At 38.0% G+C, this 72,089-nt stretch overlaps 1 protein-coding gene across 1 annotated transcript; it reads left to right on the forward strand.

The window, feature by feature from the left end:
- Positions 1 to 11,292: 11,292 nt before the first annotated feature.
- Positions 11,293 to 36,726, forward strand: SLC5A7 (solute carrier family 5 member 7). Its single transcript, XM_008699132.2, has 8 exons — positions 11,293 to 11,470; positions 16,815 to 16,928; positions 17,673 to 17,828; positions 23,152 to 23,300; positions 27,018 to 27,161; positions 30,764 to 30,917; positions 34,853 to 35,070; positions 36,100 to 36,726. Exons 1-8 carry the CDS (start codon positions 11,293 to 11,295, stop codon positions 36,724 to 36,726), a joined length of 1,740 nt encoding a protein of 579 aa, XP_008697354.2.
- The last annotated feature ends 35,363 nt before the right edge of the window (positions 36,727 to 72,089 follow it).

A 72,089-nucleotide genomic window follows, 5' to 3' on the forward strand; every position in this document is an offset into this window, starting at 1 on the left:
AACATAAGAAATAGGATGATCAGTAGGGGAATAAAGGGATAAAGAAAGGGGGGTAATCAGAAGGGGGAATGAAACATGAGAGACTATGGACTATGAGAAACAAACTGAAGGCCTCAGAGGGGAGGGGGGTGGGGGAATGGGATAGACCGGTGATGGGTAGTAAGGAGGGCACGTATTGCATGGTACACTGGGTGTTATACACAACTAATGAATCATTGAGCCTTACATCGGAAACCAGGGATGTACTGTATGGTGACTAACATAATATAATAAAAAATCATTTAAAAAAAAGAATCTTAAGAATCTGTGGGACAAATTCAAAAATCTTATACACATGGAGACACAGATGTCTAGGAAAGAGAGAAGGGGGCAGAAACAAAATTTTTTAATGATGTGAAATTTCCTGATACCATACACAAAAATTAATTTGAGGTAGACTACAAAACTAAAGGTAAAAGCTAAAATTATAAAGCTTTTTAAAGAAAATATTGGAGACTATTCTTTGACTTGAGCTAGAAAGTCTTAGAGAATGAAAGAAACTAAAGAAACTAGAAACTAAGGAAACTACTCAATTACTTAAATAAAACTAAAGAAAATAAATAGATTCAATCAGACTTAAAAACTTCTGATCCTCAATAAGTAGATATATAAAGAATATCTACAACTAAATAATAACTTTTTAAAAAACAAGTAACTCATTACAATGGGAAAAAATTAAATACACACTTCACAAAAGAAGACGTACTATTTTTTTTTTAAGATTTTAGTTTTTTACAGTAATCTCTGCACCTAACATAGGGTTCAAACTCACAACTCCAAGATTAAGAGTCACATGCTCTACTCACTGAGCCAGTGAGGTGCCCCAAAAGAAGACCTGGTATTAATCATTAAGCACATCAGGAAAATGCAAATTAAACCCACAATGACATATCTCTACATAACAGCCAGAATGGTCAAAATTAAAGGGAAAAAACATATATGCAAATTATTTTAAAACAGGAACTGATAACACCAAATGCTGGCAAAGATATGAAGCAAAATCTTATATGTTGTTAGTGAGAGTATAAAATGGTACCACTACTTTGGGAAAAGATCTGGCATTTAAAAAAAATCTGAACATACATTTTCTGTGATGCAGAAATATCATTTTTATGCATTTACACAAGAGGAATAAAAACCTGTGTCCTCAAAAATAGTTTCTCATAGCATACATCGTAGTCAAAAATTGGACACAACCAGTTGCCTATCGAAAAGAGCATACAGATCACACAATGGAAATGACAGCAAAAAAGGAACACATTACCTATCCAGTCAGCAACATGGATGAATCTCAAAAAACTATGCTGGGTGCAAGTTCATACTGTGTGATCCCATTTACATGAAGTTCTAGAATAGACAAAATTAATCTATAGTAGAAGAAAAATCAGAATATCACTTGCCTTTTAGGGACAATGGCAAGAATTGACTCAGAAGGGTTGTAACAGACTTTCTGGGGGCACAAGTAATGTTTTATATCTCGGATCAGGGTTTGGGTTACACTGGTTCTTGCATTTACCAAAACTCAGCTAATATACTCTCAAGATTCATGCATTTCATTGCATGTAAATTTTACCTCAATAGGAAAGAAAAAAAAACTGTAAATGATTATTGAACTCCAGTTAATGATATGCTTGCTCAGGGGGGTATTCTACTTATGTCATTTATTTTGAAATGCATCAAATAAACAAGATGAATTGATGAGTAGATAGAAGATAGATATGAGAAAAAGAAATGTTTTGATAGAATCTAAATGGTGGCTACACAAGTGCTAACTTTGATACATGTTTTAACTTTAATGTTTATTTGAATACGTCCATAATAAAATGTTAGGGGAAAAAAGGAGAAATATCTTCTGCTGCTACAAGAATGATAGCAATGTTTGCACAGAATGACTTTGACACCACCAATAGATGGTGACCCTAAAATACATTATTCATTAGTTATACTTAAAAAAAAATTGTGATGAGGGTATACAATTATATAACTCCCATATAACTTCTTGTTTTAAAAGTATGAAGATTTAGTCATCATATGCCATTTATTATAAGGACAGAAGAAAAAACTTGGCATTTGCAGGGCAATTGCATTTGAATCTAATTGATTTGTTTCCAAGTGATTAATTTTAGTGTTATTGTCAGCACATGGAGGTCTATTCTAATGTGCTCAGGTCTTTATTTTGAATCTCATTTTTTTCCTTCTGTAAAATAGTAAGGCAGTTTAGCTCAACTAACTTTTTGACTAGTGGTATTCTAGGCACAATGCTAAGTGCTGACTATATAAAACGTATGGAATGTGATCTTTCCCTTCCCAGAGTTCACAGGGTAAAAGAGAAATCGACATAGGATCTGTAGACAATTCATAGGTAGTAGTAAGTGCCACAGGACAACAGCCTGGAAGAGGGACACATCACTTGGCTGGGCATAGATAAGGATCATGGAAGTTTCTCTTGGATTCCTGTCTGAGCTAGATCTAAATGAAAAGGTGTTAGTTAGCCTTATACAAGGTGACCAAAGTGAAGAGGGTGTCACTGAAAAGTTTCTGGGGACTGTTGGTGAGGACTGAGTGTCAGGCAGAGGAAGAAGTTGGAAGATGTCTCTTCCACATGTATCTCTATGAAAGTGAATTATTACCAGTCCTCCCAGACCTACCTACAAAAATATAAATTGAATTTAGTTAAAAATTTATCAAGAAGTAGAATCTAGACCTTAGTCTATGATGTGGTTCATGAAATATAAGAACTTCTGAAGCAGCCCTGAGGTTATTAGCAAAACATTTCTTTGCCATTAAGTAAGGAAATGGGCAGAAACATTATCTACCATAAGTTGTGTAATTAACTGCCACCAGAGGCTGGAACTTCAGCAGTCTTCAACAGTGAATCAAGCAACAATAACAGAAGTTACTGCTGAGGTAGCAATTGCCTACTGTATACTGAGCACCAGTGGGAAAACATGTGTTGCACATAATGTTTTAAAAAATACTGCCTCAGTTAATCCTCACATTCCTATGAGATCAACACTAACCTAGCATGGTTTTTATTTCTACTTTAGAGAAAAGAGAATTAAAACTTAAAGAAGGCAAAATAATTTTCTGAAGTTCCCATAACTAGCAAATATCAGCTAAAGTTGTGTGTTTTGACTTCAAAACATTTTCCACCCTGAAAAGCAGCAGGATCCCCAAACTTAGCTGATTATCACGCTCCCCAGGGAAGGTTTCAAATAAGGGAAAGGAAAGGAAAGGAAAGGAAAGGAAAGGAAAGGAAAGGAAAGGAAAGGAAAGGAAAGGAAAGGAAAGGAAAGGAAAGGAAAGGAAAGGAAAGGAAAGGAAAGGAAAGGAAAGGAAAGGAAAGGAAAGGAAAGGAAAGGAAAGGAAAGGAAAGGAAAGGAAAGGAAAGGAAAGGAAAGGAAAGGAAAGGAAAGGAAAGGAAAGGAAAGGAAAGGAAAGGAAAGGAAAGGAAAGGAAAGGAAAGGAAAGGAAAGGAAAGGAAAGGAAAGGAAAGGAAAGGAAAGGAAAGGAAAGGAAAGGAAAGGAAAGGAAAGGAAAGGAAAGGAAAGGAAAGGAAAGGAAAGGAAAGGAAAGGAAAGGAAAGGAAAGGAAAGGAAAGGAAAGGAAAGGAAAGGAAAGGAAAGGAAAGGAAAGGAAAGGAAAGGAAAGGAAAGGAAAGGAAAGGAAAGGAAAGGAAAGGAAAGGAAAGGAAAGGAAAGGAAAGGAAAGGAAAGGAAAGGAAAGGAAAGGAAAGGAAAGGAAAGGAAAGGAAAGGAAAGGAAAGGAAAGGAAAGGAAAGAAAGGAAAGGAAAGGAAAGGAATGGAAAGGAAGGAAAGGAAAGGAAAGGAATGGAAAGGAAGGAAAGGAAGGAAAGAAAGGAAAGGAAAGGAAAGGAAAGGAAAGGAAAGGAAAGGAAAGAAAAGGAAAGGAAAGAAGAGAAAAGAGAAAAGATTCTGCTTTTCTATTTACCTATATACACAATGAACAAGTGGAATCTGAAATTAGAAGCACAGTGGAATCTGAAATTAGCACCCCCCCAAAATAATACAGATATGAATATAACAAAATCTATGTGAGAAAAACTACATAACTGATGAAAGAAGAACTAAATAAATAGAGAGATAGTCCATGTTCATGGATAAGATAGGAAGACTCAATATTGTCAAAGATGTCAGTTCTTCCCAAACTGATCTATAAGTCAATAAAATTCCAATCAAAATCCCAGAAAGTTATTTTGGGGATTTTGAGAAACTGATTCTCAGGTTTATATGGACAGGTAAAAGACCCAGAATAGTCAACACAATATTGAAAGTTGGAGGAGTCATGTTACTCAACTTTAAGACTTAGTATAAAGCTACAGCAATGAGACAAAGCGATTTTGGTGAAAGAACAGAAAAATACATTAATGGAAAAGATTAGAGAGCCCAGAAATAGACCCAACATAAATGTAGTCAACCGATCTTTGACAAAGGAGTAAAGGCATTGTAATTGAGCAAAGAAAGTCTTTTCAACAAATGGTCCTTGGACAACTGGACATCCTCATGCAAAAACAAAAATGAATATAGACACAGACCTTACACGCTTTACAAAAATTAACACAAATTGGATCTCAGGCCTCAGTGTAAAACACAGAACTCTAAAAGTCCTAGAAGGTAACAGGGGAAAATATAGATGATCTTGGTTATGAAGACGACTTTTTATATACAACATTGAAGACACAATCCATGAAAAAGGTAATTGATAAGCTGGACTTCATTAAATTAAAAATTGTTGCTCCATGGAACTTTACATCAAAAACCAGGGATGTACTGTATGGTGACTAACTAATATAATAAAAATATATATTATTATAAAATAAATACATAAAAATAAAAATTGTTGCTCTGCAAAAGATACTGTCAAGAGAATAAAAAAAAATAAGCCACAGACTGGAAGAAAATGTTTGCAAAACACATATGTTAGAAAGGACTTTTATCCAAAAGATACAGAGAACTCTTAAAATTCAAAAACAAGAAAATAACCTGATTTAAATATGGGTTAAAAGCCTTAAAAGACGCCTCACAAAAGAAGATAGATGACAAATAAGTGTATACACTGTATACCATATGACATCCGTGAAGTGCAAATTAAAATAAAAATATAATACTATTACACATGTATTGGAAGGGCTAAACTTCAGAACACTGACAACAACAAATGCTGCTAAGGGTATGGAGCAATAGGAACTCTCATTCATTCCTGGCAGAAGTAAAAATTGGTGCAGACACTTGGAAGATAGTTTGACAGTTTCTTACAAAACTTAACATCCTCTTAAAATGTGATCCTGTAATCACACTCCTTGGTATTTACCCAAAGGAGTTGAAAACTTATGTCCACATAAAAAAAACTGCACACATATATTTATAGAAGCTTTACTCATAATTATTCCTAGACTTGAAAGTAAAGAAGATGTTGTTTAGTAGATGAATGGACAAATAAGCTGATACATCCAGACAATGGGATATTATTTAGCATTAAAAAGTAATGAACTATCAAGCCATGAAAAGACATAGAGGAAACATAAATGCACATTACTAAGTGAACAAAGCTAATCTGATAAAGCTACATACCATTTGATTCCAATTATATGACATTCTGAAAAAGGCAAAACTATGAAGACAGTAAAGAGGTTACTGGTTGCCATAGGTTAGTGAGGAAGAAGGAATGAATCGTTGGAGTACAGAGAATTTTTAGGGCAGTAAATCTAGTCTGTATGACACTATAATGGTGGGTACATGTCATTATACATTTGTCCAAACCCATAGAAAGAACACCGAGAGTGAAATCTAACATTAACTACAGACTCTGGGTGATAATGATGTGTCAGCGTAGGTCCACCCATTGTAACAAATGTACCACTGAGTGGGGGTGAGGGTGTGGGTGGTATCAATAATTGTAGAGGCTATGAGTATGTTGGGGAGGGAGTGTTTGGGAAATGCCTTCTATTCAAATTTTCTGTGAACTTAGGTTACTCTTTAAAAAAGTAGTTCATTTAAAAAGAGATTTCTGAACTCTTGTCCAAGATTTACTGAATCAGAACTTTTGCTGTGGGGTCCTAGTATCTACAACTTTTAAAGTACTCTGTGACTCTGATAATCCCGTGGTTTGCAAATGACAGACCAAATTGCAATTGAAGCTGAATGTAATCAATCAGAAATTATGAAAGATTCAAATAAAAATTGTTTGAAGAGAAGGGCCATATGCACCCCAATGTTCATAGCAGCATTGTCCACAATAGCTAAATCGTGGAAGGAGCCAAGATGCCCTTCAACAGATGACTGGATTAAGAAGATGTGGTCCATGTATACAATGGAATATTACTCAGCCATCCAAAAGAACAATTACCCAACATTTGCAGCAACATGGATGGGACTGAAGGAGATAATGCTAAGCGAAATAAGTCAAGCAGAGAAAGACAATTATCATACGGTTTCATTCATTTATGGAACATAAGAAGTAGGAAGATCGGTAGGAGAAGAAAGGGAAGAGGGGGCAGTAAACAGAAGGTGGAATGAACCATGAGAGACTATGGACTCTGGGAAACAAACTGAAGGCTTCAGAGGGGAGGGGGGTGGGGGAATGGGATAGGCTGGTGATGGGTATTAAGGAGGGCACATATTGCATGGAGCACTGGGTGTTATACGCAAGTAATGAATCATGGAACTTTACATCGAAAACTAGGGATGTACCGTATGGTGACTAACATAATATAATAAAAAGTATTATTAAAAAAATAAATAAATAGGCAAAGCAAATAAACAGAAAAGAAATTTAGAAAAAAGAAAAGAAAAAATTGTATGAGGGAAGTGGGACATTATGAAGGATAATAATATAAGGTGAATGGATTCCCCAAAAATCTCATTATGCATTGTCATTCATATCTGAGTCATGTTCAATGTGTGTATGAAAAATGATGTCCTTCTCAAATGATCAAAGTTATAAAAACAAAAGAAAAAGAGAGAGAGAGATGATGATGTTTGACACTGTTGTTCCATGGACCATACTTTGAGTAGTAAGGTGGTAGACTGTAAGCTCAAAGAGGATGGGGCTTTCTTTGTTTCTATGTACCTGGCATCTCTCATAATTCCTGGCACACAATAGGTCCTCACACTGTGTCTGTTGAATGAATAAATCTCCCCCTCCTCCAAGAATACCTGGGCCTGATTAAGGCCTTTTTGTGTGTTTTCCCTTAAATCTGTGTGTATAGCTATGACATAGCTTTGCCAGCATTTATAATAGTATGCTCCAGGAGAGCTTTTGCTGGTTTGTTCCTGTTTTCCTTTCATTAATGATAAATTGCCTGAGGGCAGGGACTATATAATTTCCACACATTTCTCAGTACTTGGAACAGTGCTTAGAACACTGAAGGTACTTAGGAAATGTCTGTTAAATAAATAAATTATTTGGAAAGGCACAATCTCCTTTTTTATCTTCCAAAGCTGCAATTGAGCTTCCACTGCAATGTATTTCCCATATTCTCAGGAGAGTGGATGGAGAGTTGCATATTGAAGACAAAACAGGAACGGGTGTCTGGGAAGGTACATCCCGGAGCAGAAATTCACAAGCGGCGTCATCATTAGATCAGACGCAGGAGCCCAAAGGGCTTTGAAAATGAGGAAATGTCTCCACAGCACTAGACTCAATACATCAGCAGTTATTTTCAACTGGTGCCTTCTGTCATGAAGATAGCTGCTCTGCCAGGTCAGAATTGTTTTGGCTACCTTCAAGGTCATTGTGCCTTCCCAGATCTGGCCCTGAATCTAGAGGCTGGCAAATCTGGCTTCTTAAAGTGGATTAAGTGGGCCCCACAGAGAGCTTTGTGTCCTGGCTGCATTCCCAATTCTTACAGCCTAAAGCCCTGGTGATGTTTCTCTGAGGACAGCCACCTCTTTTGTCCCTCTTCGGTTTTGAGGCTAGCCCCCTGGACCTGAGCCTTGCACACTACTTCATGCACTCTCATTGCCCATATCTTCTCTGCTACAACCACAAGCTCTTTGTCATCATCACCTTAAGTGTATTCTGGTAGGGAAGACACAGGAAAACCTGTGGCCAAAGTCCAGAATCAGAAATTGACTTATATATAACTGTCAAAAACAAAATCAAGAATGAATGAATGAATGTTTCTGTTGAAAAGCACTTGAGTAATGATATGAAATTCCACCTGTTTTCTATCAGTTCCTTAAAATTGATTAAATTCATAACCCTTCCATGTAAAAATAGGAGTTACATTGAAAGACTTCTTAAATCTTTTCCAGAAAATCAGTAAGCTAATCATTTGAACCAGATGAATGAACTGTCCATGCAAACCCTTCTCCCTTGTCCTAATTTCTGTTTGAATTCCATCGGCCTCTTATCTCAAACAGGGTGATTGGATGCAGTTACTGTTTATACAGAGAACAAAGCAAAGAAGTAGTGATATAAATTTGAAAGTCCATTTCTAAACCCAGCATAAAAAAATGGGGGATGGTCTAAAAATTCACCTAGAGAGAGGTGACCAGTAATTAAGGAATACTCTTACTTATTCTATCAGTTACTAGATTTTCATATTTCACTGTTCAATAGACTGGCATGGTGGAATATGGAAAAAGGGAGAAAAGGAACAAAATGACCAGAGGGGCTTGTGGCTTTGTGACTTGTGGCTCTTCTCTCTCTTTTTCCATACACTCACAGATGTATATAAACACACACACACACACACACACACACACACACACACACACATATATATATATATGGCTATAGATGTGCAAGTATAACCATGGATATATAAATAATCTAGGCCTTAAATATAGCTATGTGGGGATAGATAGATGATAGATAGATAGATGATAGATAGATAGATGATAGATAGATAGATAGTTTTAAACTTATACAGTAGATTTTTTGTAACGCTGAAATAGGATATTTTGGTGGGCAAGCAATCTAGTTAGCTCTACAAGGAAAATTACCTTGTCTGGCTTGTGTGATAACTCCATTGTTGTTTTGGACAACTCTTAAGATCTTGTCTTTCATTTTAACCCCATTTTTAAACGGAAGGGACATGAATTTAAAATGACTATGGAAACCTTCCTGAAATATCTTCAGAGAACCCCTCACCAGGGCAGCAGGAACCAGCCTCCACCCGCGGCCCATGGGAGGCAGTGGGAGAGAGTCCCTCTCTCAGTGAGAGATGTAAGAAATCATTTACCGCAAAGTCTGGGAAGACAACTCTCACCCCTTCCTCTCTGTTGGACTTCCAGCTGCTCCATCTGAAAACACGATGCTCCGAAACCCTCCCAGCCTCCCCATTCCCTGCTTCCAACCAGAAGTCATGGGAAAACAGAATGGGAAATGACCCTCGGGAACACGCCCTCCTTCCCGGAGGAGGGGAAAGGGAGTGGCAGCGACTTGGCCGGCACCGCCAAGGCGCGGGATACCGAGGCGGCTCTAACTGGGAGCCCAGGCTCTGCCCCAGTCCCTCAGCCCCAGTCACTCTGCACCCCTACACCCACCCTGAGCGCGAGGCACTGTCCCCAGCACCCGCCCCAGCACCACTTTGCTCTGACGTCCGCCTTCCCAGCTCTGACGATCGCCCCCGCCGGCCGCTCTTATAAAGGGGACTTTTGCCAATACTGGGATCGATCGCCACCTCGCCGGCGTCGAGCGCCCGCCGCCTCAGCTCACACACCTGTCAACTCCTCGCGCCCCCAGGTTCTGGAGACCCGGGGCTGGAACCCCGCCGCCTGGCCCTACCCCTCGCCCCTCGGCACCCCTGACCCTCCCGCCCTCCGCACCCTTGGAGCCCCCAACCCCCGCGGTGCCTGGGCGGCGGTCACGGGAGGAGTCCCAGACGCCGGAGCGCTTCCCGGCGCGGCGACCACTCAAGGTAGGAACAGAGCGGGCATCCGGGGCACCTCGGAGCCCGCTACCCGGGGGACACGGTGGCCGCCCCGCAAGCGTTTTTAGGTCGAAGGGACGCGGCTTTTTCGCCTCTTGGTGGGGATGCGCGGGCCGGTCCACTGTCTGGCACCCATGGCTCTCGAGGTGCATCGGCGGGAAAGTCCCAGCGCTGGAGAGGGGCCTAAGGGTAGCGGGAGGGATAGCTGGGATCTGGGGAGCCCCCAGGCTGGGCCCGGAAAAGAACGAACTTCCTGGCTCCCGTGTTCACAAAAGCCGAGCGCATCCAGCCCGCCCCGCGCTTCTTTCGCTTCCTGTAAATCCAAGGGAGGCTAGTTCTTTCACCCAAGGTCTTATCACCCACCTGCGGACACAATTATTTGTTTTTCCGCAAGAAATGTGCTTGTGTGAACGTGAGGGCATGAAATAGCCATGGTCACGAGGGCTGAAAAATAAGAGAACAAGAATTCCAGGAAGTACAGGGGTTAGAACTTGACATCTGTCTCTTAAGAGTCTTGTTTTTAATACCTTTGATGCCTTCTTATATTTTTAGGCAATTCTGTATTTATAAATCGCTTTCTTGTATATACCATTAAGAGGGTGGGAGAGAGATGAAAAGAGCAAAGAACAAGGGATGAGGAAGAAGAGCGGACCAAGAGGGTGCACTCTTTAAACAATGTAACATCTTTAGTTGCTACAGTAACTTGGACCACAGGCACTTGTTGGAAATTAGAGTTGATGTGGTTTTGAAACGGATTTTCCTCAAGTCCCCCCACCCCAGATATTTGCATGTCACATTACTTTTGGAACCATTCCCTGAAATTGTTTGAAAGGAGATATAGAGGAATGAATGAATGCATGAATGAATGAATGTAAGACTATGTTAGAATTCTCAAGGTAGTCTTACAATACCCTTTATGTTACTGAATAATTCTAGATGGAATAGTAAGTTAGTTCCAAAAGCCAAATACGTAATGTTTGTAAATGATTTCTTGACCAAGTTACAAGACAAGGTTAATTTTAAATTGAAAGAATTTATTTAACACAAAAAGTGACTGTGGCTACATTTGTTAAGCAGCATTTTCAATTTTTTTTCTTTTTCTTGAAAGCTCAAAACAATAGTAAACTGTTAAATAGTAATTAGAATAAAATAGTGGGCATGTGTTGGCAATTGCCAGTGTCATATGTAATTTCGATGTGCTTTTTCTGTAAGTGGCACAGGATCTCTCATGAGCCAGCTGGTTTATTCCCAGCTGCCTATGCATGCTTGGCTGGTTTATAATGCATTACTGTATTTTCTTCAGAAATCTTAATGAAGTAGCTAGCTGTGGAAGAATCTGGACCCCTAAATAAAAATGACTTTCCATGTGGAAGGACTGATAGCTATCATCGTGTTCTACCTTCTAATATTGCTGGTTGGAATATGGGCTGCCTGGAGAACCAAAAACAGTGGCAGCTCAGAAGAGCACACCGAGGCCATCATAGTTGGTGGCCGAGACATTGGTCTGCTGGTGGGTGGATTTACCATGACAGGTAGGTTCTGATGCCTCCATTCTGTGCTGCGCACCCCTCCTTGGCTTCTCATAGTGACAAAACAAATATTAGCCTTTGTCCTTTGGGGATTCCTTATGTTTACTGCTTATATATTCTAAAAATAATTTTACATTTATTTAAAACAAAAATAAAATGGTTTCACCTCAGTAGTACTTGAACAAAATGATTTTATAATAAATCGCTGGACAGACTATCAGTGAAATGACTGTGGGGTATCTGGACAGTTTGGTGGGTGGGAACAGAGTAAAAACAAAGAGGTGGAGAAAAGTGTCTTAGTCTTACAAATTATGTGATAAAGTCAGTGTCTCATCATATTCACTAATACAGGAACAAAGTTGTGACTTTGGGTTGTCTTAAATGATGAATGTCAATGAATATTAACTTGTGATGGTTTTCAATTGAATAAATCAGGGGCAACACAATTCCAAATTGATAGATGCTCTGTTTTGAAACCCAATTCTCATGCTTCATTCTAACATAATATAATAAAAAAAACATTAAAAAAAATGAAGACAGTGAAACCTAATTCTCCCATTTAATGAACTAATTCCTTCAGAGGAGACAATCACATATTAGGAATCCACAGCACTGGGGGAAAAATGATTTCCAGGAACCTTGACATAAAAGGGGAAAAGCTAGGGTGTGCCCTAACAGGAATGCCTCAGCCAGCGATGCAGCCCTCTCCCATTCAAACCACCTCCAGGCTCTGAGGGTCTGTTGCCCTGAGGTGGTTCTGTTTAAGTGGTGACGTGTTTCTCTTTTATATTCTTCTTCGTTGTAGAAAATATTTATGAAATCAACAATTTAAAATTGTGTCTTTAATATTATTTGATACATATTCACTAACAACACACATTTCACTTCTGATTCTTACTAGGTTTTTAAACATTAGTAATATGATCCACACTAACTTGAACTCTGAGAGCTCAATGGAAAATATCCCATCAGAAATCATAGCCAAATGATGCCCAATTTCAGTCCTGATGTGCTACTTAAAAATGATTCATCTTTAAATGAAATGGTTTACCAAAGCAGTCTGTGAAGACTACATCCCTGCTGGCCATCTGAAACCTATAATATTCTAGAATAGTTTATGGACTATAGGTTTTATTTTTCAGATATGCACATTGTATGTTCTTTAACTCTTTGTCAACTGCCTATGGTTTCATATCATCTTCATGAAGCTCTTTTTATTTGACCATTGTGAAAGGGCTCTGGGATGAAGTAAGGACATAGAGTATGTGGTTAACAAGGACCAGAGTCAGCACCAAAGCCAGGTCTTCTGGCAGCCACGCCCTGAGGCCCCTGCACATTCCACAGCATGCAGGCCTCCAGCTGAATTCACTTCCTTTCTTTTTAATTAATTTTTATTATGTTATGTTAGTCACCATACGGTACATCCTTAGTTTTTGATGATGTAGTGTTTCATGATTCATTATTTGCATATAACACCCAGCGCTCCATGCAATATGTGCCCTCCCTAATACCCATTACCGGCCTATCCCAATCCCCCACCCCCTCCCCTCTGAAGCCCTCAGTTTGTTCATTTCCTCTTCTGTTTACTCCCCTTTCACTTCCTTTCTTTATAAAGGCACATCGTTTGTAAAGAGGTCCTTTTTTTACCCTCTGTTTCTCAGTTTTTCTACATACACTCATATATAGAGTAACTTGTATCATGCAAATTATTTTCTGTGATATCTAATACACAGAATCATCCATAAGCCTACCATCTGCATATACGTTTACTGAAATGTTGGTATACATTTTCAGATGTTGTTTCTCTTATTATCCACCTCTTGATGGACTCCATACACAACTTTACATCTTCATTTTCATTGTTTATTATACTACAAACATTTCTTCTTTACCCTAAAGATCCAGATGCGATATTGGCATCTGAAGTGAATTAAAACATTGTGATTATATTTCATTCAGGTTTTTCCAGTACAAAGAAAATGAGAAGAAAAGCAAAATAAAACAATGAAAGTTGATCTCACTAAAAAACTGTTGAAAAGAATAAATGAGCTGCTCTATATCAAAGTCTTTGTTCATTGTAAATTTTGTTCATTATTATAATGTTCTATTACTGTAGTTTAACATTTTATCTATTGTGTTCATAAAGATATCCCAGATTTTGTTCATTTGTCATCTAGAATGATTTTTTCAATACAATAGTTTATTAAGTATACAGAAAAATTTAAATCATGGTATTTCATATGAAGGGTCATGGTCTAGCTCATATTTTAAAGATTTTTTTTCAGTCTTTCAGAACTGAAAAGAACCTTGGTCAATATCATAATTCACTTAAAATCTGAAACATAATATCTAAACCTTGTCAGACTCATTGATTGTATATATTTGATAAAGAATAAAGCTTAAAAACGAAAAATCTGTATAATTTGAAAGAATTCTTCTTCTCACTGGTGAATCTGACATGAAATATACAGACATGCAGAGCAAATTCTAGCATAAAAGGGGTGAGACTGGTAAAAATGGGAGGACTTCAACATGATAAGTAACCAAGTCTTCACTTCTGTAATAAGTTGATAATCATTCAATCACCAAGTTTGTTTTGGACAAAGGAGAGGACACCTACACAATGAAAAATGATCACTAAAAAGCTTTGTGCTCATAGGACTATTTATGCAATAAAACATTGCTGGTGTGTTGTTAGCACTTCCAGTAGCCTAGCAGGAGAATCTGGTCTGATTCTGCAGCTGTGAGAATCATTTCTTCAAGTCCCAGTTAGGAACCCAGTGGAGGGGGGAAACCCTGTTTATTTTTATTTTTATTTTCTTAATTAACATATAATGTATTTCAGAGGTACAGGTCTGTGATTCATCAATCTTACATAACACCCAGTGCTCATTACATCACATGCCCTCCTTAATTGTCCATCACCCAGTTACTCCATCCCCCACCCACCTCCCCTCCAGTGACCCTCAGTTTATTTCCTATGATTAAGAGTTTCTTATGGTTTGTCTCCCTCTCTGGTTTCATCTTGTTTCATTTTCTCCTCTCTTCCACTATGATCTTCTGCCTTGTTTCTTCAATTCCACATACCAGTGAGATCATATGATAATTGTCTTTCTCTGATTGACTTATTTTGCTTAGCATAATCCCCTCTAGTTCCATCCACATCATTCCAAGTGGCAAGATTTCAATTTTTGACAGCTGTATAATATTCCATTGTGTATGAATACCACATCTTCTTTATATTTGTCTGTTGATGGACATCTGGGCTCTTTCCATAGTTTGGCTCTTGTGGACATTGCTGCTATAAACATTGGGGTGCAGGTGCCCCTTCAGATCACTTCATCTGTATCTTTGGAGTAAATACCCAATAATGCAATTGCTGCATCATAGGGTAGCTCTATTTTCAACTTTTTGAGGAACCTCTATACTGTTTTCCAGAGTGGCTGCAAGAGCTTGCATTCCCACCAACAGTGTAGGATGGTTCCCCTTTCTCTTGCATCCTCACCAACATCTGTCCTTTCCTGACTTGTTAATTTGAGCCATTCTGACTGGTGTGAGGTGGTATCTCATTGTGGTTTTAATTTGTGTTCCCCTGATGCCAAGTGATGTTGAGCATTTTTTCATGTGTCTGTTGGCCATTTGTATGTCTTCTGTGGAGACATGTCTGTTCATGCCTTCTACCCAGGGAAACCCTGTTTAAATTTTCAGGAAGGCTCAGAATGAGAAGAACAATAGCATCTGTTATTTGTTAACACCCATGTAAAAGCTTCCAAACAGATGAGAGTGGCTGTTAAGTGCATATTTGTCCACTTCAGGATTTTGTATATGAATTTTCCATTTAAATGTGCTTAAAATTCCTTTGCTGGAAGGTCCTTTCATATTAGCCTTTAAACAATAATACTAACTTCACAACATTCTCTTCTTTGCTTTGTATTTGGATCAAAAGCCAGATAAATTTTGGCATGAACATAATAGAGACACCTGATAGTTTCATATACGTATTATTTATTTTACTTACATTCTTTGAGAATTCAGATAACTTTTCAGAGTCAAATTTTATTCCCAATTGGATGATATAGCCTAGAATTCAGACTCATATCTGGTAAGCCAACCTATGTTCCTCGTAATTTCACCCAAATTCTACAAGGGATTCTTTTAAATATTTTGGCAACACTCTTAAAGGATATAAACTATGAAGATTTCAGTGTTCCATTACCTTTAGCTTTTCAGCAGTAATCAAATGTGACATTACCTTCTCACAGAAAATGGTAAAGTTTATAGATCCTTTTTTGGCCCAATCTTGTTTAACCAACCTGTGTTTACTTTGGTTCCTTGACCTCCTCCTTCAGCTATCATGCTACAGATATTCTATTAAATAACACCTGAAGAAGATAATATTTCTTATTATTCTCCATGAAATATCAAATATCTTACTAAAATATCCAGATTAAAACAAAGAATGCAAGTGGGTATGCAGTCAACATTTCAAATTCTAAATGCTATTTCTGTGCCTAAGTGTATGTTGGGTACTTGGGAAGAGGGAGGGAAATGATAGCTTAATCTCACTTTAGGATGCCTTGGAGTAAAAGTGTCATCTCTCCTTTAACAATTTAAGAAAGTAAGCAAAATGTTATGATGGAGAACAGATCTGCCAAAATCCTATGTACCCAGGGTGTTTAAGAAGTGACCCTATTAATAAAAATAAAAATTTTTAAAAAGCACATACATCCACAACTGCATATGCATGCACTCCCCTCTCCGACCCCCTACCCCCCCCAGGAAGATAATTGTGATCAGAGTGAGAAGATCAATACAATTAAAACTGACCTCACGTTAGGGAGGCTGGGGGGGGGGGAAGTACTATTATTGAGAATAGAAATAGTCATATAATATTTTGTATATAATGTCAGACTTCGGTATATAATAATATTGTTTGAAAGTATTGATAACTAAATGGACTCAGAAAACACCCAGGGCAACACCGTCCAAGAGAAACATGGTGTGAGCCATAAAGGGAATGTTAAATTTTGTACAAACCACTTTAAAGAACATGAAAAAATAGGGGAATAAATATAAATAATAGAATATTTAACTCAATACATTGAAAATGTTTTCATTCCATCAGGTAATTAACACAAAAAAATTATTGCAACAGCTTACATTTACTTTTGCAAACTCGGTCTTTGAAATCCAATGTGTGTTTTACACTCAGAACGTTCAAACCAGACTAGCCATATTTTGGGTGCTCAGTAGTCACAGGAGGCTAATGGCCACTGTGTTAAACTGAGCAGGTCTAGCGTATGTTCAGTATGATGGCGTCTTTCCCTCACTGTTCGTTCTATTTCAGCCACCTGGGTCGGAGGAGGTTACATCAACGGGACAGCTGAAGCAGTGTATGTACCAGATTATGGTCTAGCTTGGGCTCAGGCACCAATTGGATATTCTCTTAGTCTGATTTTAGGTAAGTGAAAGTTTAAACCTTAGTGACCCACTCAGCCAAGCATAAAGAAGAGGAGTACAAATAACAAGTGAAATAACGAGTCAAACTGTGAATAACTATTGTGGGGGAAAAAATGTTACCAGAAATCTCTCAAGTAGATGTTACCAGAAATCGGTAACACTAATGCTTAAGATTATTTGATCCCTTGATTGTGGAGTATGTTTTTTAAAAATTCCTTGATCTATAGCAAGAGAATAGTGATTTTTTTTCTTTCAAAAACACTGGAGGAGATTATGCTAAGTGAAATAAAAAATAGTATAGAGGTATCATTAACAGGGAATCAACTTGAAATGTACCTGAATTTCTTTTTGTAAATCAAACTGAGAAAAGGTCAAGAATATTACATAATAGAGTTCCTAATTTTTTTTTGCACTTTTGCATTTATTGGATCTTGTGCTTAATCAGTGTCTGAATGCTATGCTCGGTGATACAAAGGCATTTTAGTGAGCGCCACACTGGTCCATGTTTTTCAATCCACATGCTTTGGATATACCGTCCAGTGACAAATGTATTAAGAAATTCACGTTTGGTTGTTACATATGTCTTGGTTTTGTACTCACAGTATATTTCAGACTGGTTCTTCCACACATACCAGTGTTCTAAAAAAATTTTCCCTTGAGAAATTATAGCATAGTAAAAGTTGGCAAAGACTATTATATTATGAATTTTTTATTTTCTCATAAACACTTGTTTAATTTATTTTAGGTGGTTTGTTCTTTGCAAAGCCTATGCGTTCCAAGGGATATGTGACCATGTTAGACCCATTTCAGCAGATCTATGGAAAACGCATGGGTGGGCTCCTATTTATTCCTGCGCTAATGGGAGAAATGTTTTGGGCTGCAGCCATTTTCTCTGCCTTAGGTAAGGACCTCTGCCTCTCTCTGGTTAACGGAACATCACATACCCAACTTTACTCCCTTAAGCCACAGACCAGGCCACCCACAGCCTCCCTGCCTGCATGAATGCAACCATCTCCCTGCTTATTGTTCAGCGCTCCTCCTCCAGTCTACACATAGTACAGACTCATCCTTCTAAAATGCAAATCTGATCATGTCCCTTTACTGTTCCTTTCCAAACTTTTAAGTGAGTGAATAAAGCTTTTTATGGCTTAGATTATGATTCCTCTCATTATCCCCCTCCTCCTTCCTTTTTCCAGAACTCTAGACATCACCTTCTCTCTGGCCTCTAACACTGTGAAAGCCCAGGTGTCCTCTACTTTGGACTCAGCCCCCGCCCACACACACACCCTTTTGCACATCTGCCTAGCTAACCAGGAAATATCCTTCAGTCTTCTCTTAGATGTCACTTACTCGGAGCAGTAACCCTGACCTTGCTGGATGCCTTTCCTGTGGCCTCCTTAGGCACCTGGAATTTTGTTTTCATTGGACTTGTCACTTTGTATGATTATATGCCTGTTTATCTATATCACGCCCAAATCCAACCTCACAAAAGGGATTATAAATTTCTTGAAGGCAGAACTTGTGCCTTGTTAATAGTCGTGATCTTATCACGAATGAATGAGTGAGTGAATCATCTCTACTTTCTTCAGAAGAGAAGAAAAACAACATCACATCTTTTCTCAAAGTAACCCTCAGGTACTGGGTCGTAGACATGTTTAGGGATCTAGAAAATGAACTTATACTCCAATAAATGCTAAGGACAACCTATCCTGGGCTCACTGATTCTCAGCACACTTGTAAGCTTTAGAAAACGAGAGACTTCAGTGGGGTGGTGGGAGATCTTCAGTCAGGCTTAATAACCTGGTTTTTGATCAAGGGGAAATATAAGCCATTTCACTGAGTGTTGAGGTCCTTCTTGAAGATGAACAGTGTTGGAAGTTCTACAACCTTCCTCAGTGAACTATGTCTGTGTTTGACATCCAGGCATCTATATAGGTTTCTCTCCATCTCTTCTTACAAATGAAGATAAAAGGCTTCAGGGTACAGCTAGACCCCAAGTGGTCAAACAAAAGTGAGATAAGACGAATGTCCTTCTACTCTATATATTCCAGACCACAAACTTCTGGCTTTGGTATTATCATCAGATCTGACCTCTGTAATAGCAGATATTAGTTTATGTTACCTTTCACTTTCTTTTTTAAACTCCTATATAATCTTACCTTCTTAGTCTCCAACTGTAAAATGAAGGGATGATTTGATGTAGAAAAGAAGAGAGTTTGATAACTATAAAATACTGTATAACTCAGTGGAAAATGTTGCACTTTCTTGGTACAATATAATAATACTCCACAATTACCCCTACACTTACACCTGATGAAATTATGTGTAAAAATATACCTCCCTTCCCATCTTGCTCTCATTAGCCAAGAAGCAATGGGTAGTTTTTTGTCATTGGTTTCAACACTCACTAGAAAATGTTGATTTTAAGAACAAGTGGCCCACTGAGATATTAAAAAAGGAGTGGGCTGAATAGCCAATGGAATACAAAATGTTCACTCTCATGGAATAAAGATCAATTTACGTAACAGAGCCCTAAAGGGAGAATTGAATTAATAAACTAATATTTCTCTTTTGTAAAAAGGTTTATTTATTTTAGAGAGAGAAAGAGCACGAGCAGGGGGAGAGGCAGAGAGAGAGAGAAGCATACTCTCCTCTGAGCGCAGATCCTGACATGGGGCTCGATCTCACAAACCTGAGATCATGGTCTGAGCTGAAATCAAGAGTCAGACACTCAACCAACTGAGCCACACAGGTGTCCCAACTAATATTTCTAAAGTATCTTGGAAATATAAACTTGAACTAAACTCCAAACATTGCTGCAATTAGTTATTTTTGTATGTGTGTATGTGACTATGTCTGTGTGTGTGACAATATATATGTAAAATATGTTGAGATATATATATATATATCCCTCTCTACATAGATGCACACACATATCAAGCAACATGTATGAAAACATCGCTGCTATTGCTTGAAATATATGCTCTGGCAAAGAGAAGGTGCATTTTTAAATTAACACATTTTCTTCAAAAATAATAGTTGAACATAATTCAAAATTACTGTTTATTAGAAATACTTCGGAATGCATAAGAATAGACAAATATAAGATCTATTACCACCCTGCTGTGAATATGCTTAATTCACCACTGAATCTTAGGAGAATTTTACACTGTCTTCTTGACATAAATGGACAACATCCTTTGCAAGCATTTTTAAAAAAGAAATACATAGTTACAGGTGCCTGTGTGGCTCAGTCAGTTAAGCATCCGACTCTTGATTTCGGCTCAGTTCATGATCTCGGGGACATGGGATCAAGCCCTCCATCAGTCTCCACACTGAGCACAGGGTCTGCTTAGGATATCTCTCTCCCTCTCCTTCCACCCCTCTCCCAACTCATGCACTCTAAATAATAAATAAATAAATAAATAAATAAATAAATAAATAAATAAATAATTTTTTTAAATGTATGTTTACACTTCTCACAACTCAAATTCAGTGAATTTTTATAACTTTCTTTATAGTTTGTTTATTTTTATGGCTGCATGAATGAAGTTATATTTCATAGCAGATCTGGAAGTATAACTTATTTTGCTCACTACAAATGATGGAATTATTTAGAAAATATTTTACAAAAAAAATTCATCCCAATCTTAGTAATGATAGAGAAGTGGGTGACTTCTTTAAAACCACTGAGTTGCAACCAAATGGTAGTATTTACCAGTATCCAAATTTTTAGAATCCTAGCCCAGTGATCTTTCTTCTAAGCATACAGTCTCCCTCCCTATTTTTGGAGGTGTCGAATTAATAAAATTTTCACTAATGGGTAGAAAATTAAACAGCAGCCCAAAGAGACAGGGTAATAGTTGTACTTTTCATAATTCATAATATATGACTTAGAAATGTCATTGTTAAAGTAGAAAACCAGACCAAAAGAAGAATGGCAAGGAATTGCTACTAAAGTTTCAATATGAAGTAAATAATTACAGAAAAAAAGACTTGTTAAATATCTATACAACAATAACTCAGTCAATTACCCAAAGTCACTTATAAATAATTGTAATAATTGACTGCATTCCCTTGTCTTCATCCTCCAATTCCTTACCAGACTTTTCATTTTATTATTTTGGCTTCACTCAATAAAATAATTTTGTTACCAAATCCAAAGCACTAAGGAAAAAAATCTCGAAAAATATTTTCTATTGTTATATTAGATCAAAATATTTTATGTTGCTCCTTCAGAAAATGGATTTTCATCTCTGATAGGTTGCATACACTGTTAGCATGCAATTGAGGAGTGGTAGCAGAACATAAGATTGCAATTAATGATATAAAAAATCACAGATTTGTTCCATGTATATTAACATTCTTATAATTGCTGTGTTTAACAATATAAAATATATAACTTTTGAGAACAATGGGGAAAGGGTTTGTAAAGCAGCAAGTGAATTCTGAATTGGAAATCCAAGAACCATAGTGGTCCAATTGTTCATTCCCTAATATTCTCATTAGAAATATAGATAACAACAAACATAATAAACTAATAACATAAGAAAAATACAAATTTTATTTCTAAGGCAGGTTTAAAACTCTGATATTGAAAATTACTTAAAAAGATTATGTTGAAATCTAAGGCCCTTCAACAAAGTGGTGTCCTAGCAGTGGGACTGGAATAAAATTTACCAATTTTATCATGTTCTTCTACAAAATTGACTTAAATCTTGGTACCTTATACCATCTGTCATTTAAAAATAAGGTAATAACAAATGTTGGAGAGGATGTGGAGAAAGGGGATCCCTCCTACACTGTTGGTGGGAATGCAAGTTGGTACAGCCACTTTGGAAAACAGTGTGGAAGTCCCTCAAAAAGTTAAAAGTAGAGCTACCCTATAATCCAGCAATTGCACTACTGGGTATTAACCCCAAAGATACAGATGTATTGAAGAGAAGGGCCATATGCTCCCCAATGTTCATAGCAGCATTGTTCACAATAGCTAAATTGTGGAAGGAGCCAAGATGCCCTTCAACAGATGACTGGATTAAGAAGATGTGGTCCATATATACAATGGAATATTAGCCATCAGAAAGAACGATTACCCAACATTTGCAGCAACATGGATGGGACTGGAAGAGATTATGCTAAGTGAAATAAGTCAAGCAGAGAAAGACAATTATCATATGGTTTCACTCATTTATGGAACATAAGAAAAAGCAGGAAGATTGGTAGGAGAAGGAAGGGACGAATGAAGGGGGTAAACAGAAGGTGGAATGAACCATGAGAGACTATGGACTCTGGGAAACAAACTGACGGCTTCAGAGGGGAGGGGGTGGGGGAATGGGATAGACTGGTGATGGGTATTAAGGAGGGCATGTAATGCATGGTGCACAGGGTGTTATATGCAAACAATGAATCATGGAACACTACATCAAAAACTAAGGATATATTGTATGGTGACTAGTATAATAAAAAATTCTTATTAATAAATAAATAAATAATAAAAATGTAAAAAGCTAACTAGGAGGCACCTGGGTGATTCATCCAGTTAAGTGTCTGACTCTTGGTTTCGGCTCAGGTCCTGATCTCATGGGTCACGAGACCAAGCTCGAGTTGGGCTCTATACTCAGTGGGAGTCTGCTTGGATAGTCTCTCCTTCTGCTCCTTCCGCTGCTTCCTCTCTCTCTAGTTCTCTCTCTCAAAAATAAATAAATCTTTAAAAGAACAAAAATAAATAAAAATAAAAATAAATTTAAAAAGCTAGCAGGGGTCAGAGTTAATGCAAAATAGAAAATGAATGATCGATCTTACCTCAAAGATGAGTTAATATATTGCACATAGCTAGTAAAATTATTGCAAGTTTTTATAGTAGTATTAAATTTAGTATATTTCTTGAAATTCTGAAGTCATGTCATGAATTTTGGGTGTACCACATAAACAAGTTACCAAAGCACCAATTTCACAAAGAAAGAATATTTTTAAACATATGTGTATTTATATACATAAGTACATATATGTATTTATATACATAAGTATATATGTATATATATATACACAAGTTACAGAGATTTTAAGATTTTTGTATGAAAACTTACATTAACTGTTACTGTATAATACATTTCACATGACATGGGGAAATACCTGCTGTCACTGATCATTCAATATATCCTTGAACAGAAAGTGGAATCCATTTGAGTACCTGATCACAGCATTCTCCTGTCTGCTTTCTTCAGGAGCCACCATCAGCGTAATCATTAACGTCAACGTGCAAGTTTCTGTCATCGTCTCTGCACTGATCGTCACTCTGTACACGCTTGTGGGTGGTCTCTACTCAGTGGCCTACACTGATGTAGTTCAACTTTTCTGCATCTTCATAGGCCTGGTAAGTGGAGCCATTCACAGATTTTCTTTCTTTTTTTACTTTCCTCTCCTTCTTTCTGAAAAGTAATGTGGTATTTTTTATGAACTCAGCAAAAATTAATAGAAATGTTATTTTCCATCATGAGTAATACATAGTAAGTCATGTACCATTTGAAATTTTAAATTTCTCAGTGAATTAATTGGACAAAACATTATAATCATTTTGTTAGATTTTGACAGAAAATATGCCCTCAGTTTAATTCTTAGAAAGGTCTAGGGCTTCTTTTCCTTCATGCCTATGTTTTATGGAAACTTATGTGTGCTCTTGAGTTTGAAGGCTACACACTTTACTCAGAGTTAAAATGCAACTAACCAGGGAGCCTGAGGTGGGCCTCAATCCAAGGACCCTGGGATCATGACCTGAGCCAAAGGTAGACACTTAACCAACTGAGTCACCCAGGTGCCCTCTGCATTGGTTTCTTAACCTTCCCCTGTATTTGTTTTAATTGATCCATAAGACAGAAAGTATCCCATTCAAAAAACTGTGGGTTTCGATATTAATCATCACTATTCAGGGTCTAAAAACAAAGAAAAAGTTTAATTATATAAGGCATTACAAAGAATTATTATGTATTGTTTATAAGTACTAAACTAAATTAGGTAATATACGTGTGTTTCATTTAGTAAAAAGTACTGCATAATTATGAGACATGAGTATTATTGATATTACATTAAAAGTGCTTTTGTGTATTATGAACACATTTTAGTCAATGTTGAGCCTTTGCAAACTCAACATCTTAAAATGTGAAGACTGTGTTATATATATATATATATAATATCTAAGATGTATCCAAGAAAATGGTGGGAGAACTCCATGCTGGGCACTGTAGTGGGTTCATACACATGTATGTTATCCTAGCTGGGTAGCCTGTAGGGCTGGTGCCCTTGGAGAAAGACCACAGAGAGAAGAAGCTAAGGCTGCACATCATGACTCCCTTCCCATGGATGATTAAAGCACCCTTGAGCCTCCTCTTTTTTCCTTCTTTTTCTCAGAATGAAAAGCTCTTCACTCTATTTTAGTGCTTATACTAAACACTTAGAAATGAAAACTGGAAGTTGAATCTCACACTCATTTGTGTTTTGTTTTTATTTTCTAGCATCTTTAATAATAGGAGGAAAATTTTAAAAGAACTGACTACAACTAAAATTATAGTTAAGCCATAAATTTACATATGCTAGCAATGATCACAACATTTCCTCTTTTTCCCTTAGCATCTATGTGCATTTCATGGAATCTCATTCACTAGTATCTTAGTTGAATTCAAGTCAATTTAATTTGCTCAATGACTCCTACTTTCTTGTTTTTAAATTGTCAAAAGCAAGTGGACAGTGCTGAAATTCAGAATTCTCCTTAGCATCGTTGTAAGCTTCCAGAAATAAATCTCTGTTCCGAATTTTGGAGGCAAGTTTGCTTTGGCAATGACAGATCTCTTAGCTGATGCACTTTATATACTAAGAAAGACAACACCAGGGGATGAAGCTACTTATTGATGATATATGTAATTTCTCATTGCTTTTCATGAGATCAGAACTTAAAATACACAGGAGCATAAATCAAGCATGACAGTATAAAGGTAATAGGACAAATATATGTGGGAATAGGTGTTAGAATGGTTTTCTACTACAAAATGTAACTAAACTCATGAGGAATTGAGTTGTCTTGGTTACTAGTTAAGAGCTTTTCAAACTCAATACACGAGAAACAAATAATCAAATAAAAAAATGTGCAGAAGATATGAATACTTTTCCAATGAAGACATACAAATGGCTAACAGACACATGAAAAAATGTTCAAAATCATTAGCCATCAGGGAGATTCAAATCAAAACCACATTGAGATACCACCTAATGCCAGTTAGATGGCAGGAAACAACAAATGTTGGAGAGGATGTGGAGAAAGGGGAACCCTCTTACACTGTTGGTGGGAATGCAAGTTGGTACAGCCACTTTGGAAAACAGTGTGGATGTCCCTCAAAAAGTTAATAATAGAGCTACCCTATGACCCAGCAATTGCACTACTGGGTATTTACCCCAAAGATACAGGCGTAGTGAAGAGAAGGGCCTTATGCACCCCAATGTTCATAGCAGCATTGTCCACAATAGCTAAATTGTGGAAGGAGCCGAGATGCCCCTCAACAGATGACTGGATTAAGAAGAGGTGGTCCATATATACAATGGAATATTACTCAGCCATCAAAAAGAACAATTACCCAACATTTGCAGCAACATGGATGGGACTGGAGGAGATTATGCTAAGTGAAGTAAGTCAAGCAGAGAAAGACAATTATCATATGGCTTCACTCATTTGTGGAACATAAGGAATAGCAGGGAGATTGGTAGGAGAAAGAAGGGAAGAAGGAAGGGGGGGTAAACAGAAGGGGGACTGAACCATGAGACACTATGGACTCTGGGAAACAAACTGACGGCTTCAGAGGGGAGGGGTGTGGGGGATTGGCTGGTGATGGGTATTAAGAAGGGCATGTATTACATGGAGCACTGGGTGTTATACGCAAACAATGACTCATGGAACACTACATCAAAAACTAAGGATATACTGTATGGTGACTAACATAACAGAATAAAAAATTAAAAAAAAAAGAAAGAGCTTATTGACTTGACGGAGTAAAAGACAAAGCTTGATTTGTTTTCCAAGCTTCAAATGACTATACATGCATACATAATTAATGAATCAATTCACACCTTAAACTACCTGCTTCTCTCAAATTCTCCAATTCTGTTTATTTTATTACCATCCTTGGAGCTCCACAACTGTAAACTTGAGGTTCATCTGTTCATTTTCTCTCTCTGACCTCTTCCTGCTGTAACCTAAGGGCTGCTCAATCTCCCTTCAGAAACTTTTTCATTACCAATGTCTTTCCATGTCCAATATCATGGCTCTATTTAAGGCCATTATCTGGTTATATCAGTGCACCTACTGCTTTTCCTGACTCCTCCTTCTAAGCTTACTGTTCACGTCTATGATATTAAAATGCAGAAGAAATATAGTAAAATCTTTTTAAAACTCAGAAGAAATGCCTCTAGCTTCCAGTTGCCTTCAAAACAAAATATAAGCCCCTTAGTTTGCAATTCAAATCTCTTGCCCTTTATTTATGTTGATCTCTCCCATTTCCCTAAGCCACTCCCATACCAGAATACCTTGTCACTCAAAAGATCTGTGTGCATACCCTGTATGTTCTTCTCCTCTTTGCCTTGTTCCACCTAGACAGCCTTCCCATTCTCTTCCTTCTTCTTTTATTAGCAATGGGCTCATCCTTGAAGTTTTGTCTTACCTATCAAGTTCTCAATCAGATCTTTCTTTGTCACTTTAATAAATGGACATCTTTCTCTAAGTCAAAGAAAACATTAAAATTTTATATATGGATATACTTAATGTTCTCAAATTTAATGTTTTCTTCCCAAAGGTTGGCTGACTGCTCCTATAATTGATATGACATGGTATAATTAGGCACAGGTATAGATAATATGTTACTCTAACTTTTTTTAATCAGTATTTGATGGCGTCCCGCAGAGAACATGATTCCAGGTTCTTCTCTGTCTGAACAAGAGGAACAACTGAGCTATGTGATCTATGAGAACACAAAACATGTGTCTAAACCTTGTGTATATGAGACAGGCAAAAGCCATAGCTTAACTCTGTCACGTCCGTCTTTGGTTGCAGTGGATGAGCATTCCTTTCGCCCTGTCACATTCTGCAGTCACCGACATTGGGTACACTGCTCTGCATACCAAATACCAAAAGCCTTGGCTGGGGACCATTGAATCATTTGAAGTCTACACTTGGCTTGATAGTTTTCTGCTGTTGGTAAGTAATGCCCTTACCTGAGGAAGGCAGTCTCATTTTTCCTAAAATTAACCGCATTTTTAAGATTGAAGGTTTATATGTAAATTTTACTTACTGGCTCATGTCTTTTTCTGCACTGACTACTTCCTGTTGGAAGGATAGAGCCACTTACTGACTATGGTAGCTGACTGGTGCCCAAGTGCAGAGAGAAGCCTTAAAGAGAGAATGTCTACGGTGTGATGTATGGTGCATCCACATTTCTATTGTGCTTGCATGTAAAGAACACCATGCCCTATCCCCAGGGACTTGCCTAATCTGAGGTCAAGCCACCTAAAAGTTTTAATTTGGATTAAGGCATTAAAACAAGTTTCTTCTGAAATAAGTAACCCATTCAGTTTAATTACTGAGTAAGTAAATTATTGCCAAAAGTGCAGATGGAAGTTGGGAAAGGGGGTGTCATTCAGGAAAGATGCCAAGAAGGAAGTGCTGGGAAGTCAGAGACAGCTTAGGAACTTGCAGAACTTTGGGCTGAAGGTGTTGGTAGTGAGATGTGGGGCACAGAAGAAATAAAGGCAGATCACAGATTGAGGGGAAAGACAAAAGAACCTGCCAGATTTTGTGATCTTGCTAACGAGAGGGGTTACTTAAAAAGTAAAACACTGTATTGAACTTCAAAATAAGAAATAGATTAACATTTATTATTATTAACATTTATATCAAAATTAAAGGGACATTATTTTTGTTTTCTTTTTAGAGGGTTTCCTTTTTAGAGGGTTCACAATATTTTGTGGTTTCACTTTGTATTTGTGTCACTTTGCTAAATTTCAGCAATTAAAGTAGATAATGTCTGTCTCAGTAGAGAAATTCCTGGTAAGAAGGCAGGAAAACATACAAACAAGTTGTTTCCAGTGGTGGGTGGTGGAGGGCTTCTTTCCCAAGGTTTGTTAAGAAATGAATTGGCTGACATTTTTCTAGAATGGCTTATAATTATGAATTGAATAGAGAAAGGGGTTAAATATTACAAGTATGTGAAATTATATCTGCATGGCTATTTATGGTTATATATGGAGGAGATTATGGCACTCAGAGAACATAGGCAGTCTGTTGATAATCACACCATTGTCTGAGTGAGGGATTGAGATAAAGCATCAAGACCCTAAAGTCATTTCTCCTACACTACACTTTAGTCCTTAGATTTATTAATCTTCAAGATAATGCATTATATCCAACGACTGCTAAAGTTTCTTCCATCTCCCAAAATTATATGACTACGTCATGTTCATTCTTCAAAATGTAGTATAAGTGGTAGTGAAACGATAGATGTTGAATGGACGAATGAGTGAACTGTAGAAGTATGCCTCGAAATGTTTCACCAAGGGTCTCTGATCTTCCAACTGTCTCTGAACTTCCACCTGTCATAAAGACTTGTAGAGTCCTGCTCTGGATACCTTCCAGGGATCTCCCAGTCCCACCCTGAACCTGCTCGCTGACAGCATTCTTCAGCTGGCCTGTTGTGGTGGCCTTTCACAGTCTCCATGCAGCAGCCTGCCCACATCTCACTTGTCCGAACCCATCTTCCACCTTAGTCATCAGGGCTTCTGTTTGTCTGCGGAGGTCAGATTTTACCTTACTTACAAAGCTCTGACAACTTAAATGTCCGGAGAGATTGGCATGTAAATGGTTCATACAGGCATTGAAATTATCGATGAATATTCATTGGCATAGAAAATGTTAACAATATTCAGACAGTCCTGATTTATAATGGTTCAACTTAATAGGTTTTCAACTTTGCAGTGGTGAGAAGGCAATAGCATTCAGTAGAGGCCATACTTTGAATTTTGATCTTTTCCCAGGGCTAGCAATATGTGGTATAATCCTCTCTCATTGTGCTGTGCTGCGGCAACCAGCCACATCTCCCAGTCAGCCATGAGGGTGAACAACAGATACACTGACTAACATTCTGTACCCATACACCATGCTGCTTTTCCCTTTAGGTATAGTATTCAATAAATTATAGGAGATATTCAGCACTTCATTATAAAGTAGGCTTTATGTTCAATGACTTGTCCAACTATAGGCTAATGTCAGTGTTCTGAGCATGTTTAAGGTAGTCTAGGCTGAACTATGATGCTCAGTAGTTCAGGTGTATTAAATGAATTTTTGGTTTTGACTTCAGATATTTTCAATTTATGATGGGTTTATTGGGATGTAACCCCATCATAAGAAGGAAGATCTGTATGGATTAACAGGTTGCAAACCAAAGGAAGAGTTTTGGAATAATATAGACTTGAGGCATGGACTATGAATTTTAGAATTTCTTCTTTTACTTTTTTTTTAACTTTTAAACATGTATAGGTTTTATACAGAGGAGATTATCCTGGAATCAATATGTAACAAGCACTCTCATTAGCACAGAGGTGAGAGTGATAAACAAGATATCCCAGAATTTGGAGCCCAGTGAGGGAGACAGGCAATTTAAGAAACAACTTCAGTACATTGTAATATGGAAAATTCATTCACCAGTTCACTCATTCATGTGATAAATATTTATTGAACACTGCATACAAGTCAGAGAACCATGGCAGTAATCATGGGGAAGGTATTCCTCAGCATCCTCTTTAGCCACTCCCACACAACTTAACCCTTAATTAAGCCAAGACACAGTGGTCTCAGAGCTGCTTCATTGCTTTTTTCTTTCTTCCTTATTCACACTGAATTCTCTGCCAGGTGTTCTCTTCTCTCTCCATCTCTACGTAGTGACACCCTCTCATGCAATTCTGTAGGTTTTCCTGATTATCATGCAGTTGTCCTTCCTCCCACTTCCCCCCCTCCCTCTGTTACCCCTGAATAATTAATTGTTCTCATTTTTCTTCCCATACATACCTCCTCATACCAGGCAACAAATTACATTATAGTTCACTGTCTCCAAAACTTTTATGATTGCATATCCAAAATAAGAATTTAAGCACACTCCCAGTGTAGATATATGTAGTTATGAATTACTTATATAGAGTGTACTAATACGTTGTATAATCATTTAATAAAAAGAATGTAACATATAAGTATGAGGTAAAAATGAGTATAAGTAGAAATTCTAATATTTTCTTTTATGCTCTTTTATATTGTCTTGAGCACTCTGCACATGCCACTTTGGAAGACACTGTGTTGCATTGACTCTCCTAGTGAACAGGAAGCTCCAGAGCAAGAACCAGTCCCCTCACAACCATCCTATTACCTGGTCCAGAAATATTTACTGGGTTTTATTGATTCAGATTAAAGTTTCTCCTTTCAGAATCTTAATTTTTTTGAGACAGTTTTGTGATGGTTAAAACGTCCAAATGAAAATAAATTGAAGGCTTCTGGATAGTTCTAATGCAGTTTGAGGTAGGTAAATTAAAGAATAGAAAATATAGGGCTACATAACAATGAAGGAAAAAAACTTGAGGAAATTCTGCACAGTTGAAAACGTGACAATAACATGATCGCAACTGAGATGTTTGGCATATAGAACCATACATATGACTATTGTGAATGTGACCATAAAACAAAAAATCTTATTTAAAAATACCTAATAGATATTGTTTGCCTCCAATTCATTTTGAGTCCCTCTTGTTCCCATGCAGATGCTGGGTGGAATACCATGGCAAGCCTACTTCCAGAGGGTCCTCTCTTCATCCTCAGCCACCTATGCTCAAGTATTGTCTTTCCTGGCAGCTTTTGGGTGCCTGGTGATGGCTCTACCACCCATACTCATTGGGGCCATTGGAGCATCAACAGGTATATCTCTTGCAGCTTTGCTAATTGACCAATTACCACCCAGCTGCCCTCCCTCCCCTACTTGCCCTCTTAACCCCACTTAGTTGATTGTTTCTCATCATATTCATATAGAGACCTTTATTATAGCATTCAGATAACTGTATTATAGCTCAGTGCCTCCAGTTTTTGATTGCTCTCCCCACCAATAAAACCTATGTGAGCATACCCCCCATGTTGATATACTTATAAATTGTGTATATGTAATCCTGTCAGCAGTGGTTCTCAACCAAGGTGCACATTGACATCATCTGGGGAAGAGAAGAGATGCTTTTAAAAATACCTATTTCTATCCTACCCTACAGGGATTTTATTTTAATAATCTAAGATGGAGCCAGAGACCAGTGTTTTTTAAAGCCCCTTAGTTGGTCAAAGTTGGCCTGAGTTGGACGTTACTGGCTTAGAAACTTAACTGGCACCTAAGGACCACTTTGAACTTGAGATTCCTGCTTTACATTTTTTTAATAGTTTGTTAATTAAAAAGTTTCTTTCTTGGAGAAATAAATTAGTAAGTGTGAAGGTAAAGGTAAAATTAAGGCACTGAGACTTAGATAATATGTTAATCAAAATTGGTAAAAAGAGATGTTTGTAAGATGCTTGTCTACTAGTTAGCCTCTACCTAAAACCTTTTTATAATCTCACCATTAATTTAAGTGAAATTGTTAATTATTCCTGACACTTACGTATTTATGCTATACAGCTTCCAAAAGCATTCATGAAAATACATCACAGTAACCAAATTCAAAGAAGTCCTGTAGGTAGAAGTCATTAAAACAGACTATATAAATTTACCTTTCACTCCACTGTGTTTTGTAAAGATGATACAGGGTGATAACACCCAAGGCTATTTTGATTTTCAAGTAGAGCTGCTTATTGGATTATGTAAGTTTTACAAGAGCAGTCATGGTTCATAGCATACATTCTCCATTCCAGTTGTTCATCCATGACATAAATATTTAAAAAGTTGACTGACAAATGTGATTGTGTGTCTTTGAATGAAAGATAGCATTTATGTCACAATCAGAAAACAGATCTGGCTATGTATGCGTGCTCATGCATGTGTGTGGGTGTGCGTGTGTGTGTGTGTGTGTGCGTGTTGTAGGACAACAGACTGAAAAAGCCAATGTAAACTCTATTTTTTTTCTTGGATTAGGTACACATTCTTGGTTGTTATTTCTGGTACCATAACATCTCAATGAAAGCTATAAAATTGGCTTCAACAAAGCATAGCTTTGAACAATTGTAGTGGAAAATAGGGAAAGAAAAAAGTGGTAGGATCCAAGGAAAACCACTCCTATTTGGTCCTTGAATTATGCCATTGAAGTTCAGCAAATAAAAAAGGAGCTATACAAATGTACATTTAAAGATTGCATTGTAATTCTTCAGTACATGATAGTATAACTAAACAGTAAAGAACTATATATTTTCAAAGATAAACTTATTTTTTCATTTGTTTTCACCATGATTTTCTCCATCTTGCATGGTGCACAACAAGATGTTTTTGTACCCTTTACAATAAATTCTTTTTTTTAATAATTTTTATTATGTTATGTTAGTCACCATACAGTATATCCTTAGTTTTTGATATAATGTTCCACAATAGATTCTTAATAGCCATTTTCTAAGTAATAGGAAAAAACATATTAGCACAATGCAGAATTTCATTTGTTAAAAAAATCAATTCAAAGATGTAATTCCTTCTATGAATTCTAGAGTTCAGCAGACCAACTCATCTTAAAATTTAAATAATCTTACAGCCTATTTTACTAGTGGCTCATCTCAGGTTCTGTTGAGGAAGAATATTAATATTAAATAATATTAAAGTCCTAGACTGCTAATGCATAGGTTTGTATAAATCAAAACACTCAGGTTTTGGGCTGTATTTAAAAAATTAATGGAAATTTTTGGAAAATAATGCTGACAGTGTTTAATTGATCATACAAGTCCTTCAATTATGATAAAAAGACTTAAGCTTGCCAAAATAAAAAATATAGTGTCTTATTTTCTTTATAATATCAATAACAGATATAATTTCTAAGTTTCAAATTTTATTATTTTCCTTTTTAAAAAAAATTTTTTATTGTATTATGTTAGTCACCATACAGTACATCCCTAGTTTTTGATGTAAAATTCCATGATTCATTACTTGCGCATAACACCCAGTACACCATGCAATACGTGCCCTCCTTACTACCCATCACCGGCCTAGCCCATTCCCCCACCCCCCTCCCCTCTGAAGCCCTCAGTTTGTTTCCCAGAGTCCATAGTCTCCCATGGTTCATTCCCCTTTCTTTTTATAATAATTTTTTATTATGTTATGTTAGTCACCATACAGTACATCCTTAGTTTTTGATGTAATGTTCTGTGATTCATTATTTGCATATAACACCCAGTGCACCATGCAATATGTGCCCTCCTTAATACCCATCACTGGCCTATCCCAATCCCCCACCCCCCTCCCTTTTGAAGCCCTCAGTTTGTAAGTTTCAAATTTTAAAACTTGAAAGCACATTTGCCTATTTTATTTTTTTTTTGAAAACCATTTATATATTTGAAGAAACTGCATGTTGCTTACTTTGGCTTTGTGGCTTTAAAAAACATTTTCAGACACTTACATATATTATTTATTGTATGAAAATGTGTGGTTGTATAATTTATGTATGTAGTTTTTCTAAATGAGCTTCACAGTGTTATTTTGCAAGATAAAATAAATTGGTAATACTCTGTAATGAAATTTTACTCCAAAGGTTAATCTATTGCACTAACTATAATTTGGTGAATTCCCAGATTTAGCTGAATATTACCATCATTCAGAAATATGCAATCAGAATCTTTCAGGATACTCTGCATTGTAAAGGCATGCCCGAGAGATCCCAGTGTTCATTAAGGTTTGCAAACCACTGAATTAATCCAGTGATGGTTCTTCTTTTTACTTCTTGTTTTAACAAAATCAAGCACTTGCCATTCTCTGCCCATTTCTTCCTTATCCTCACAACTGTCAAACTGGTTCATTGCTTTTAACAGCCTGGCTCACGGACTCAGCCAGATATGTGCTGTAAACAGTTGCCTATGCATCTCTGGTGCCCATGCCCTCCTGCTTCCTTGAGACTCTTTCTATTTTTCATGTTTTGAGTCCTTTTACACAGAGTCCAAAATCCTCCTGAAGTGCAGCCTCATATCTGCACTTTCTACTCAATAAAGCAAGGACTTTCCTTTATCTATTGTGCCTCCTGTTTCTAGTAAGTGGAATCCAATGCAAGAAGGAATTTAGTTGGGAGAAAAATGATGCTGAGGAAGCTCCAAAACCAAGTTCATATACAGGAAGAGGATGGGTGAGAATAGCTCCTCTATTGTCTATACATTAATGCATGTGTGACTGAGGACTGAAACACTAAGTGTCCTCTCACATCTCCAGCTGGTTGAAGAAATATTCCACGCTTTTGTTTTAGAACATCTGTTTTCCATTCTGAACAATTTGATGTCATAATTACAGGAGAGAAATACAGAGTAGGTAGGTAGGTAAGTAGATAGAAGATTGATGATTGATAGGCAGACAGATGATGGATGGATAGATAGATGATAGATAGATGATAGATAGATAGATAGATAGATAGATAGATAGATAGATAGATATAGATAACAGGTCTTATGAATAAGGCTAAGTGTAACCAAAACCCACTAGAAGCCAGAATTGTATATAAGACAGTGGACTTCCCACCTACTTAGACCAACATACCTAGTTAGATTTCTAGACCGAATTATAGACTTCTCCTCTAATTAGACTTATTCATACATTCTGAATTTATTTCAAAAGCTCCAAGTAAATAGGATGACCTCCAGATAGATAAAGAACACACGGGTCTTTGGTTGTCTTTATATTTGTTTTTCCTGTTCAACAGACTGGAACCAGACTTCATACAGGCCTCTAGATCCCAAGAGCAACAACCAAACGGACATGATTTTACCAATTGTTCTGAAGTACCTCTGCCCTGTGTACATTTCTTACTTTGGTCTTGGTGCAGTTTCTGCTGCTGTTATGTCATCAGCAGATTCTTCGATCTTGTCAGCAAGTTCCATGTTTGCCCGGAACATCTACCAGCTTTCGTTCAGACAGAATGTAAGAAAGATTTTTTCAGACGTAACATCATCATTGTTGTTGCTGTTGTCATTCCATTTATTGTGTCTGTAGTATTACGTATTTATTAATATCCTATTTTAAATTGGGCCCTAGTTTGATTAAGCACACAAGGTTAAATAACACTGAATTTTATTGAAGCTGTATGTAAACATTTTTAATGCATGTTATCATTCATGTTGGTGTGGAAGGGAACAAATCAACACAGGCATTTTTCGAGAGGTACAGTCATATTGCCGTAATTTACATTTCTTGTCTTTCTGATGAGTCATGAAACCTAAAATAGTGAAAAACTTTGAATATAATCAAGTATGATAAGAAACTTGAAGCAGAACATAGTGAGTAAGTTATTTCGTGGGCATTTGTGTAGCATCTGTCCCACTCTTCCCTTGAACTCCCAAGTCTATATTGGTAAGAAAATTGCCTCTTAATGTGATTGACCTTATTGAATCAAGAGGGTGCAGAGCAGCACTGTTGTGTCACTGAGGAGCCAACAGCCCCTATTCACCTTCTTCCTTCACTAAGGCTTTGTCTTTCTCTAGTTTTCCTAGGTCATAGTGAACAAAATGATCCCACTTGTTTTTTAAGGTGGCTGGACTTAAAGATGGTAGGACTCCCAGGAGATAGCAAGCAAGGGTGGGCCATCCCTGCTCACAGCCACATAGGAATTATTCCTTAATATGTTAAGTATGTGAAATCCTTTCTTTCATTACTATTCCTGTATGACAGCACATTGGCTCACCTCACTTCTCCCCTGCATGTTCAGGGAAAGGTGTATCTGCTTGTGCTTCCACAAATGGCACACAGAAACCCCTCCCAAAGGCCCACCAGGGAAGCCACCTAGATTGCTTGCTACCTATGCTGTGGTTTAGGCTGATTTTGACCTCACTGACCTAGACGAACCAGGGGAATTGTTTAGACCAGCTTTAAAGCACAGAAATGCACCTCATTCTTCACCTAAATGAGCCAGCTCACTGTGTGAAAAGCTGTCACTGTGGCAATTTCTTGCAGGCATCAGACAAGGAAATCATCTGGGTCATGCGAATCACCGTGTTAGTGTTTGGAGCTTCTGCCACAGCCATGGCCTTACTAACCAAGACCGTGTACGGGCTCTGGTACCTCAGCTCAGACCTTGTTTACATCATCATCTTCCCCCAGCTGCTCTGTGTGCTCTTCATCAAGGGAACCAACACGTACGGGGCTGTGGCAGGTTACGTGTTTGGCCTTTTCCTGAGAATAACCGGCGGGGAGCCGTATCTGTACCTGCAGCCCTTGATCTTTTATCCTGGTTATTACTCTGATAAGAATGGCATATATAATCAGAGATTCCCATTTAAAACCCTCTCCATGGTTACCTCGTTCTTATCCAACATTTGCATCTCCTATCTAGCTAAATACCTGTTTGAAAGTGGAAACTTGCCACCCAAATTAGATGTGTTTGATGCTGTTGTTGCAAGGCACAGTGAAGAAAACATGGATAAGACAATTCTGGTCAAAAATGAAAATATTAAATTGGACGAACTTGCGCCAGTGAAGCCCCGGCACAGCATAACTCTCAGCTCCACTTTTACCAATAAGGAGGCCTTCGTCAACATCGACTCCAGCCCAGAAGGGTCTGGGACTGAAGATAACTCATAATGACCCCATCCAAATAAAATACTGCTTTCACAAACAGAGGGCCACAGCAGGCTAGTCTGGGAAGGATGGGTTGCAGCATATAAAAAAATATACTTTAAAAACAAATAGCATTGAGGAAGATAGAAGTCCATATAAAAGTGCAATTGCTCAAATGCAAGCCAAGCTAGAGGGAAGCATCTGTGAAAGCGACAACTTGTTTTCTCATCGATATTTCTCATCCTCGTTTGATTCTGACTTTAGTTAGTTTTAAGTATTCAAAATTGAATTAAGCCCCGTTCAAAGAACAGAGGGCCAAACAGAGTATTTATCTTTATTCTGAAAAAAAGAAGTAGATACAAAAGAGCCAAGGAGATTAGGTGGACTTGATCCAGATCTTGTCTGCTAATGCACTAGTGGGTATGGTTTATTGTCACAGTGAAGTCAGGAGAGGAACTTGCTATCACTCCAATGAATGGTGCAACAAATTAACCACTGATTGTCCTGATGTGATGATTGACCCCTTCTTTCATGTTCTTAACTAGAACATTAGCTGGATATGAAATTCGTTTCACTTTTTGTAGTGGCACGTATTATTTTGAGCACAGACACACACACAAAATATTGTTTTGTGTCATTTCTTTAGGTACAAGGTAATAGGAAAGTAGAATCCATCTTTGTAGGGGAGCACTGGTTCCTTTGAGTGTGTCTAACAGCTACCATACACATTGAGACACGTACCTGGAGGACGGAAGTCATGATTATTAGGCAACCTTAAAGCAATAAATCAAGAAGGCCATTAAGCAGAAAGTGAAAGGAAGAAGAATGGGTTTTTACCTTCATCTGAAATTTATATAGTTTTGCTTCATGGTAAAAGAACCAACGTCTTGGCTTCCTATCTAAATTGGTATTGGAAGTGAAATTGAGCCATGTACAAGGAGAGGGAGCAGCATAACACCAATTAAGGTTAATGAGAGATGAACAGCCCCTCCTGATAAAACTAGAAAAACAAAACCTTCTCAGTTTTGGACATTCATTCGCGAGGATAATTTAGTGTCAAGAGAGTGACTCTGGCACTTTTTGCAAAAGCCAGTCTTAGGTACTAGACAAATCACCACTACAGAGAGTAGATAGTGACTTTTAAAATGCAGAAGGAAGCAGAAAGTAAAAATAAGTCCTAAAGGGAAAAAGCCATCAATTTTCACATTTAGTGTCTACATAACTTTAATGAGATTGGTCATTAAATATTATTTTGCTCCTTTTCTGGAGTTAAAAAGTGCATATATGTGTATATATACATATATACATATATGTATACATATACATGTACACGTGTGTGTATGTGTGTGTGTGTGTGTGTGTATGCATGCAGTGGTTTGTATCCATTTTAGAATTTTAAATGCTTTCCCAGTAGTCACATTATAGAAATAACCAGATCTATGTCTACAAAAACAGAGTGAATTGATGAGCTTAAAAATTATCTGCGCATTTGATCCAATAAGGAAAGGCAACATGACTTTTTTACACTAAAGTACATTGTCCAAAGACATTTGTTTTGCAATTCATAGACAAAATGAAATTAATTCAGTGTTCAACATTAAGTATAAAAGTTGTGTTCAGGAAGCTAGAATTCCTTTTTTAAAAAAATATTGTCTAAAAGCATCAAATAATGCATCTCCTTTGTTATTAAACATGAGTTAAATTCACAGGGTAATTTTTAAAATATGAATTAAATAATTTTACATGTTGTAATGTCCTATATTTTAATGCTTTATCAAAACTTGTTGGAGAATATGATGTTGTGTTCAGAATCTTTATAGAACATCGTCTATACTTAAATGAAAAGAGAATTATTTTCACTCATCTATTTGCTCAGAATCTTCTCTATGTCTAGTACCCAATGGAGTACTTGGAAAGAGCACATTTTTGGAACTAGTAAGTGTGGGAATCCCAAGATTCTCAGACACGGATGGAGAGATTCCTTCCAGGGCAGGAAGGTCACGAAGGACAAAGCACAGTGATGGAACCATTTGGCATGGAAAAGTGATTCATTCCTGGGGACTGCAGTTCTGGGTACATTCAACCTATTTAGGCGCCAGCTTCCGTAGAAGACATCCCCATATTCTAATAGAATACAACAGGGATTTAGTCTCTTTGAAGATGTTATAGTTTACAATTTTACTGGGAAACAGTTGTCCAAATATGTTCAGATATGTGCAATGACCTTATTTAAATCCAGTGAAATAGAATAAATACTAACAGTGAAAATTTCTTCCATCCCATTCATTTTGTAAAAATAAAAGATAAAGGGGGGGAAGGGTTTACCTTATCCAAAATATTAAAAACTAGATAACTTAAATAATGTAAGCCAATAAATAATGTCCTATTTTTATTTCACATGTTGTTTCATACCTATTCTCAAACTAGATTTACAAAAGGCTAGTTTAATATAAAATCCACTAATAAATGTGCAAAATATTGGTAAGACGGTTTTTTTAAAAGGACAAAAAAATGACGATCAAAGGGAATGAAACAACAATCACAGGGTTGTCAGGCACATTCACACGCACATTTCCCTCTTTCCAAGAAAGGAACACAGTTGAGACTCTCAGAAGACAATGCCTTATGCTCATCTCTGCTCTGTTTTGACATCGTGGATAATTCTGGTGGCTTTGTATTCTTCCAGCTTCACTCAGTGGATCTAATTTTCAAAAACCCATTCTCAATGAAAATAAAACAACAGAAACATTTTAGACACCTCTGGAGGTAATACCCATGGATAAAGCATTAGAATAAAACATATATTGTATTTTCATACTTCTACAATAATTTGTAACATGGTTTCTTGGTTAATTTTAACATGTTTTTCCCCCCACACATATTTTCCAAAACATCAAGCTTGTAGCTGGACTGAAAAGTCAACAAGCTTTCAAATAGTGTCAAAATTCAACTTTGTTGCTACTGTTAAAGTACTGAATTATATGTGAATGTTAAATGAATGTAAGCTTGAAATAAGTGAATCTAATGTAATGGCTATTAGCTTTTTATTTGGAAATAATGAATTGGCATTGTATTTTAAACATAAAGTGTGACTTTTTCTTTATAGCCTTTGAGAAAATTTACTCTGACATAATGTATAATTTATTGTAAGTTTGCTACTGAGTGGACAGATACATATAATGGTTCTAAACATATATCTTTGTCTGTCAAAATATTATATAAATTATGCTTAAAATAAGTAGATTTGCAGCTATACATGTAAATGTTTTCAATGTAAAGGTATTGTATTAAATTGTGCTGGTGCAATTGTCTAGGTTTGGCTTTTTGCGGCCCTCTCTTAAAACCAATATAAGTGGTGCTTAGAGACAACTATGCAATGGAATTGAAATAAACCATCTCACTGCTGGAACATAAAAAATATGAAATGGCAATATTACACCTTGCATAAATCTTAGGGCAATATGTGATATCATATCTCAAAAAATGTGAATTATTGTTCCTGAAAAAGAAGTTCTGCCACTTGCACATAGGCCTTTCTTTGAGTTAAACAAATCAGTAGACAGAATATCTGTTCCATTAATATCAAGATATCTGCATCTTAAAAACCAAGTAGCTGTCTGATAATTATTGGTCTAGGATACACAACCAATCTTTAAGTGAAGAACTGTCCTCATTATGCTCTGATTATGCACTTTATATCTTTTACTAACTCTCTCAAAGTGTCTTGGAAAGTGTAATTATATATGTATTCTCAGAACTTTGACCTCTTACACCTTAATCATAAACATTTGTGCCTTTGGTTATATAGAGACGAGGGGCTTAGAATGAGCTTAAGGATGAATGAAGGAAAGAATAAATAGTTACAGGAAGAAATATATCAGTTTGTCTGCCATTTTGGACACATTTCTGAAAAGCCTGTAATTTGCTTTATCCCGATTCTATACTACAGGGGAAATTATTAGGAGCTAGAAAAGACAATGTGTATTGGAGCATGTGTGTGCTTTCTTCATTTTAACCCTAGTGTTAAGAGAGTTTAATTTTATCATTAGCATTCTCCTCTAAGGTGGATATTCTGAGAGAGGTCCAAAGAGTTACAAGATCATGATAAATGATCACTTCTTCATATTTTATACAATCACCCAAAGAAGAAACCCACAACAGTAAAAAAACAGACATCTCCTCGTATTTAAATTCTTTTTAATCAAGAAGTAAATGGTAATTTTGTTTTGGTTTTTGGTTGGAAAGCTATGGTTACCTATTTAAAATAAGTACCACCTTATGTATTTGGAAAGCCAAAATGCTGAGTTGATTTATGAATTTTTGAACTAGGAGTAGTTAAAAGCATAAACCAGATAGGACCAAAAGGCTAATAATGATGGAGTAGTAGATATTAATGAAAGGAAACTGAAAATGGCCTCTGATGGTGCTGCAAAATGCAGCTGGAGTGTGGGAGCCACAGCACAAGAATGGCTCGGACTCACTGGCCTCTGGCCTAATTGTAGCATAACTTGGAAGACAGTAGCTGAGAGTGGAAATACAGAGTAAGACACGTAATGGCTTTATTTTTTTTTATGTTTTTTTATTATATTATGTTAGTCACCATACAGTACATCCCTGGTTTCTGATGTAAAGTTCCATGATTCATTAGTTGTGTATAACACCCAGTGCACCATGAAATAGGTGCCCTCCTTACTACCCATCACCAGTCTATCCCATTCCCCCACTCCCCTCCCCTCTGAAGCCCTCAGTTTGTTTCTCAGAGTCCATAGTCTCTCATGCTTCATTCCCCCTTCTGATTACCCCCCCTTTCTTTATCCCTTTCTTCCCCTACCGATCTTCCTAGTTCTTATGTTCCACATATGGCTTTAAATAGCCACTCTGCCTCAGATTGAGGGTCTCAACAGTCATAATCTTAGCCAAGGCACTTAACTTCTAGAGCCTCAGTTTCCCAAATGAGAATTGCATTTATCTGTTACTGGGCTGAAATTCTCCAATACCTTAAAGGCTATGTGGTAGATAGAACACATAAGTGTAAAGATATGGAACTATAAACATAGCTCTGCAGCTGGGAGAATTGGACAAAGCACATTTAGCTATTTGGGAAGTTATTTTGCCCGTGAATCTTGTTATATTCAACTAGTTTAAAGCCTGGATTCTAAATTAGGGATGAAGAAAGAAGAGTCATGTTTTCAAGTACATTGACATGAAGGTTATATTTGCTTTGTTTGACTTTTCAAGGACCTAATGTAACAGAATTTTAGTGCTGCTCTGCATGCACCCCAGTTGTGGTCCACGTATGCATATGAACTTAACAAGAAGTGACGAAGTCTATGGGAAAGGTCATCTCATTATTCGTGTGGGAATTTTCAGGCAATACCACCACCAAGAGCACTTTGTGCTTGGAATAAGAAATGGAAAATCTGTAGGTCATTTATAGGTTTGGAAAAGTCAATCAAAAGTTTCTTTAGTTTGGCTGTTTTGTGTATTTCTGATCATCCCATTTAAAAGCATCCCTTTGACTCAATTTCTTAAAGGTAAAAAAAATGATAGATTGAAAAAGCAAATTTTGTTTTTTGAAAGCCACTCAAAGCTGGCCTTCAAAGCTCATAAATGTTTATGTTGGGGGTGGGAGTGGAAATGTGCTGATGGACTCCAATAGAAATTAACATGAAATTTAAAAGTATCAGGATCAAGAAAGCATTGCAAACCGTATTACTCTATATAGGTTAAGATGTCCTGAGCACAGATGGCCATGGGCATAAAATATAAGCTATGACTTAAGTGCAGGGAACACTCTGGGTTGAACACATGCAAAGCAATTGCAGCCCCAACCATGTTTGTTCATGTTCACAGAGCATGAATAGATACAATGGATGCTACATGATCTATTTTCTGTTACTCAACGTTGAATTGACATTTACCCTTCAGAAAAAATCTAACCCACATAGGCTTCCATTTCATAGCAATTTGCTTTTCACTTCATTTTAGTTTTTAGAATAAAATTTCTATTAAATAACACTATGTTTAGTATTTTCCACATTTCCCTTTTAAAGAGAACTATAAAGCTCCAGTAAACCAGTTCCTACTAGAGATTTTAAAACATAATATAAAATAAAACCATCTATCTGACTATGTAGCCTTATGCATAGCTGATTCAGTCTTCTATTGTTTTTATACCTATTATCTTCAAAACAATTCTGAGATCACTGTTTTTAGAAAGATGGCTAGAAAAAAATCTTCAAATTAATTTTAGTTCACTCTACCTTCTAATTTAAGAAACATTTAGAGAATTTTAAACAATAAAGCCTGAAGTCAAACAAGTTTTCCAAAATTCATGTTGTTGATCTATTAGGAATTTTACTTTCTTACCTTCATTCCCAATTGAACAAGGAGTTAGGAGATGTTACCCTTCATTCATGGTTTAATCTTTGATAAGCTAATTGACCTTTCTTGGTGCCAGTAATTTTCTGTAAATGATGATCTGTAGAGCATCTCTCTGACTTGGAATTTAACAACTACACGAGTCTACATCTCTCCTCCATATCAGTCCAAACATATTTCATTACTCATCCTGGAACTATTCAAATTATCAAATCCCCTGGATCTCAAATTCCTCATTTGCTGTGAGCTGAAGTGTTATGGAAATGGCAAGAGAAAATTGTTGTGATAGACCTGTTCTGTAACTTGATCGCAGCAGTAGTTATGCAAATCTATACATCTGACAGAACTGTGTAGAACAATGGGAACAAGATTTCCCTTCTCTCAGTGTTCCTGTGAGAGTCCAAACTTTCTGCAACTCTAAATACCATGAGCATTAGTTCTGAGGCCATTTTTCTAGTTAATTGATCTCACCCAAAGTAAAAGAAAACTTCTCCTATACCAAATGACCAAAACTTCTCCTATACCAAATGAATACCCATAGTAGGGCTCTGGATTACACCCAAGGATGTCAGAAAGACTGGAGTGTTTTCTTACCAAGTATTTACATTTCAAGAGAAATGAAGCGCAGAACTTAGAAGAGTCTCTAGGTCATAAAAGCCACATTTTGAGTTTTTCTGAATTTTGAAGAAATTTTATTTAAATACCAAAAGTGTTAGAACTAGGACCCATGCCCATTATCCTTCCAAGGAGACAGCTGTGCTCTTCACCTCTATAAGCAAAGAAAAATCATTTTCGTCATCTCTTATCTGTAGAGTATTCACTGCTGAGGAACATTGTGTGCCATATACCACTGCCATAATTTTTATGAGTGAGGTACACTTAATGACCATCCAGTCTTGTTGCCTATTACAATAATTGTGTCTCCTGACTCCTGATAATTGAATATCTCCATTTGGACTCTAGGACTCTACTGTTTTTTGTTTGTTTGTTTGTTTGTTTGTTTTTAAGATTTTTATTTATTTCTTTGAGAGAGAGTGAGAATGAGAGAGATCATGGGTGAGGGCGGGAGGAGAAGCAGACTCACACTTGAGCTGGGTGCCTGATGTGGGTCTCGATCTCAGGACCCTGAGATCATGACCTGAGCTGAAGGCAGATGTTTAACTGACTGAGACATGCAGGCACCCTAAGGACTCTACTGTTTTTTGGTCCTATCTCTTATCACTCGGACTGCTATCAACGAGCTCCTGCTACCATCTACTTTAGCCTATAAAGGAAAGCACCACTGAATTTCCAATACTACTGTGTATTCCACTCCAGTAAGCCCACTTCCCAGAATGTTTTAATCCTTTCCTCTACTATCTAATGTGACAGTTCTGGTATTTCAACTTCACTAAGCCAGGCCAAAACAGTTCATGTTTCTAGGGCCATTCTAGGCATAAGTTCACACCATCTCCAGGGTCCTTGCCAGAGATCCTGTACCTCAGGCAAATGCTCCCATCAAAAAGTTTCTCATCTGGAAGAGGCACCAATAACCAAGTATACAAGACAGTTCTTGTCATCAACCACTTAAGTGTTGACATGGTGAACACATGAATGAAGTGGCTATGGTGGCATGGAAAGAGGCTATAGATGAGACTGACAACACAGGCTCCTTTTTACCAAGCTGATCTAGATACAAGTGTCTAGTCTACCAGGAACAAAGACTAACAGAATTGTGATATGGCATCATTCCTTGACGAAACCAACAGACCACATCATGGCAAGTTGATTTCATTGGGTTTCTTCCACTCTGGAAGAGTAAGCAATTAATTCTGACAAGAATAGGTTATATATACCCCCCCCCGGATATGGGTTGACTTTCTTGACAACATCTCCATCTAAGAGTTTATAGAGTGCTGCTCCTCCAACACAGGATCCCTCCTAACCTCACATCAAACCAAGGGACCTACTTTACAGCAAAGGAGGTATACAAGTAGGCCTATGTCCATGGGCTTCTTTGGTCATGTTCTACAACATATGACCCAGAAGCTGCCTGCCTGTCAGAGTGTAACAACCTTCTGAAGGTACAACTGAAACACTGCTTCAATTTATGGAAACAATTTATGATAATACAGTGCCATCATCTAGGATGCAGTATACACCTTGGATTAAAGAACTTTACCTGATGCTGTGTGCCCAGTAGGAAAAATAAATGCATCTGGGAACCAAGGAATGGGGAAGCAGCACTAATCCTACTAAGCAACACTCCTAGTGACCCAATGCAGAATTTGTGCTACCTACCCCTATAGCTCTGAGCTCTGCATAGTTGGAAATCCTGACCCCAAAAGACGAATCACTTCTGTCAATGAAATCAGCAAGATCCTCATTGCATTAAATGCTACCACTGTCACCGGAGCACTTCAAGCTCATTTACCAAGGCGTTAGAAGGCAAGAAGAAAAGTTGCTATCTTCATGGGGATATTGATCCTTATCCTGAGAGGGATCTAGAACTGCTTTTACCTAGTGAGAGCAAGGAGAAACACATTTAACATCCAAGAGATTACTCTGTGCCTTTTGGTATTCTCTTGCTTACTTGAGAGGATAAACATGGACAAGTTCAGCAAATATGCCCGAAAAGAGACACGGTGCCTCACCCTTAGACCCCTCAGAGATGAAGTCACCACCAGCAGACTTGCTAGTGAGGGACTTTAAGATGTCTCACAGAGAAGGGAGACAATGAATATTAGTCATGGCCTGAAAGCAGTACACTGGTACAGCTATAGTTGGTTCCATTTGCTTTCCTTTTCCAAGTTTTCCCAAGAAAAGAGATCCACTGGTATCTTGAAAGACTCCATTAAAATTTCTGGACCTCTATGGGGCGCCTGGGTGGCACAGCGGTTAAGCGTCTGCCTTCGGCTCAGGGTGTGATCCCGGCGTTGTGGGATCGAGCCCCACATCAGGCTCCTCTGCTATGAGCCTGCTTCTTCCTCTCCCACTCCCCCTGCTTGTGTTCCCTCTCTCGCTGGCTGTCTCTATCTCTGTCAAATAAATAAATAAAATCTTTAAAAAAAATTTCTGGACCTCTAAGTAATGTTTACCTACTCCCTACTTCCAAGTGGTTCTTCAGTCCTCCTTGGAACATACTGGTGAAGGATACTCACCAACTCCTGAGTCAGCCTACTCAAACATTACAAAGTTCCTACTATTTAACATGTATGTATTCATTTTATTGAACAAAATCTGCATTTCCCTTAATTTGAAACAAAAACTTTATCTATACAACAAAGTGCAAATTAGCCTCCCTACCCACAATTTTGATTGAAAAATGTAACAGAAGAGTCACACTCTTGCCACTCAAATAGGTACAGATGATGCTGTATGGGCAGAAACAAATAATCTGATTAATATAGTAAATTCCTGGAAGGAGTTAAGATGGCGGAGGAGTAGGAGACACCGTTTTCAGCCGGTCCTCCGAGTCGAGCTGGATAGGTACCAGACCAGGAGCAGCACCAACAGAAACAGAGTTAAAGTGGCCAGAACATTAGTAGAGAACGGGCCGCAATCCCTCTGTTCTGTGACAGAGGCTGAAATTTGGCCGCTGCTGCTCTGACTCTCAGAAGAGGCACAGCAAACCGCCAGGGAAAGCCGCCAGAGAACAAAAGCCTGGAAATACCGGCTCAGGGAGTGCCCATCCCCATCCCCCCTCGCAGGGGACACGGAGACTCTACCCAAACAGGGCTGCCTGAGTATCGGCGCGGCAGGCCCCTCCCCCAGAAGGCAGGCTGAAAAATCAAGAAGCCCACAACCCGGGCGCCTGGGTGGCGCAGTCATTGAGCGCCTGCCTTCGGCTTAGGGCGTGATCCCGGCGTTCCGGAAAGGAGTCCCTCATCGGGCTCCTCCGCTGGGAGCCTGCTTCTTCCTCTCCCACTCCCCTGCTTCTGTTCCCTCTCTCGCTGGTTGGCTGCCACATAAATAAATAAATAAAATCTTTAAAGAAGAAGCCCACATCCCTAAGATCCCTATAAAACAAGGGGCACGGCCTGGGACCCAGTCAATAATTTGGGCTCTGGAAACCCCGCAACCTCTCTTCATCAGAATGACAAGAAGGAGAAGCCCCCCCCAGCAAAGAAAAGACAGTGATTCTGTGGCCTCTGCCACAGAAATAATGGATATGGATGTAACCAAATTATCAGAAATGGAATTCAGAGTAACGATGGTCAAAATGATGAGTAGAATTGAAAAAACTATTAACGAAAAGGTTACTGAGAATATAGAATCCCTAAGGACAGAAATGAGAGCGAATCTGACAGAAATTAAAAATTCTATGAGCCAAATGCAGGCAAAACTAGAGGCTCTGACGGCCAGGGTCGCAGAAGCAGAGGAACGGGTTAGTGAATTGGAGGATGGGTTAATAGAGGAAAAAATGAAAATAGAAGATGGTCTTAAAAAAATCCACGCCCACGAATGTAGGTTACGGGAGATTACTGACTCAATGAAACGATCCAATGTTAGAATCATCGGCATCCCCGAGGGGGTGGAGAAAAACAGAGGTCTAGAAGAGATATTTGAACAAATTGTAGCTGAAAACTTCCCTAATCTAGCAAGGGAAACAAACATTCGTGTCCAAGAGGCAGAGAGGACCCCTCCCAAGCTCAACCACGACAAACCTACGCCACGTCACGTCATAGTGCATTTCGCAAATATTAGATGCAAGGATACAGTATTGAAAGCGGCCAGGGCAAAGAAATTTCTCACGTACCAAGGCAAAAGCATCAGAATTACGTCAGACCTGTCTACACAGACCTGGAATGAGAGAAAGGGTTGGGGGAGCATATTTAAAGCTCTTTCAGAGAAAAACATGCAGCCAAGGATCCTTTATCCAGCAAGGCTGTCATTCAGAATTGATGGAGAAATAAAGACATTTCAGAATCGCCAGTCACTAACCAATTTTGTAACCACGAAACCAGCCCTACAGGAGATATTACGGGGGGTTCTATAAAAGTAAAAAGGCCCCAAGAGTGATACAGAACAGAAAGTCACAGCCAATACAAACAAAGACTTTACTGGCAACATGGCAACATTAAAATCATATCTCTCAGTAATCAGTCTTAATGTAAATGGTTTGAACCATCCCATAAAACGCCACAGGGTTGCAGATTGGATAAAAAGAAATGACCCATCCATTTGCTGTCTACAAGAGACTCATTTCGAACCCAAAGATGCATTCAGACTGAGAGTAAGGGGATGGAGTACCATCTTTCACGCAAATGGACCTCAAAAGAAAGCTGGGGTAGCAATTCTCATATCAGATAAATTGGATTTTAAACTACAGACTATAGTTAGAGATGCAGAAGGGCACTATATTATTCTTAAGGGAAGTATTCAACAAGTGGATATGACAATTATAAATATATATGCCCCCAACAGGGGAGCAGCAAGATACACAAGCCAACTCTTAACCAGAATAAAGAGACATATAAATAAAAATACATTAATAGTAGGGGACCTCAACACTCCACTCTCAGAAATAGACAGAACACCCTGGCAAAAACTAAGCAAAGAATCAAAGGCTTTGAATGCCATACTCGACGAGTTGGACCTCATAGATATATATAGAACACTACACCCCAGAACCAAAGAATACTCATTCTATTCTAATGCCCATGGAACATTCTCAAGAATAGACCATGTTCTGGGACACAAAACAGGTCTCAACCGATACCAAAAGATTGAAATTATCCCCTGCATATTCTCAGACCACAACGCTCTGAAATTGGAACTCAACCACAAGGAAAAATTTGGAAGAAACTCAAACACTTGGAGACTAAGAACCATCCTGCTCAGGAATGACTCGATAAACCAGGAAATCAAAAATCAAATTAAACAATTTATGGAGACCAATGAGAATGAAAATACAACAGTCCAAAACCTATGGGATACTGCAAAGGCAGTCCTAAGGGGGAAATACATAGCCATCCAAGCCTCACTCAAAAGAATAGAAAAATCTAAAATGCAGTTTTTATATTCTCACCTCAAGAAGCTGGAACAGCAACAGAGGGACAGGCCTAATCCACGCACGAGGAAGCAGTTGACCAAAATTAGAGCTGAAATCAATCAAGCAGAAACCAGAAGTACAGTAGAGCAGATCAACAGGACTAGAAGCTGGTTCTTTGAGAGAATCAATAAAATTGACAGACCACTGGCAAGACTTATCCAAAAGAAAAGAGAAAGGACCCAGATTATTAAAATTATGAATGAAAAAGGAGAGGTCACGACGAACACCATTGAAATTGGAAGGATTATTAGAAATTTTTATCAACAGCTATATGCCAATAAACTAAGCAATCTGGAAGAGATGGAATCCTTCCTGGAAACCTATAAACTACCAAGATTGAAACCGGAAGAAATTGATTCCTTAAACAGGCCAATTAATTATGAAGAAATTGAGTCAGTGATAAACAACCTTCCAAATAACAAAACTCCAGGCCCGGACGGTTTTCCTGGGGAATTCTACCAAACATTCAAAGAAGAAATAATACCTATTCTCCTAAAGCTATTTCAAAAAATAGAAACAGAAGGAAAGCTACCAAACTCATTCTATGAGGCCAATATTACCTTGATCCCCAAACCAGGCAAAGACCCCCTCAAAAAGGAGAATTACAGACCGATTTCCCTAATGAATATGGACGCCAAAATCCTCAACAAGATACTTGCTAATAGAATCCAACAGTACATTAAAAGGATTATCCATCACGATCAAGTGGGATTCATACCTGGGATGCAAGCGTGGTTCAATATTCGCAAATCAATCAGCGTGATACATCATATCAACAAGAAAAGACTCAGGAACCATATGATCCTCTCAATCGATGCCGAAAAAGCATTTGACAAAATACAGCATCCTTTCCTGATTAAAACCCTTCAGAGTGTAGGAATAGAAGGTACATTTCTCAATCTCATAAAAGCCATCTATGAAAAGCCTACTGCAAATATTATTCTCAATGGGGAAAAGCTGGAAGCCTTTCCCTTAAGATCAGGAACACGACAAGGATGCCCACTCTCGCCACTATTATTCAACATAGTACTAGAAGTCCTTGCAACAGCAATCAGACGACAAAAAGGGATCAAAGGTATTCAAATTGGCAAAGAAGAAGTCAAAATGTCTCTCTTTGCAGATGACATGATACTCTATATGGAAAACCCAAAAGAAGCCACTCCCAAACTATTAGAAGTTATAGAGCAATTCAGTAACGTGGCAGGATACAAAATAAATGCTCAGAAATCAGTTGCATTTCTATACACGAATAACGAGACCGAAGAAAGAGAAATTAGGGAATCCATCCCATTTACAATAGCACCAAAAACCATACGTTACCTTGGAATTAACTTAACCAGAGACGTAAAGGACCTATATTCTAGAAACTATAAATCACTCTTGAAAGACATTGAGGAAGACATAAAAAGATGGAAAGATATTCCATGCTCATGAATCGGAAGAATTAACATAGTTAAAATGTCCATGCTACCCAGAGCAATCTACACTTTCAATGCTATCCCGATCAAAATACCAAGGACATTTTTCAAAGAACTGGAACAAACAGTCCTTAAATTTGTATGGAAACAGAAAAGGCCCCGAATCTCCAAGGAACTGTTGAAAAGGAAAAACAAAGCTGGGGGCATCACAATGCCGGATTTCGAGCTGTACTACAAAGCTGTGATCACAAAGACAGCATGGTACTGGCACAAAAACAGACACATAGACCAATGGAACAGAATAGAGAGCCCAGAAATGGACCCTCGGCTCTTTGGGCAACTAATATTTGATAAAGCAGGAAAAAACATCCGGTGGGAAAAAGACAGTCTCTTCAATAAATGGTGCTGGGAAAATTGGACAGCTACATGCAAGAGAATGAAACTTGACCACTATCTCACACCATACACAAAAATAAACTCCAAATGGATGAAAGACCTCGATGTGAGATAGGAATCCATCAAAATTCTAGAGGAGAACATAGGCAGCAACCTCTACGACATCGGCCAAAGCAACCTTTTTCATGACACATCCCCAAAGGCAAGAGAAACAAAAGATAAAATGAATTTATGGGACTTCATCAAGATTAAAAGTTTCTGCACAGCCAAGGAAACAGTCAGAAAAACTAAGAGGCAGCCCACGGAATGGGAGAATATATTTGCAAATGACACTACAGATAAAGGACTGGTATCCAAGATCTACAAAGAACTTCTGCAACTCAATACATGAGAAACAAATAAATCATAAAATGGGCAGAAGATATGAACAGACACTTTTCCAATGAAGACATACAAATGGCTAACAGACACATGAAAAAATGTTCAAAATCATTAGCCATCAAGGAAATTCAAATCAAAACCACACTGAGATACCACCTTACGCCAGTTAGAATGGCAAAAATAGACAAGGCAAGAAACAACAATTGTTGGAGAGGATGTGGAGAAAGGGGATCCCTCTTACATTGTTGGTGGGAATGCAAGTTGGTACAGCCACTCTGGAAAACAGTGTGGAAGTCCCTTAAAAAGTTAAAAATTGAGCTACCCTATGATCCAGCCATTGCACTACTGGGTATTTACCCCAAAGATACAGACATAGTGAAGAGAAGGGCCATATGCACCCCAATGTTCATAGCAGCAATGTCCACAATAGCTAAATCGTGGAAGGAGCCGAGATGCCCTTCAACAGATGACTGGATTAAGAAGTTGTGGTCCATATATACAATGGAATATTACTCAGCTATCAGAAAGAATGAGTTCTCAACATTTGCTACAACATGGACGGCACTGGAGGAGATAATGCTAAGTGAAATAAGTCAAGCAGAGAAAGACAACTATCATATGATTTCTCTCATCTATGGAACATAAGAACTAGGATGATCAGTAGGGGAAGAAAGGGATAAAGAAAGAGGGGGTAATCAGAAGGGGGAATGAAACATGAGAGACTATGGACTATGAGAAACAAACTGAGGACTTCAGAGGGGAGGGGGGTGGGGGAATGGGATAGACCGGTGATGGGTAGTAAGGAGGGCACGTATTGCATGGTGCACTGGGTGTTATACACAACTAATGAATCATCGAGCCTTACATCGGAAACCGGGGATGTACTGTATGGTGACTAACATAATATAATAAAAAAAGTTCAAAAAAAAATATAGTAAATTCCTGTCACCTTTTGTCCTCATGGAAAAAAATGTAGCTAACGTAGTAGAAAAGTGATGAACTGTAAGGTAACAATTCAGAAAGAGAAGTCTTTGTCATATGTCCCATTCAGAGCAAATACAAATTCAAGCCTAATATACTTTCATATAATTTGACATCTTGAAGAGGTGACAAAGGAAAATTTCATCACTCCAGATGAAGTCAAAAGTTATCCACATAAGTCTTTAAAATCCCACTGTGCCTGGTCCTACCCTATGTCTCTTCTCTGTCTTTCTCTCCCAAAATTTCTGGCCACAATCTCTCTTTCTGACTCTCTCTTGCCTTTTCTTCCTCATGGAGAAAAATTCAGTCTTTTTTTTTTTCTTCCTGAGGACTGTATCTTCATTCTGTACTTGGACTAGCAGAACAAAGGTGACAAACCTACAAAAGCCCTTTTTACACCATGAGAAAGGTAGAAGCTATACATGCTTCTATTTTTATAAAAATGTATTTTCCCAATATTTGGGCATTTCAGCCCTGCTAATATTCTAAGAGCACAACTTTCTCAGCATATTTAGGCATGTCTACAAAATCTAGGGCTAAAGTAAACTAAAACAACAGAAAAAATGAGAATGCTTTTAATTTTACAGGTAAAAGCCATTGATTATCAAAGACCACTGTCATAATGGACATGATTATAAGATACCATATTCTGTGAATTAATCTCTCCCTCTTCCCTAAAGTAATAACTTCCATGAGAACATGAACTCATTCATCGTTTATGTGGAAGCTATTTATCTTACCTGGCTCCTTGCCTATAGAAAAAGGTTGTCGTTTCAGACATATCTTAGAAAGGACTTCAGATAATTCAGGGGAAGTGTCCTAATTTATGATCCTTATAAATATGTCAAAAATTGAATTGAATACAGAGGAAGCAAACCATAAGATTCCCTGCCTTTTCCCTTTGTATTTCCCTTACTAGAGATATTTCAGCTAATTAAGGGTACAGAAGAAAAAAAAACTGTACACATATTCCATTCTGGTTTTTATTATGGGAGAACAGATGTGAACAGAAGCCAATCCAATTCCCTAAAACACTATTTTGTCCGTATTAATCCAGTTGCTATAAAAAAAAACTTATAGATGCTTAGAGAATTATGGAACTCATATATCTTTCCTCTGAGGATATTAATAAGTCCACAGTTCAGAAGTATCACTCTAGGTATTACCTACCACAAAAATAATTAAAAATAGTTAAAAATTCTTGGTTAGACAACAAAAAGGATCTGAGGCTCTTAAGACTATTTCTGGGGTAGAAATAGAGTCATTTATTCAATTTTATGAGACCAACAACAATTTTATTGGGACTAGCAGAAATCAAAGATCAAGCAATGATAATACTTCTAATTATATATATTAGGAAGTACAGGGTTCATATTTTTGGGAAACACATTCTGATTTTGTTTAATAAACCATATTACAAAAAGACTCTAGGACATCACCAGGGTGGCAAAGCAGGAGATCCCCAACCTCCATCCCCACAACGAAGATCAATAATTAGGCAGCTATCTATGAACAAAAACATCCTTGGGAGAGCTCAGGAGTCCAATTAAGAAACCTCAGGAACATGGTGGGAAAATCTGAGAATAACTGCACAAAAAGGTAAGGAAGAAAAATTTCATTTTGCCTGCATCACCCCATTCCCCAGGCCAGCACTGCTGAGCACCATATGGGAACTCCCCAGCTAGAAAGAGTACCCCCTCAATGGGAAAGGCAGAGCAGGGTGAGCAACCAGCTCCCCCAGCCTTTGGTGCACCACATGAAGGCCTCACTTCAAAATTATCCCACTCAAGGACTGGTAAAACTAAGATGAACAGAGATCAAGGAGTAAAAGCTGGGGTCGAAAAATAAAAGCAAGGGCTACTGGTACTAACCATGAAGTGACTAAGGTTCCCATAACCTCTGCAGAGGACCTCAGCAGCTTTCATCTCTGAAGAAATGTATAGCCAGCACAGCAGCCAGGAACCCACTGTAGATTTTACCAGGTATTCACCCTACACATACTTGCATTCACAGATGCCGGTCATTTGAGTCCCTCCCTGCCCCCTTCCACTCCCACCCTACCAGAACCCAGGAACTCCACCAGCAGCCAGCCCAGGCCTCTGCAGCTGTGTGAACACAAAACACCAGCCTAGACCTTTGCAGATAGCCCCCATCTCCACCTATTTGCTTAGGGCCAACCCCTCCAGCTGTGCATTTATACATCACTAGACTCTACCACGATGTATGTGCCCATGGCAAGGTCCTGCAGACATAGAAGTACACCCAAAAGGCCTAGGTCCTAACAGATGCTTGTGGGTCCAGATCTGGCCCTGTCTCCAGTACCTGGCCTGCACCACTGGCTCATCTGCAGCTAGCCCACACAGTTGTTTCTAGGCCTGGCTCCAGCCCTAGCTCCTGTCACTGGCCTGTACCACTGGACTTGCCTGCAGCAAGGCCTTCCAGCTATGCACCTTCACACCAGTATCCCAACTCCCTTCACCACCCTCCCCTGCGATGCATACACCCATGAGGAGACTCTGCAGCCCAAGAAGTACATACTGACATGCAGGGTCCCCACAGCTGCTAGCACACCTGCAGTTGACTGAGGCTCTTGTGTTTGCAATTAGCCCTTACTACTACACAGGCAGTAGTAAGCTGGCACCCTCAACCAAGTATGTAAAGAACACCAATTCCAGCCAACAATGCTGCCTGCCATTTTTCCTCGCCACAACTAGAGGTGCCACTGAGGATCCCTATAGGCCTTACATCCACTTCAGTCTCCAGCAGTGCTCACCTAGGACCATGCAGTTGTTGATACTGTGGACTCCAGAGGCCTGGATCAATGAGACATCATGCCACCCAGACTTGGAGTCACCACATGACCTTGCACGACTAGACCTAGTGCTACAGTACACTGCAGGGTTCCCCCACCTGCGGTGTAGGGCTTTCTTTACTGAAGTCAGTCCAGACTGAAGTCTGGAAGAAGTGACAGCTTCTTCAAATGTGCAGACACTTCCACAAGGCTGTAGGGATCATGAAGAATCAGGGAAATATGACATCACCAAAGGGACACAGTAAACTTCCACTTAAAGATGCCAAAAAGATAGAGATACATGAATTGCCTGACAAAGAATTCAAATACTTCTTCTGAAGATGCTCAGAGAGCTATAAGGGAACACAGCTAAAGAATTTTAAAAATCTGAAAAACAATATAACAAAATGAGAATTTCCACAAAAATATAGAAAATAAAAAAGAATCAAACAGAATTTTAGATATGAAGAATACAATGACAGAACTGAAGAATGCAAGAGAGCTTCAATAACCAACTTTACCAAACAGAAGAATCAGTGAGCTTGAAGATAAATTATTTTCAGTTGTCCAGTCAAAGAAGCAAACAGAAAAAAAGGGACAAAAAAAAGAATGAAGAAAGCCTATGGCACTCATAGGAAGAGAAACAACAGAAATAAGAGAAACAATCTATACATCACTAGAGTCCCAAAAGAAGAAAGGGCTAAAGAGAAGCTTACATAGAGAAATAATAGCCAAGAACTTCTCAATTCTAGAGAGAGATTTGGACATCCAAGTTTAATAAGCTAATAGATAACCCCATAATTTCAATCCAAAATGACCTCAACAATGATTATTATAAGAAAATTATCTATGAGTCCGCCCGCTCCCCCGTGCAGGTGGCTGCCGCTTCCCGGAGCCCAAACGCGGCTCACAGACACATGAAAAAATGTTCAAAATCATTAGCCATCAAGGAAATTCAAATCAAAACCACACTGAGATACCACCTTACGCCAGTTAGAATGGCAAAAATAGACAAGGCAAGAAACAACAATTGTTGGAGAGGATGTGGAGAAAGGGGATCCCTCCTACATTGTTGGTGGGAATGCAAGTTGGTACAGCCACTCTGGAAAACTGTGTGGAGGTCCCTTAAAAAGTTAAAAATTGAGCTACCCTATGATCCAGCCATTGCACTACTGGGTGTTTACCCCAAAGATACAGACGTAGTGAAGAGAAGGGCCATATGCACCCCAATGTTCATAGCAGCAATGTCCACAATAGCTAAATCGTGGAAGGAGCCGAGATGCCCTTCAACAGATGACTGGATTAAGAAGTTGTGGTCCATATATACAATGGAATATTACTCAGCAATCAGAAAGAATGAGTTCTCAACATTTGCTACAACATGGACGGCACTGGAGGAGATAATGCTTAGTGAAATAAGTCAAGCAGAGAAAGACAACTATCATATGATTTCTTTCATCTATGGAACATAAGAACTAGAATGATCAGTAGGGGAAGAAAGGGATAAAGAAAGGGGGGGTAATCAGAAGGGGGAATGAAACATGAGAGACTATGGACTATGAGAAACAAACTGAGGGCTACAGAGGGGAGGGGGGTGGGGGAATGGGATAGGCCAGTGATGGGTAGTAAGGAGGGCACATATTGCATGGTGCACTGGGTGTTATACACAACTAATGAATCATCGAGCCTTACATCGAAAACCGGGGATGTACTGTATGGTGACTAACATAATATAATAAAAAATCATTATTAAAAAAAAATTATCTAAAACCAAAGACAAAAATAAACTTTAAAACAATAAAAGAAAAACATTCTCTCCTATAAAGGAACTCCCATAAGATTATATAAATAGATTTTTCAGCAGAAAAGTGGGATGATACATAAAATGTGTTGAAAGAATAAACTACCAAGCAAGAATACATTATCCAGCAAGTGTCCTACAGAAATGAGGGCAAGATGAAACTTAACCAAAACAAAAGCTGAAGGAGTTCACTGCTGGACCTGTGTTACAAGAAATGAGTTCTTCAACCTGAAAAGAAAGGATGCTAATTAGTAACATGAAAACACATGAAAATATACAGCACTCCAATAAAGCTTAGCATAAAGTCAGGTTTATCATACTTTAATACTGTACTATGGTGAAGAATTAACCACTTAAATCTTATATAAAGGGTAAAGGACAAAAGTACTAAAAATGGTTATGCAATAACTTGTTAAACAATATACTATATAAAGAGATGTAAATTGCGACATCAAAAATATAAAATGGGGGCAGAGGGACAAGAGTGAAGAGATTTTTATGCAACCAAAGTTAAGCTGTTAGCTTAAAATAGACTGTTATATTAGCAAGATGGGTCAAGTAAACCTCAGGCTAACCACAAAACAGAAATTTATAGTAAATATGTACAAGATAAAGAGAAAGTAATCAAAGTATATGACTGCAGAAACTCATCAATTCACAAAGGAAGATGTCTGGAGAGAAAGAAAAGAACAAAAAAAAACTACAAAACAGAAAAAAAATTAACAAGATGATAATTGTATTTACCTATCAGTAATTACATCAAGTATAAATGGATTAATTCTTTTTTTAATGTTTTTATTTTATTATGTTAGTCACCATACAGTACATCCCTAGTTTCTGATGTAAAGTTCGATGATTCATTAGTTGCGTATAACACCCAGTGCACCATGCAATACGTGCCCTCCTTACTACCCATCACCAGTCTATCCCATTCCCACAAATGGATTAATTCTAATCAGAAGACACAGAGTAGTAGAATGGATTTAAAAAAACAAGATAATAGTTTCTAATGATTGCTTCTATTTCTCTGGTGTTGGTCATGATATCTCCCCTTTCATTCATAATTTTATTAATTTGGGTCCTTTCTCTATTCTTTTGAATAAGTCTGACCAGTGGCTTATGGATCTTATTTATTCTTTCAAAGAATTAACTTCTAGTTTTGTTGATCTGCTCTACTATGCTCCTGATTTCTAATTCATTGGTCTCTGCTCTAATCTTGATCAATTGCCTTCTTATGCATGGGTTAGGCCTGTTCTTCTGTTCCAAAACCAGCTTCTGAAGGTGAGAATATAAGGACTGCATTTTAGATGGTTCTGTTCTTTTGAGTGAGGCTAGGATGACTGTGTAGTTTTCCCTTAGGACCTCCTTCGCAGTGTCACATAGGATTTGGACTGATTTGTTTTCATTCTCATTGGTTTCCATAAATTGCTAAAGTTCTTCTTTAATTTCCTGGATTACCCAACATTCTTAAGCAGGATGGTTCTTAGTTTCCAAGTGTTTGAGTTTCTTCCAAATTTTTCCTTGTGATTGAGTTCCAGTTTCAAGCATTGTGGTCTGAGAATATGCAGGGAATAATCTCAGTCTTTTGGTATTTGTTGACACCTGTTTTGTAACCCAGTATATGCTCTATTCTGGAGAAAGTTCCATGTGCATTCAAAAAGAATGAATATTCTGTTGTTCTGGGGTGTAGTGTTCCATATATATCTATGAGGTCCATCCGGTCCAGTATATCATTCAAAGCTCTTGTTTCTTTGTTGATTTTCTGCTTAGGTGATCTGTCTATCGCTGAGAGTGGAGTGTTGAGGTCCCCTACTATTAATGTATTATTATCTATATGTCTCCTTATTTTGATTAAGAGTTGGCTTGTGTAGCTGGCTGCTCCTCTGTTGGGGGCATAGATATTTATAGATATTTAGATCCTCTTTTTGGATACACCCTTTAAGAATAATATAGTGTCCTTCTGTATCTCTAACTACAGTCTTTAGCTTAAAATCTAATCTGTCTGATATAAGAATTGCTACCCAGCTTTCTTTTGAGGTCCATTGGCATGAATAATTGTTCTCCATCCCTTCACTTTCAGTCTGGATGTATCCTTAGGTGCAAAATGAGTCTCTTGTAGACAGCAAATGGATGGGTCATGTCTTTTTATCCAATCTGCAACCCTGTGTCATTTATGGGAGCATTTAGGCCATTCACATTGAGAGTGATTATTAAGAGATATGATTTTAATGATGTCATTCTTCCTGTGAATTCTTTGTTTCTATAGATTGTAAATTTCTGTTCTGTATCACTCTTGGGGTCTTTTTACTTTTATAGAGCCCCCCCTTAATATTTCTTGTAGGCCTGGCTTGGTGGTCACATATTCTATCAATTTCTGCCAGTCTTGGAACGTCCTTGTCTCTCCATGCATTCTGAATGACAGCCTTGCTGGATAAAGAATCCTTGGCTGCATGTTGTTTCTTCTCATTTAGTGTTCTGAATATGTCTTGCCAGCTTTTTCTGGCTTGCCAGATCTCTGTAGACAGGTCTGATGTTATTCTGATGTTCCTCCCTCTGTGCGTGAGGATTCTCTTCCCCCTGGCTGCTTTCAAGATTGTTTCCTTGGATCTAAGATTTGTGAATTGTACTCTTATGTGACGTGGTGTTGGTCTGTTCTCATTGATCTTGGGAGGGATCCTCTCTGCCTCTTGGACACGAATGCTTTTTCCTTCACCAGATTAGTGAAGTTCTCAGCTACAATTTGTTCAAATATCTCTTCTAGACCTCTTTCTTTCTCCACTCCCTTGGGGATGCCGATGATTCTGACATTGGAACCTTCCACTGAGTCAGTAAACACCCATACTCTTTTTTTTGAAATTGGAGTTTTTTAAGCGATGTTCCATCTTTTTCCTTCTTTTCTATCATCTCATCTTCCAACTCACTAATTCGTTCTTCTGCCTCATTTACCCCAGCCATCACAGCATCCAGTTTAGACTGCCTTTGATTAATAGCATTCTTAATTTCAACCAGATTTGCTCTCATTTTCACCCTTAGAGATTCTGTATTCTCATTAATATTTTCATTAATATTTTTTTCAATCCTACACATCATCTTGACCATTGTTACTCTGAAATCCATTTCTGACAATTTGGTTATATACATACCCATTAGTTCTGTGGCAGAGGCCACAGTCTCTGTTTCTTTCATTTGTTGGGCATTCCTCCTCCTTGTCATTCTGATGAGGTGTGGTTGCGGGGATGTACAGAGCCCAAATTATTGACCACGACCCAAGCAAGGTGCACTTGTTTTATAGGCACCTTAGGGATGTGGGCTTCTTGTTTTTTCAGGCTACCTTCTGGGGGAGGGACCTGCCGCACTGATACTCAGGCAACTGTGTTTGGGTAGAGTTGCCCTGTCCCTTGTGGGGGGGTGGGGATGGACACGGTGTGAACTGGTTTTTCCAGGCTTTTGTTCTCTGGTGGCTTTCCCTGGTGGCTTTCTGTGACTCTTCAGAGGGTCAGAGCAGCTGTGACCATATCCAAGCCTCTGTCTCAGAACAGAGAGATCACAGTCTGCTCTTCACTGAGCTCTCCTGGCCACTCTCTGTTTCTGTCAGTGCTCCTAAAAACCCCACTGCATCCCAGGTTGTGTGCCCCACAGCCACTCTCCCAGTCCTCACTCCCAGGGCCCACACATCTCTGCCCTTTGTCCTTCTAACTCTGCCGGCACCCCCTGCCCCCAGTTCCCACCGTGCACTCCTGAACTTCCTGTTTCAGTCTGGATCACGCATGCTCTGGAGCTCGAGTTTTCAGTCCTGTTGCTCACGCTCCTGAGCTCCCAGTTTCAGTCTGGTTCAAGTGCGCACACTGGAACTCCCAGTTTCAGTCTGGTTCGCGTGCTCCGGAGTTACCCTGAGCAATCTACACTTTCAATGCCATCCCGATCAAAATACCAATGACATTTTTCAAAGAGCTGGAACTAACAATCCTAAAATTTGTGTGGAACCAGAAAAGACCCTGAATCACCAAGGAAATGTTGAAAAAGAAAACCAAAACTGGGGGCATCACGTTGCCTGATTTCAAGCTATACTACAAAGCTGTGATGACCAAGACAGCATGGTACTGGCACAAAAACAGACACATAGAACAGTGGAACAGAATACAGACTCCAGAAATGGACCCTCGGCTCTGTGGTCAACTAATCTTTGACAAAGCAAGAAAAAACATCCAGTGGAAAAAAGACAGTTTCTTCAATAAATGATGCTGGAAAAATTGGACAGCTATATACAAAAGAATGAAATTTGACCATCCTCTCACACCATACACAGAAGATAAACTCCAAATGGATGAAAGACCTCAATGTGAGATGGGAATCCATCAAAATCCTAGAGGAGAACATAGGCTGTAACCTCTTCGACATCGGCCACAGCAACTTGTTTCATGACACTTCTCCAAAAGCAAGAGAAACAAAAGAAAAATGAACTTTTGGGACTTCAACAAGATAAAAAGTTTCTGCACAGCAAAGGAAATAGTCAAAAAAACTAAGAGGCAACCCACAGAATGGGAGAAGATATTTGCAAATGAAACTGCAGATAGTATTCAAGATCGATAAAGAACTCAATACACAAGGAACAAATAATCAAATCAAAAAATGGGCAGAAGATATGAACAGACACTTTTCCAATGAAGACATACAAATAGCTAACAGACACATGAAAAAATGTTCAAAATCATTAGCCATCAGGTAAATTCAAATAAAAACCACATTGAGATACCACCTTACACCAGTTAGAATGGGAAAAATTGACAAGGAAAGAAACAACAAATGTTGGAGAGGATGTGGAGAAAGGGGATCCCTCTTACGCTGTTGATGGGAATGCAAGTTGGTTCAGCCACTTTGGAAAACAGTGTGGAGGTCCCTCAAAAAGTTAATAATAGAGGTACCTTATGACCCAGCAATTGCACTGCTGTGTATTTACCCCAAAGATACAGATGTAGTGAAGAGAAAGGCCATATGCACCCCAATGTTCATAGCAGCATTGTCCACAATAGCTAAATTGTGGAAGGAGCCGAGATGCCCTTCACAGACGAATCGATAAAGAAGATGTGGTCCATATGTACAATGGAATACTACTCAGCCATCAGAAAGAACGACTACCCAACATTTGCAGCAACATGGATGGGACTGGAGGAGATTATGCTAAGTGAAGTAAGTCAAGCAGAGAAAGACAATTATCATATGGTTTCACTCATTTATGGAACATAAGGAATAGCAGGAAGATTGGTAGAAGAAGGAAGGGAAGAATGAAGGGGGGGTAAACAGAAGGGGGACTGAACCACGAGACACTATGGACTCTGGGATACAAACAGGGCTTCAGAGGGGAGGGGGTTAGGGGATTGAGATAGGCTGGGGATGGGTATTAAGGAGGGCATGTATTGCATGGAGCACTGGGTGTTATACCCAAACAATGACTCCTGGAACACTACATCACCAACTCATGATGTACTGTATGATGACTAACATAAGATAATAAAAAATTATTAAAAAACAGACTTACCAACATGTTGTCCACAAGAAACTAACTTCAACTTCAGGAATAGACATAGGTTCAAAGAAAAAGGATGGAAAAGGATGTTCCATGCAAATGGAAACCAAAAGAGAGCAAGGATAGCTATACTTATAGCAGAAAAAAAGACATTAAGTTAAAAACTATAAGAAGAGACAAAGAAGGTCATTAGATAATGATAAAATGGTCAACTCATCAAGAGGATAAGACCTGTAAAATATTTAAATATACATCCAATATCGGAGCACCTAAATATATTAAAAGAATATTAACAGACCTGAAGGGAGTGATGAACAATAATAAAATAATAGTAGGGAACTTCAATACCCCACCTTCAATGATGGATCCAGATAGGAAATCAAAAAGGAAACAATGGACTTGACATACAATTTACACCAAAGGAGATTAACACACCTAACAGAACCTAACTAACAGAACCTAAGAGAATGTCCCATCCCAAAGCAGCAGAATATAGGCATATCTTGTTTTATTGCACTTTGCTTTATTGTACTTCAGATACTGTGTTTTTGTGTATTGAAGGTTTTTGGCAATCCTGCATTGAGCAGGTTCAAAGTTCATTATTGCCATTTTTCCAACAGCATTTTCTGACTTCATCTCTCTGTGTCTCATTTTGACGATTCTCACAACGGTTCAAACTTTCTCATTATTATTGTACATGTTATGATGATCTGTAATCTGTGATTATGACTTGTTGAAAGTTCGGATAATGGTGATCACTCTTTAGCAACAACATTTTTCAAATTAAAGTATGTACATTTTTTAGACATAATGTTACTACACACTTAATAGACTACAATATAGTAGTAACTTTTATATGCACTAGAAAATAAAAAAAATTCATTGACTTGCTTTATTGCAATATTTGCTCTATTGTGATGGTCTGGAACCAAACTCCCAATTTCTCATAGGTGTGCCATATACATTCTTCTCTAGCACAAAGGGAATATCTTCCATGATACATCATATGTTAGTTCATTAACAATGTCTTAGCAAATTTAGGAAGACTGAAATCATGTCAAGTATCTTTTGTGACCACAATGGCATGAAGCTGGCAATCAATGACAAGAAGAAAAGCTGGAAAATTCATAAATATGAGGAGATCAAGAAATATACTACTAAGCAACCAGTGAGCCAAAGATGAAATTAAAAGAGAAATTTAAAAAACAATACCTTGAGACAAATGAAAATGGAAGCACAACATACTAAAAGTCTGGGATACAACAAAAGCAGTTCTAATAGAGAAGTTCATAGTGATACATGCCTGCCTCAAGAAACAAGAAAAATCTCAAATAAACAATCTACCTTTATACCTCAAGAAACTACAAAAAGAAAAACAAACTAAACCCAAATCTAGTGGAAAAAAAGAAGTAGCAAATATCAGAGTAGAAATAAATGGAACAGAGACTAAAAAGACAATAGACAAGATCAATGAAACTAAGAATTGGGCTTTTTCTATGTTTTTTCATTTTTGTTTTTTGAAAAGATAAAGAAAATTGACAAACCTTTAATTAGATTCACCAAGAAAAAAAGAGAGAGGATTCAAATAAAATTAGAAACAAAACAAGAGATTTTACAACTAATAGCACAGAAATGCAGATCCCAAGAGACAACTATGAACAATTATATACCAACAAATTGGACAACCTATAAGAAATGGATAAATCCGAGAAACATAAAACCTACCACAACTGAATCATGAAAAAATAGAAATCTGAACAGACCAATTACTAGTAAGGAGATTAAATCAGTAATCAAAAATCTCCAAACAAACAAAAGTGCAGGACCAATTCTACTAATCATTCAAAAAAGAATTCATACCAATCCTCCTCAAACTTTTGCAAAAAATAAAAGAGTAAACATTTCCAAACACATTTTATGAGGCCAGCATTACCATGATACCAAAAGCAGTCAAAGATGCCAGAAAAAATAAAATCGAAATATTCATAAGCTGCCTATGAATTGAAAATTACAATTTTTAGTAAGATTTTTAAATTTTTATTTTTTCACTTTTGTTTCAATATACTTACTGGGTTTTTTTTAAATTTTTTTTAAAGTCCATGATTCATTACTTGCGTATAACACCCAGTGCACCTGCAATACATGCCCTCCTTACTACCCATCACTTACTGGTGATTAATACACTATGTTCAAAGCAGCTCATGGCTTCTTAGTTTTACTGTTTGTAAAATGGGTTGCCATGAAGATTAATTAAGAAGATAGTATTAAATGGAGGACATGTGTAAACTATAAAGAATCACAGATGACAAGATTCTTTTATTGGTTCTCTATTTCTTTTTCAAGAAAAATGTTTTTGGAGTGGAAGATTATAATAATACGGTTAAGAGCAAATTGGAAACTAGGAACTCTGTGTGTCTGTGTGTGTGTATTCTTCTCTTTTGTCTAGAATTCTAGTTTCATAAAGGAATATTCTCCTTATTTAGTCTGAAGAGTTTCATACCAAGATTCTTACCTTGGCTGCACATTAAAATTTCCTGGGAATACTTTTAAGAACCCAGAGGCCCGGTTACCTCTCCAGAGGCATTAAATTAGAGTCTCCTATGTGGGACCCAGGCATTAGGATTTATTGGTCTCAAATACGTCCATTAGCATTGTTACTTACTTTCATACAACTTGTAGAATAAATTACAATTTACATATGAGCAGACTCATTTTATCTTCAAGGATTCCAAATGACTTTTTTCTAAAGAGGAAATTCTTTAGAGAAAAAACAGTCATCAATGAAACATCCTTAGTATATATTTCTTCACTTGAAGCAGAGTGAATGACAGAAAGCGACTCTGGTTGAATCTTGAGTGAAGGTGTTTGCTCTTTAAATGTGCAACCTTAGATGAACTATTCTGTAGGTCACTCGCTCATTTCGGGTAGAGGTGGAGTGAAAAGGTCAGGGCATATCCATCAATCTTGATGTTAAAGGCAAGGTTATTGACAAAAGGGAGCTGATCCATCGTGTACAGAGCATCCCCTTCAAATGAACTGCTTTCTCTTTGTCACGTGGGCATGAGGCACAGATATAGCCACTGGGAGGATGCACTTATTAAGGCACATGATGGACATTTTGTATTTTATCCTCTCTTTTTCACTTGTTCTGGTCTATTTCTAATTACAATTTTTTTAAGGGGCACAAAATGAACACAACTCTTAGAAACTTTCAGTGCCAACCTTTATAAAATGGCCAACTTCAAAAATTAGCTCAGTTTATGTTTTTTAAATTTAAAAATGATGTGTTTTTCTTCTTTTCCATAGAGCATAGTGGTTAAGATCAAGGATGCTGGAGAATCATGATTCAAACACTTGCTAGCTGTTGGCAAGTTTCTTCACCATTCGGAGCCCCAGTCTCTGTATTGATCGTGAGAGAAACACTTGGAATACTGCCTGGCACACTGTAAGCTCCACTGAAGTGTTTATGTTCTGTAATTTTTATCACACACACTTTTATTTACAAGTGAGGACATCTTTCTGCAATAAGAAAACAAAACAAGGCACCAGTGATTGTAAAGTATTTCAAAGAGAATCTGAAATCTGTTGATTAGAACCTCTGTGTGGTCTGGAGCTGGTGTCTTAGCTTTATTAGCTCTTTGATGGAGATGAGTTCTATTAACTCCCACTGCTAGCCTAACCCAAAGTTAAAGGGACAGGTGCTGTCATGACACTGTGAATTTGATTATTATGATGACACTGCTTGTGGTATATCTACGATTGGGCAGTGTGCACAATAGAAAACTCAAAGTTCAAAGAAGATAACCATTCTAGGTTGAGCCAGACTTTGATGGCTTCTCTTGAAATGGAAAAATTTCCTTATCAGAACATAAATCTAAAGCTCACTGCTTCTGCATTATTAAATGTACAATTGCACTATTTCTGAGGCATCTCTGACCCTGTCATTATTGAGACCAGGGGCTGCTTCTCAGGTAAGTGCGGAACTCCACTAACTAGCCACTGCATAGCAGGGTCAGGAATGACTCTTGGAGAAGACAGGTCATGGTTTGCAGAGGCTCTGGGAATTGCTCCTAGTGTCAAAGTCCTTCCCAATGGTCCTCCAGGGTAGGAGTGCTTTGAAAGCACCTCCCAAGTGGCTAGCTCTTTTTAGCATAAAACCCTAAATTCACTACTACTGAAAATAAATAGACTTGATTAAAACCATTGGAGAAATAGCCCTAAGATTAAAGACTTAAATAAATATACATATTCTATAAAATAGAATATGTATAATTATATACAAATATGTACTATTAAATTTAGTTAATAAATATTATATTTACATGTAAATGATTACTTAATTATAATGATGATTAAGTAATATGTATATATTACTTAATAGATAGAGATTGAGTCTTAGAGTATAAACCTGTCCCCTCCACTTCCCCTAACCTCATGCTTTTGGTTCCATGCTCCATTTCCCAGCAGGTGTCTGTAAAACTCCCCAAACAAAACTATCAGGACTTGTTAACCTCCAGTGAATGCAAGAAAGGCTCTCAACTCACAATTTGGTTGAAAAGAAAAAGAAATTAACCTTGACTCTCCAGTTAAATCTTTAGAAAGTATTATAGCTTCCTATAGAAAAACTCCTCACATTTTAAAATCTGCTCTATCAAAACAGAACCCTGAGACAGATCTCACTCCTTTGGGTTCACAAATGCCCTTAGTTCAAATGCTATTTCTTCTTAGAACATTTTTATTCCATTTACAGAGAGGTTAAGATTGCATGGTCAATTACCATTTGGCAAATAGAAGTTTCAAGTTTCCTTTTAATTCTACTGGCCACATTGGCTGTAATTAATCTTAATTTTCAGTCTTCTACTAATTTTTTACTATATTAAAAACTCACTCTTTTGTTACATATAATTTGCTATAAAAATTGCACACATAATCTCAACCAGAAACCAAAGAAATATATAACTACAAATATATGAACATTTCAATATATCTGTTATATACTTGCATTTCCTTATTATTCAGTAATGCAAAAAGGTAAAGTGAAAGAGATACGGCTGTAATTATTTGTAAGTCTTAGGCCGTCATCTTATTGACAGTAAATCAAAATGTGGATGGTGATAATATGTTCTCTTCCCCAGGGCAATTTACTGAAAAAATGGAACCATCTAAAGGAGAAAATATTAAGGATCCAGCTGCTTCTGCAGCCAATTTTGCCATATGTTAATACGGGATGTATTTTTTTTTTGACACTTCACATATTTCAAAAAAAATTGAAGTAACATTTCTGCTGAAAGTCATATAGTATGTCTTTCTGAGGTTCTAGTAACAATGTACTTACTGCAATTTCTGGAAATCTACCACAGCATTAAGCTGTGACACTTTGAGGACGCAAGGGATAGGAACACCAAATTGAAACCCACACATGGCCCCAAACTTTAACTTGAGGTGGTAGGGTCGATGACTTCTACCTCCAAGTATTTACTGAACTGCATTATTTTGCAATTTCTTCAATTTGATTTTTTCTGCTCAACTTGAAGTCATCCAGGCCAAGGAAAAAAGATGTGCATGAATTACACACTGGCCTAACAACCTCCATTTCTAGGACTTCACTTATTGAAGGGCACCTTCACCGACCAGACCTGGTGCGCAGGCTAAAACAAAGTTCACAGCTGAACACAACCAGAAGCTTCGCTAAATAGGGACTGCTTGACTGCTACATACTGAGCACAGAATGCCAAAGAGATAGAAAACTGTCCCTTGGGGGATTTTGAAAGAGCAGAGCCTTAATAAGCTCATCACTTACAGAGGCTGAACACCTGCCTAGGGACAGACAAATAAATGGCAGAGCTGTCACATGAACCCATTTCTCTTCCTGTGGAACTTCCTGGGACTGAAGCTGATATCTTTCTGTGAGTGCTGCCCAAGAGGAGGCAGGTGGCAGAGCGGGATTGAGTAAACTAAAGCTGCATTAGCCCAAAGCAACATCTTATATTAACAGAGTAGAGAATAGAGAATACAAATTACTCAGGGAAGCCAGCCTTCTTTATTAGGATTTTTTATTGGGATTTGAACTCTGTTCTTTCAGGGAAGCAAATGAATGACTCTCTTCAAAATGTAATTTCCCTCTAGTTCCATCACAAATGATGAATCACTGAACTCTACCTCCAAAACCAATAATACTCTATATGTTAATTAATTGAATTTAAATTAAATAAAATAAAAAATTTAAAAATGTGATTTCCTCTGCAGAGTGTATCATATATATATATATATATATATATAATTATGCACACACACACACTCCAGAGGAAATCTTTTAGTAGGTATGAATATCTATGTTATGGAAACATTACTTCAAGTGGCTTTCAAAATTGCAGGTGAAGGAGTGCCTGAGTGGCTCAGTCAGTTAAGTTGATTTCAGCTCAGGCCATGATCTCAGGGTCCTGAGATCGAGCCCCATGTCAGCTCTGTGCTCAATAGGGAGTCTGCTTGAGATTCCTTCTCCCTCCCCCTCTGGCCCTCCCCACCCCTCACTCTCTCTCTAAAGTAAAAAGGTAAATATTTTTTTTTTTTAAATTTGCAGGGGCAGGGCATCACCTTTCAGCATACATTAATTATCTTTGATATTTGCTTATCCCAGGTGAAATAAGGAAAATGAGAAAAAAAATTTATTTGGTTCTGTTGTTTTTTCTACTCTACAGACTATAAAACTAGTACATAAAACAGGAAGCAAAATTATGATACATAACTGTTGGCAATATGCCTTAAGCAATGAGTTTCTCTGGGGCTTAAAAATAAGCCTGTTTTGTTCCTGAAAGAAAAATATCATTTATGTCTTCAAATATAATGTAGAAGTTAATTATTGTAGAGATGTTATTTTTGTTCAGTGTTTGCAATCTCCAAGTAGAATGATAGTTTACAGACAGATGGCTGGAAAAGTTGACATTTGGGAAAACAATTTGGCATGCACTGTTTCAGTGTAGAGACCTAAGCTAAGAAGTCGTGCCAAAGGTCTGGGCCATTAAAAATCCAGAATGTAGCTGTAGGAATGGGAGGCAACAATTGAATAATATGAAAGTTAAAATGAAGCCATAATTTGAAGCATTAAAGAAAGGTAGAGAGTGTTCTGCATAAGTCCTCGATGAGGGGATCCTAGATGGCTCAGTCAGTTGAGTGTCTGTCTGCCATTAGCTTGGGTGGTGATCTGAGGGTCGTGGGATCAAGCCCCAAGTTGGGCTCTCTGCTCAGCAGGAAGTCTGCTTCTCCTTCTCTCTCCCCTCCACCTGCTTGTGCTCTCTCTCATGCTCTCTCTCTCTCTCTCTCCCTCTCTATCAAATAAATAAATAAAATATTAAAAAAGAAAGTCCTCAATGAATAAAGAGGAGTTCCAGAAAGTTGTGCCTATTATGGAAACAAGAAGAGGGGATGATGATAAGAGGTAGGTTTTGACCCTCAAAGAGAAAGTTTCCAAGAGGAGAAACGATGTTTCAAAGTAGCACTGGATAGTGGGAGAATGCTAATGGGCTTTCTATGCTTTCTAAGCATGAAGTGTGTGGGTTAATACAGAGGTTCCATTCTAGAAAACCAGAAAGAATGTAGGGTCTTTCAAGGAGAATGAGGAATCAAAAGTTAAGTAGAAGAAGCATCTTCTGAACATATAAAGGATTCAACAGAACAATGGAAAATGAGATAGCTTTAAAACGCATAGAAGAAGTAGAAGTAAGATCTTGGTGAAGGAATCACAAAGCCTCAGGGCAATGGATTTCAGGTGTCAAAGGCCTAAAGAGCTTGAGGGTCACCCCGATTGAGTTCTCAGAGGAGTGCATCTGTAAGACTTCACTTCAGCACCCCAGAAGAGAGAAATGAGAGATATTACATTTGAGGGAAGAGCAAATCCTCCAACTATTCCCAGGGAAGTCAGAGAGAAGGTGTGTGCTTGCACAAAGTCTGGAAAACATAGTTTAGATTCCATATTATTACTATTATTCAGAAGCCTCTGCATAGGATGTGGTGTAGATTATCAAATGTACAGGCAATATGCAAAAGATGTGGAGCAGCCATAGATGACCCATTTCCACCAGATCTTCATTACTCATGTCCTTGCACAATGCCTGGCCCAAATCGATGCTCTACAGCTGTTGAATTGGATATGAATGAGTATAACATAAACAAGTAGGACTTCAGATCTGTTTCAACAAGAAGTTCACCTGGTGACAAAGTCTGCCACCCAGGAAACCGAGCTGTCACCCACACAGCTGAATGCATCACAGCCAAAGGTGGCCAGGGCAAAAGTGGATATGTGCCATACCCTAAAAGGGGATGGAAATGAGGACATATTTTTGTAAGAATAAATTCGTTTCTCATCACTAAGGTCTGAACTTGTAAATGTCAATGAAAAGTATACATTATAACTGCTATTCTCTTGGCAAATAGTTTAGCACGTTATCTAAAGAAAGCCAACTGGCTTCTGTGAGAAAACAAGCTAGTTATTGCACATGTGCCATCCTGACTGTATAACCACTGTGGCTTTGGTGTTGCTCCATGACATCATACCGTTTCTGTGGCACGCAGCGGAGTTGCATGGCGGTATCGCAGTAAGATAACTTACATAAAGAAATGGCTAAGACTGAAAGAAAGAATGTGGGGGGAAACCCTGGATGGGTGGAAGAGACTGATCTAGGCATCAGGGAGGGATTTTTGGGGAGAAGTGTTAGAGGGGAGAGACAGGCCAGGAATAAGGAACCTTAGCAGGAAGACCTCTCTCTTTTCCTGATAGCTCACTCAGAAGGGTGGGACTTAGGAGTTCCAGAAATCTTTCAAGAGATTTTATTTTTTATTTCTTGATTTTTCTCTTAATTTCCCCTTTGTTATTCCTTTGGTGCAGCTTTCATATATTATTACTATTTCTGCCAAGAGGAATCAGGGAACTTTTAGATTCCCTCTTGGCTCACATGTTGAGGGTACAAGCAAATCCCTACTCAACTCCTACGAGGGGCCAAAATGATTGTGGAGGTGAATTTAAGGGCAAGAAATGTTGGGGGCAGAGTTGCACTGTCATTCAGCTTTCCTTTCCTGATGGGAGAGTCTCCTTCCACTGGTAAGCTTGGAGGTTTAGGGTTTTATTTTGTGAAGCAAGATCACAATCCATCGACCATAATAACCAATAGTAGACAGTATTTATTCCTTGTAAAAAAAAATAACCAAAAACCAATCAAAATAGCAACTAGTATTTATTTAGCAATTTATTAAATAATGCCAGATCCTGTGCCACACCCTTTACATATTTTAACTTAGTAAATATTCCCCTAAAATCCCCTGCTTCATATAAGAATTTGCAGGTCAGAGAGGTTAAAGGAATGCCCCATGACCACACACCTAGGAGGTAAGGGAATCAGAATTAGCCTTGGAAGTTGTCACTGAATGCACCACAATGTTTGCTATAAAGATGGGCAGTGGGTGTCACCTCACACTGTTCTTGTCAGTTTTTAAACCTTATCAGACCCCTGCACTCTTATGGGGTAGAGGGTTCATCTTACCCCTCTCCTTGACTCAAAGGAATCCCAAAAGTGTTACTATAAGGTCATGCCCTACCTCACTTGCTCTTGGTCTGTCCTGGCTCTTGAATAAGCTCCCTTAGATGTCATACATGGCATCTGAGAGCTACTGTTCTGAACTGCTTTTGA

Source organism: Ursus maritimus, unplaced genomic scaffold (genome assembly GCF_017311325.1).
Source record: "Ursus maritimus isolate PB19 unplaced genomic scaffold, ASM1731132v1 scaffold_6, whole genome shotgun sequence".
Lineage (NCBI taxonomy): Eukaryota > Metazoa > Chordata > Mammalia > Carnivora > Ursidae > Ursus > Ursus maritimus.

Excerpts from the sequence above, each read along its gene's own strand:
- SLC5A7 (XM_008699132.2), top strand. The coding sequence starts at position 11,293 with ATGACTTTCCATGTGGAAGGACTGATAGCTATCATCGTGTTCTACCTT. Across the intron at positions 11,471-16,814 it reads GGGTGGATTTACCATGACAG|CCACCTGGGTCGGAGGAGGT; the intron begins GTAGGTTCTGAT and ends GTTCTATTTCAG. Across the intron at positions 16,929-17,672 it reads TTCTCTTAGTCTGATTTTAG|GTGGTTTGTTCTTTGCAAAG; the intron begins GTAAGTGAAAGT and ends AATTTATTTTAG.